Genomic DNA, 72089 nt, shown 5'->3' with positions numbered 1-72089 from the left:
CCTTGGCAAATTTCAGGGGGGCCACAGAAAAAATTGGGGATTTAGGGAGCCACAGGTTCAATGAAGGGAGCCACTTTTTTTCCGCTAATAATGTCAGGGGGGTCCAAGAAAAATTAAAGAGCCCAAGGGGGCCATGAACTAAAAAAGGTTGGGAACCACTGGTCTACACCATTCGCGAATTTGTTCCTCATTCCCCCCAAATTTGTTCCTCTTTCCCGAATTTGTTCCTCATCCCCCTCTTCTATAAACAGGGTTGCCATGCCAGACAAGGGGTCCCCAGGGATATTTTGCTTAGGTTTCCGTTTTTGCATTACCAGTTGTTTATTATTCTGATGACCAACCGTATTGTCTTTTTTGAAAATCTTTTCGCCTGATCATAATGTAATATTACGTTTTCCCAGATCCAAATAACACATATGCTGTACCGAAGCTCCCACATGTACCAGAGCTCCCACATCACTAGTATCCCATCATTCGGCTCTTTATCAACAACATTTATGATCTATATCCGACCTGTTCAATCGAAAATACAGGTCCCGGACCCTCTAATATTTTATCTTTAATCTCAAACCACATGGGCCATATATGATCTAGGTACTCCTGGAGTAGTTGTTCCCAAGTCTGAGCTGTTCAAGCAACAAAAATTTTACGTTACGTTATCTGTCAAGGATCTTGATGGATAACCAGATCAACCTCAGACATTTAAATTTCGTTGTACCTTTAAATTTTGTTGTACATGGCTCATGTTACAATGACAATAAAGAAACTATTCTATTCTATTCTATGAGGGACCACAGTGTTCCTGGGCACTTTCAGGAATTCAGACTCAATGGAGCCTATAGTACATTTTCTACTCCCTTCGAGGTCCTGGCCAAATCGTAGCCTCTTACTCAGTCTTCAGATATAGTTTCCAGCAAGATCCTGCCGACTATGCCAATGTTAAAGTCCGATTCGCTTCAAACAGATAACAACACAATAAAGTTAGTAATACAGTAACGTCTTTATTTCACCCAGGCGGGTGTAGGAGGCAACTCTAAGTATGTAAACACAGACTACAGAGTTTCTTGTGTTCCACACCAAGATGTAATTTTCAATCAGATGTACCTATACCCCAATAGTCAGTCATTCAGCAATTATTTATCTTACAGAGCATTGTACAGCCTCTTGCCTTGTCCATATTTGGTAATATTAAAGATCGGCAGTTTCTTCTGATAGAGGAAAGGTTATGTCCATATATGATTTTGCTCAAAGAAGCTATTCCTTATCTTTGAAGATTCAAACGGTCTTGTTTTTTTACCTTGTTTATTCATCGTCTGTACATTACAATCTCCAGAGGAAAGGGTAAGGACCCAGTGTTTTGTACATCTTACTAAGTATTTATATCATAGGGCGAACCATCCAGTGTTTGTGCACTTTAATCTTGCTGAGTATGGAGAGGAAAGCGCAAAGCATCCATTTTGTATACTTCTAAATCTACAGCAGAATCCATTTTGTAACCTACTTCCTTTAACTCTTTCAGCTTGACCCACTGAGTTTGTTTTTTGCTCCAGGTTCCAGCTTCAGTCATCTCTTGTGTCTGGTTAGGCTGGGTTGGCTTTCATTGGAGTGAAGTTAGGGTACCTGATGAGGGTACCTGATGTATGGATCCAAAATAATGATGGGCATTGATGGTTAGAAACTGTGTAAATTGTTGCCCAATAATGGAGACATCTAAAATCTCGGTCACAGATTTAAGGTGAGGAGTAAGAGGGAGGGGAGGATCTGAGGAAAAGCTGCTTATCCTGCAGGGTGATGACAGTCTGGCTAGAAGCAGCCACTTAGAAACAACATTTTAAAAAGTATATAAATGAACACTTGATTAACCAAGGCATAGTTTAGTTTAGTTTATTATTATTGTCACGTGTACCGAGATATATTGAAATCATTGAGAAATGATTTCTTTAGGAAACTAGGGTTTCCCTATTCCATTATAGATGAGGCTCTTACTAGGATCTTCTTGATATCCCGCAGATCCTCTCTTCCCGCATTCAGAGTCCCCCTTGTCCACACCTTCCACCCCATCAGCCGTGGCAAATAGCATATAATCCTCCAACATGTTCTCCACCTCCAACATGATCCCACTACTCGCCACATGTTCCCATCTCCACCTCTTTCTGCTTTCCGCAGAGACCGTTCCTTCCAAAACTCACTGATCAACTTGCCCCTTCCTACCCAAACAAACCCCTACCCGGGTACATTCCACCGAAACCGCTGGAGATGCTACACCTGTCCCTTTACCTCCCCCTTCGACTCCATCCAAAGATGGAAACAGTCTTTCCAGGTGAGGCAGACTCACCTGCACCTCCACCAGGCCACTTGCACCTCCTCCAACCTCAGCTACTGTATCCGCTGTTCCAGGTGGCAACTTCTCTACATTGGCGAGATGAAGCACAGGTTTGGCGATCGTTTCGCTGAACACCTCCTCTCGTTCCGTTTTAACCTACCTGATCTCCTGGTTGCTCAGCACTTCAACTCCCCCTCCCATTCCCAATCTGACCTTTCTGTCCTGGGCCTCCTGCATTGTCTGAGTGAGGCCCAGCGCAAATTGGAGGAACAACACCTCATATTTTGCTTGGGTAGTTTACAGCCCTGCGCTATAAACATTTACTTCTCTAACTCAAATAGCCCTTGCTTTCCCTCTCTATCCCTTCCCCTTTCCAGTTCTCCCCACTAGTCTTACTGTCTCCGATTACATTTTATCTTTGTTCCGCCCACTCCCCTGACATCAGTCTGAAGAAGGGTCTCGACCCGAAACATCACCCATTCCTTCTCTCCAGAGACACTGCCTGTCCCGCTGAGTTACTCCAGCATTTGTTTCTACCTTCAATTTAAACCAGCATCTGCAGCTCTTTCTTACAGATATATTGAAACACTTTTGTTTGCATGGCAACGGAACCAAATGTTTGTAAATTGATTCAGGATAGATGGGCACAAGATGGTTGTCATGACTATCCAGGTCTGTAGGCTTGCTTCTGTGACGTATGACACATTGACTATTATAACTCTTAATGTCCTACTGTCAATCCTTAATTTTCCAATTGGTTTAAATCTGTTTTTTTCCTTTTGGAATCTAATATGGCTTGGAGTAAAACTGGAACCAATATTACATATATAATATATTTTGTGGTCTCTTACAATGTTTCTTTTTTCAGGACCAAATTGCCCCAAATTTGTTGATTATCCATGAATCCATTTAAGGGAGGTTTGAATAGTTCCTTTGCATCTTAATGGGCTAAACTGAAAAGAATATTAAAAGCTAGAACTGAACAGGAGATTTACAATTTTACAATAACTTCCTCCTCACGTTGAACTAATTGCCAGTATCCTTTTACCATTTCTTTACTTCGTTTTACAAAGACATTGTTTATCATTAGTTCAGGTATTTTTTTCTTGTTCATTTCTCGGTATGTTTTCATATAATCAACTCGATCACTAACTCATTCCCTGACTAAAATTTACTGTATAATGTCTTGCCAACAACAATTAGAATCATGTAATGTTGAGAACAAGTGTCCATCGAGCATAGCAATTTATTTTACATAAGGGATTGGATTCCAACCTCTGAGTCAGCCCATTAAATACTAAAATTGGAGCAATAATTGCATCTCAGGAAAAATTTAAGAAATTTATATATGATTTAAAAATAAAATTATAGAAAGGAAATCTCCCCAGTTAATGCTTACAATTGGTCAGAGCTTAAAGTATTTATTTTAAATTATAGTTGTAATTATTGGAGCTGTATTGAATTATATTCTATGGGTAACCAAAGGGCACACAATTAAGCTCATATTGTTTGAAGTGAAAGCATGGCAGCCAATTTAATAACAGCTTTTCAAATGGAATTGAATAGCTATCAGGAAGGGGAAAAAAATACAAGGCTTAAGAGAAAGAATTCATTGGAGATGGTTTTCAAAAAGCCAGCACAGACACAGGAGGCCAAATGGCTTTCCATTCTATATTTGGTGGCTTTTTAGAGCAGTGGCTGCATCCCAAAGTACGGATCCAACGCCATTATTAAGTTTGCTGACGATACCACGGTAGTAGGACTGATCAGCGACAACGATGAGTCAGCCTACAGGGAGGAGATCCAGCACCTGACGGCCTGGTGTGCCAACAATAACCTTGTCCTCAACTCCAAGAAGACGAAGGAGATTATTGTTGACTTCAGGCAGACCAGAGGAGGCAGTCATACCCCCATCCATATAAACGGGACTGAGGTGGAGCGCATCTCCAGCTATAAATTCCTCGGAGTACATATCTCGGAGGATTCGTCCTGGTCCCTCAACACCTCCAAGCTGATCAAAAAGGCACAGCAGCGCCTTTACTTCCTGAGGAGGCTCAAGAAAGCCCACCTGTCCCCCCGGATCCTGACCAACGTTTACCGCTGTACCATAGAGAGTATCCTGACCACCTGCTTCACGGTATGGTACAGCAGCTGCACTGCTGCGGACAGGAAGGCACTACAACGGGTGGTGAAAACCGCGCAGCACATCATCGGTGCCCCGCTCCCTGCCATGGATGCCCTCCACCGAAAACGGTGTCTGAGACGGGCTGGGAAGATCATCAAAGACCCCTCACACCCCAACCATGGACTGTTTGCCCTCCTCCCATCAGGGAGGCAGTACAGGAGCCTCAGGTCACGTACCAGCAGGATGAGGAAAAGCTTCTACAACAATACAATCACATTGCTGAACTCGGAGTCCGTCCGATAGATTTCTCTGGTCCCTCCATCCCCATTGTTTAATTATTCTGCATTTTTTGGTTATTCTGTATCTTCTCTCTTTCTATTTTTTTTATTTATTTATGCACAACTACTACGGACTGACGCAAAACTGCATTTCGTTGTACTCATACTTGTATTTGTGCGATGACATTAAAGTTGAATTGAATTGAATTAGTTACGATGATACTGGGTTGTTTGAATATAATGGGAAAGGCAGGGAATCATATTTTCAAGCATTCCATCCATTACTGCTGGATTATTTGTTGGTGGGCAACCCTCATCACTAGGTAAAAGTAGCTACTTGCACAACAACTAAGAATTATCGGTATGAACACTTGAATCACCAAGGTGTAAAAGGCATTGAACCAAATATGGTAAATGGAACTGGGTCTAAATTCACAAGCTCCCTTCCCCACAGCTTTGTGGGAGACCCTTCACCAGTAGGAGTGCAGCATTTTAAGAAGCTTGCTCACCACCATGTTCATAAAGTCAAATAGGAATAGGCAATAAATGTTGGACTTTCAAGAACACCTGCATTCTGAGAAATCAATAGATAAATTAAACAGATTTAAATATGCTCCTATATCACACTGAACTCTTCCGTTGCCTGTGAATCCTGTAGGTGGTCAAGTTGTCTCATATTTACCTTTTAAGATTGGTGGCTATTTCTTTCATCCTTTCCATGACTTCTTTGAAACTTCCAGAACTTGAAATGTCTTAAACCATTGGGCGCAGGCAGTGAGCACTTCGTACTTAAGAACTATAGGCAATGGCTATAACTATTGCCACAAGCTTTAACCGATGCTCACTGACTTTTAAATTGGACTGAATGGGTACATTCTTGTGTAATAAACTGTATAATTCATGCTCCCTAGACTGTAATATTATAATACTGAGGTTCAAAATTAAATTTCTGACGAAGAATTCCAACCTATCCATTTTCTCTACAGGTGCTGCTTGACCCGCAGTAACTCCAGCGTTCTTGTGTGTTTTTGGTATAAACCACCATCTGCAGTTCCTTTTTTATTAAATCTGTATTCCCAACATCTGAATTATTTGGCATATTTATCTTTTTTTTCATACATTTTGAGTCTAAATAATATTTTTCAAATGGAATTAACTTCAAATAATTCAATTGTTATCAATGTAAGAATCTCAAACATTGTCACTTTAGTTTTCCTCTGAAAAGGCGGCCTCAATTCCTGATATGGAATATGATGTGTACATAATATGATGTGTATGGTTTTAAGTTTGTATAGGTTTGTTCAATTGTTTCTAAGTTCTCAATAGTCATTACATCATGTAAAAAATAAAATGGGCTACTTGCCCGAATTATGGTTGTACCAAAGCCTTGTATCATGTTCTTTGTTTTATCTCTTTCATCATTGCCTGTAACTCATTTATTTCCACCAGCTTTATTCCTGAACTTTTGTTTGCGTGTTTCATAAAGCTGAAAAGTTTTATGTTACAGTTTTAGTTATCTTAGAATTCACTGTTTTGGATTTTTTCCCCATGTATTAGTAGCCAGGTTAAACAAGTTCCTATACATTTCAAAGTTATCTTTACACACTAGATGGGGGACTGTGTCAAATAGAGCAACAGAGTGATTGGAACTTATACAAATGTAGAGGTAGACTGAAATATTTCTGAAACTATGACTACTCATTGCTCTTAATGAATAATGGGTGCATATCATATCCAATCCAATCATATCTATATCAGCTTATCCAATCTATTAAGAGGAATATCAAAGACCATACTTAATTATCAATGAGGTCCAACTCGTGGTTTCTTTACATATTTGTCTTGCTTGTAAATTGTAATTTGCAGTTTTATGAATATATAATAAATATGTTTAGTACTAATAAGCTTTAATCAGACTATTAATAGTCCATCTTCAGCCTGTGAATAGACTAATGCTTGGATGCTTGAATATTTAGTAAACTGAAAGATATCCATAGAAAGAGGGAAAGACAATCTCTTCTATATTATTTCCAAAGTATTGGATTGTGTATGTAAAATTTACAGGACAATAGATTGCATTAGGTAAAAACAAAGGACTGCTGATGCTGGTTAATACACATGAGGACACAAAGTGCTGGAGTAACTCAGCTAGTCAGGCAGCATCCCTGGAAAACGGATAAACAATGTTTCAGGTCAAGATTCTTCTTGAGACTGATTGCTGAATCAGTCTGAAAAAGGGTCTTGACCCGAAAGGTCACCTATCCATGTTCTCCAGAAATGCTGCCTGACTTGCTGAGTTACTCCAACACTTTGTGTCCATCTGATTGCATTAGGTCTTGGAAGCAGGAGTGGAAAGATCAATTATATGAACGTACAAGAGACCAAGTGCTAGAGGTTATATTCAATGCTTTGATTTAATTGGCAATCTTTTACTTTAGAAAATAAGAATAACATGTTTTAAACAGATGCAATTATAATCTGCAATCGGTCCGCAATAACCAAGCTGACCTCCCGGTGGCTCAGCACTTCAACTCCCCCTCCCACTCCGCCTCCGACCTCTCTGTCCTGGGTCTCCTCCATGGCCACAGCGAGCAGCACCGGAAATTGGAGGAACAGCACCTCATATTCCGTTTGGGGAGTCTGCACCCCGGGGGCATGAACATCGACTTCTCCCAATTCTGTTAGTCCTTGCTGTCTCCTCCCCTTCCTCAGCTCCCCTGCTGTCTCCTCCCACCCTCCAGCCTTCCGGCTACTCCTCCTTTTCCCTTTCTTGTCCCCACCCACCCCTGATCAGTCTGAAGAAGGGTTTCGGCCCGAAACGTTGCCTATTTCCTTCGCTCCATAGATGCTGCTGCACCCGCTGAGTTTCTCCAGCTTTTCTGTGTAACCTTCGATTCTCCAGCATCTGCAGTTCCCTCTTAAACAATTAGGATCTGCATTGGTCCTTCATAATCGCATGCAATTTAATTACTGGAAACCAATATTTCCAGTTTTCACTTCCGCATGCCATTTGCATGTCAATGAACTGATCTTAAGTATAAATCCATTCAAAGGGCTGTAAGTCTGCCAGCAGTACCAATAATGAAATATACTCGATTAGTTGTGATCTGGGTTCTTGCCCTCATTAAAGGTAAAACTTTCTAAGTATTTTTGCAGGATTTATTTATTTCCATCGAAATGTGTAACTTTTTAAACAAATTAATTACGTTAAAGTGTTTTATTACACCAAGTAACAAGTAATTGTTGATAATTATAACTTTTGTATTGCAAGTTCATTAATAATTTTACCTGATTACTTATGCTTCTATTTTTATGCATAATGGTGGTGGATAACAAACAGCAGTTCGAAATTAGTACAAGTAAGCATAGGTCCATCTGCTCAACTGCTCCAATGCTCACCTTGTATGGTCACCAATTTCAGGCAATTACAGCACAGAGATCAATTATAAGTATTAATTCCTTTAATGATTTTTTAGCCATTCAACTTGCAGCAATTTTCCATAATTAAATGCCTTTTTCTGTTTCCTCACATCTTGTGCACAGTTGCACTCTGTCTTGGCAATGTAAATGTGTCATTTGTAAAGTAGTGTAATTAGCCTGATTTATGTGGGTCTATTATGCTTGCATTCTTGCTTCCACTGTTTACAATATTTTCATTAATGAATACAAATTATCTTAGTAAAACTTTAGTTCTGAGAAAATAAATGTGATTCATTCTATCAGCTAGTCTTTTCAGATCACAGAAATGAAATCCTTAGCTGTTTACACCACCATGTTAATTGTTGCCAAGGAAATCAGTGCTTTGCTTTGATATTTTATACAGCTAATTATACTTATGGAAGTAATCGTTAGCACAGTGGGGAAGGGTAAAGTCAGGCAGAGCCAAAGGAGATAGGAGATGCATTAGTGTGGGGACTGACAAGAGATTCTGTGGCAGCAAATGGGACTCCAGGATGGTGTGATGTCTCTCTGGTGCCAAGGTCCAGACAGTCTTGGAGTGGCTACAAAGCATTCTCAAGAGGGAGGGGGAACAGTTGTTGTGTGCATTGCACAAATTATATAGCTAGAAAAAGGGATGAGGTCCTGATGAGTGATTATAGGGAATTAGACAACTATTAAAGCAGGACGTCAAGAGGAGTAATTTCCAGATTATTTCCAGTGCCATGTTCTAGTGAAGGTAGAAATAGGAAGATAGGACTGAGTGCGCGGTTCAGGCGTTGGTGCAGATCAGATTCAAACTTTATTGTCATTGTGCAGTGTACAAGTACAGAGACAACAAAATGCAGTTAGCATCTCACCCAGAAGTACGAACACAGAATAATGGAACAGTAAAATATATATATGTACATACAATAGCAGTAGTGCAATTTTTAGGGGGGGAGATCAGTCACTAGGGGAAGGAGTATCCAAGGGGGGGGGGGAGGGGGGGGGGGGGGTGACTGGCAATCATCAAGGTGCAGAGTTAAGTAGGGTAATGGGTTTTCAGATTTTTTTTACCATTGGGATTTCTTCTGGGACAGTGGTGACCTGTACAAGAAACTCGGGTTGCACCTGAACTGGAGGGGGGCCAATATCTTTGCAGGGAGCTTTGTTTGTGGTACTTGAGATGGTTTAAACTAGAGCAGTAGGGGGTTGGGAACCAGATTAGCAGGGTCAACAAATAAATCCCCAGGGCCTGATGAGATTTATCCCGGGTTATTCAGAGAGGACGTTGCACAAATATTATTTAAGTGTCTCTAGCTACAGATGAGGTTCTGCCGGACTCTGGAGATAGTAGCTGATGTTGTTTCTTTCTTTAAGAATGGAAGTAGAGTGAATCCAGGGAATTGCAGGCTGGTGGGCCTCAATTCAGCGATAGATGAGCTATTGGAGAGGATTCTTCAGGGTGGGACATTCTCATTTGGAAGAGATTGGGTTATTTAGAGGCAGTCAGCCTGGTTCTGTTTATAGCATGTGGTGTCCTATCAAGTTTTCAACTTATCAAGTTTTTTGAGGAGGCAATGAAGGTAATCAATGAGGGTAGGGCAATGGATATTCTCTACATTGTAAGGGATTGGATAACATGGTGCTCCATGTTAGACCGATGCAGACGATTATGATGCACAGGATTCAGAGTAACTTGCTCATATGGATTCATAATTGGCTTACTGATAGAAGACAAGGGGTTGCGATGGAAGGGTATTATTCAGACTGGTTATCTGTGACCTGTGGATTTCCACTGGGATCTATGGTGGGACCTCTGCTGTTGGTGACATACACAAATGAAATGGACTAAACGTAGTGTGATGTCGGGGATGATGCCCGGTCGATAATGCCTAAACCAACATTCGCAGTAGGGTAAACTGTCATTATATGGGTTAATTTTAGTGATGAGAAGGTCGTGTGGGGTTGCAGTCCCTCATCCCTCATGATCTACATGTGAGGAGGTGTAGCATCTCCAGCTTATCGCAGCATCCCAGTCTTGACCTGGAAAAGTAAGCACTGGCTGTTTTGCGCTTGTCAGGGCTGCTCAGTCTTCAATCAATCAATCAATCAGTTTTTATTTATCACATACACAATAAAGTGCAGTGAAATGAACTTGCCAGCAATGGTACAAAAAATAATACACAATACGCAATAAAATTTAACACAAACATCCACCACAGCATTCTTCACTGTGGTGGAAGGCACAAAGTACAGCCAGTCATCAGAAACATAGAAACATAGAAAATAGGTGCAGGAGTAGGCCATTCGGCCCTTCGAGCCTGCACTGCCATTCAATATGATCATGGCTGATCATCCAACTCGGTATCCTGTACCTGCCTTCTCTCCATACCCCCTGATCCCTTTAGCCACAAGGACCACATCTAACTCCCTCTTAAATATAGCCAATGAACTGGCCTCAACTACCTTCTGTGGCAGAGAATTCCAGAGATTCAGCACTCTCTGTGTGAAAAATGTTTTCCTCATCTCGGTCCTAAAATATTTCCCCCTTATCCTTAAACTGTGACCCCTTGTTCTGGACTACCCCGACATCGGGAACAATCTTCCTGCATCTAGCCTGTCCAACCCCTTAAGAATTTTGTAAGTTTCTATAAGATTCCCCCCCAATCAGTCAAAGTACAGTACCCCAAAAGGGTCACTGGCTGTCTTGGACTTGATCCGGCTGTGCAGTCGGGGCATCGAAGGATGAGGCCGGCAATCTCAAGTTTGCCCCTGCAGTTCACTCTTGCTTCGAGAGGGCTGCTGCTGGTTTCAGGCTTGTCCTGGTGGCTTAGTTCTGACTTCCTAGAGGAGCAGGTGTGGTGATCTCATCTTGCCCCTGCAGTTTACTCTGGCTTTGAGAGGGGGTGCTGGCAGTCTCCATCTTATCTGGGCAGCTCAGTCTTGGCTTTGAAGGACATGCTGGCAGTCTAGGGCTTGTCCCCGTGACTCTGTCTTTGCCTTGAAGAGGAGGCACCGGAGGTCTCAAGCTTGGCCTGGCAACTCAGTCTTTGCCACAAAGATGAGGTGAGGAGACGCTGCCACCCTCAGTCTTGACCTCAAATGAGGAGGCACTGATGGTCTCGGGCTTGCCCCGGCAGCCCCGGCTTCAAAGGAGAAGTGGTGGACTTGAGCTTGTCACGGCAGATCAGTCTAGGTCTCAAGGGAGGTGCGTGCTGTTTAGGACTTGTCTCGGCAGCTTATGCTTTGCTCACCATGTGGTGCACAGTCCCTCATGGTCTGTGGGCAGGTGAGGGGGGCGCAGTCAGTCTCCGGTTTGTCTTTGCAACTCAGTCTTCCTCCAAGTCTGCAAAAGGAAAACACAGTTAGTAATGAGGTTCCCTTCTTTCTCTGCCTTCCTCTGCCCTTCGTGCTATCTTACTTTCTCTCTCAGCCTTTCTCTCATGCTTCTGGCTTGCTGGAATTGCTTTGGGTTTTAAGCAGAAGGATGATGAGGTGCTGCATGGCCAGTCCAATGGCAGCTAATTGGACACGGCTCCTTTGGCCGTGGCCTTGGCTCAATCCGGAGCTCTGCCCGTGGAGTCGGTGATCTACAGCATCGGTGATCTACGGTAGCCGGTGATCTACGACAGTCAGTGATCTACGGCAACTGGACGAGGTTCATGATGCTGAGGTTTGGCTTCTCCTGGCCTGTCTGCCGGTGACGGGGATCAGAGTGGCACATGAGGGAGGGGCCCCGCTGTAACACTAGACACAAAGTGCTGGAGTATCTCAGTGGGTCAGGCAGCATCTCTGGAGAACATGAACTGGTGATGTTTCGGGTTGAAGATTGAAGCAGTTTCCGACCAGAAATGCCAACTGCCCATGTTTTCCAAAGATACTGCCTGACCTACTCAGTTACTCCAGCACTTTGTGTCTTTGTTTGTAAACTAGCATCTGCAGTTCCTGTGTCCTTGTAGATAAAAATGTAGATGGGTTGGTTGAGAAGTTTTCTGATGACAGCAAGATTGCTAGAGTTACGGTGGGTGAGGAAGGTTATCACGTTTAATAGTGGTATCAGCTACAGAAATAGGCGGAGAAATGTTACATGGAGTTTAATCTGAGTATGTGTGAGGACACTTTCGAAGGACAAATGTAAGGGGAAAGTATACAGTTACTGGAAGGACCCTTATCACCATGAATGTGATCTTGGGGTCCAAGTCTATAACTCCCTGAAAGTGACAACACAAGTAGATATAGTGGGAAAGGTTTCATATGGTATGTTTGCCTTCATAGGTTGGCATTAACTATGTCAGGAAGTCATGATGCAATTTAATAATGCTTTGATTAGAGCACTTGGAATATTGTATACAGTTCTGGTCACCCCAGTACAGGAAGGATGTAGAGACTTTGGAAAGGGTGCTGAAGAGTTTTATAGAATGCTTCCTAAATTAGAGTGTATGGTTCAATGATTCAATGTTGCTTTTTATTGTTACATTTCCCAACGCACAGTGGAATTTTATCTTACAAACAGTCCAGTAGAGTATTACCATACCTAAGCACATCCCTGATCAGCAAATTGTACAGAAGTACTCAAATGATCCCACATGCAACAGGCGCCATGTTTTATTATGTCTAGTTTTTATGAGTAATGCCCATACCAGGCAAGCACCAGTAGCCAATCCTGTTCTGTACTGTTCTATGTTCTAAAGATCCTGGTTTGACTTCCCAAAATGTGACACCTCGCACTTATCTGCATTAATCTCCATTTGCCATTCCTCAGCCCATTTACCCAACATCTTGAAAGTATGCTTTCGAATTTAATTGTGTTTCAGATCTGATATGAACCTGATGTTAATTAATGATAATTAAATATTTTACTCTTATAATCAAAATAAATGTTAACCTACAATATTTGAATGTCAAGAAGGAAAAATTTAAAGTTAATTATTTTCCATATTTGTTACTTTTCTACCTCAGACTCATCTGGCAATGACTATTCCACGAACACTTTTGGTAAGTTAACATCAGCAAGCAATTGAATCATTTTTGCAATGTGATGAAAACATCCAGATTGTTTAGTTAAAAATGTATTAATTGGATTCCAAGTAGTATTGAGTTACTAGTAGAAGTGTTTCTGCCTTTTTTCTTTGACAGATTTGTCACATAAATCTCTCTGTAATTATCTTTTAATTCGTTTTTTTTAAACGATGAAATATATTTCTGTCTTTCATACCCTTTCACTTGTCAGTTTGGTTTACAGGTTAATTGCACTTGAAGTCCTTAATGGCTGGTCCCCTGCCCAATAAGCCCTTCCATTGCCTCACAAATGACAACCATGACAACAAAAATATTGTTCTTAAAAATATAAATAATGGCAATTCTAATGCATCACAATAATTTGCTTGTTCAAATTGTATGGATTTGTATTATCAATGTCCAATCAAAAATTAACAATTCTAAAACTGTTTGAAATATAATTTATATTTATACACATTTTATATTTGTTCATGGCTGAAACAATGATAAACTCAACATTTAAAAAAATAGAATGATCACGGGTTTTTTAATTAATTTTAATAAAGCATGGCATGAGCACAAAACTATTATTGAATATAAACTGCATACTAGCATAGTGTATTCTACAAGTAGTAATTTAAAAATATTATTTTGTATAAGATCTGGATCAGGATGTCCTCACCCAAGTATTCAAGCGTTCAATCCGAGAAGACTCTAAAGCACAAGATGATCATCGTAAGTACATTATGTTCAGAATATTTGATTGATCAATTACATTAGATTGATTTTAATATTTTGCTGTTGTGACAGAGGGAGTTTTTCTTTTCTTCCAGATACCTGCAAAACATGGGGAACAGGGTCTTTCAAGGCATTTAACAATGAAGCTTTCTACTTTGCATCAACCTGTGACTTCTTCATGAGCAGGCTATGCAAGGAAGGGCTTGATAGTTATGAGGTGAAAATCCGCCGAGGATCATCTGGCGACCTCGAGGAGATATTCATTAAAATTGATACCAATACGATTGTTGTGACTAATGGAGTAATTAAGGTTAAAAACCAAATGTAAGTTGAATTCTGCATGATTGCTTTTGATTGTCATTTTAAGACTTTAGAGAATTTAGAGAAATACAGCATGGAAACTGCCCACCAGAACCATGCCGATTACCTATCACCCGTTGTCACAAGTTCCATATTATCCCACATTCTCACTCACTCACTACACATTAAGGACAATGTTACAGAGGCCAATTAACCTACAAACCTGCATGTTTTGGGGATATGGGAGGTAACCAGAAAACCCAGAGGAAACCCACAAAGTCAAAGGGCGAATATGCAAACTCCACACAAACAGCACACAAGGTCAGGATTGAACCCAGGGCTCTTGTGCTGTAAGACAGCAGCTCTAACGCTCCACCACCGTGACTCCCTGTGATTTACACATAACTTATCTGCATGCGCCATACCTCCAGATCCTTAATTCCAAGTTTTGAACATTCAATGTATTTTGATGGTGTTAATTTTAAAATAACTGCAATGCTATTTTGTGATAGAAATTATATCCAAAATTTAGAATAATATAGTTCTTCCTTTATCAAGGAACAAGTACACTGATTATCTTGGGATTGATATAGGAAAACTATTTGCCATTAATAGTGTAACTTTGTGATATCCATTTGATGCTATTACACAATATTGATTCCTGAATTTGTTCCCAATTGTAGAACATTAAATCTGACTAAGACCAAGATGAAACTGGATTTGTAACGTGATTGTATAGGAAGGAACTGCAGATACTGGTTTACACCAAAGATAGACACAAAATGCTGGAGTAACTTAGCAGGTCAGGCAGCCTCTCTGAAGAAATGGGTGATATTTTGGGTCGAGAGCCTTCTTCAGACTGAGAGTTAGGGGGAAGGGAATATAGGGGTCTGAAAAGGAACAGAACAAATCAGAGCTCGTATCGATGACTCAGGAAAGGTGAGGCCCACAATGGTCCATTGTTGGCTATGGACGAGGTGATAATAAAGAGATATGAACAGTGAAGCTATCAAGACGACTAGGGTGGGGGAGGGACAGAGAGAGAGGAATGTAACAATTACTTGACATTAGAGAAATAATGCAATGGTTACTTGAAATTAGCAAAATTTGATTGTACATTTATTGTGATCAAATCTTTCTTCCGGAGGGCCATCGCTTATTACTTAAAAGTACCAAAAGATGCCAATGCCACACTGCTAAAGGTAGAATTGACTAACATGTTAGGCTGTTAAATGCTTAGAGGAAAGCAAACTTTGCAGTTGCAGAGTTCTGTTAAACAGTTTCTCTGCGTCAATCATTATGTAATCTGTTGTATACTTCAGTGCAAATTAATTAGTTTGTTGACCGAAAATTGGGTGCCACAGTGGCAAACCACTTAGTGCTGGGCCTCAAGTTTCAACCAACCCAGCATCAATTCCAGACTCTCGTGCTGTCTGTGTAGAACTTGCAAGTTCCTAACATTGTTTGATTTTCCCACGTGTGCTCTAGATTCCTCCCATATCCCCAAAACCTGCTGGTTGATGGATTTGATGTGTAGATAGGTGGCAGGGAATTAAGGATGGAGTATTTGGGAATGTGAGAGAAAATTGGTTGTAAGGATATACAGGTAAATGGGGAATGATGAGATTGCTCAGAGAACTGGAAAAAAACTCGATGGGCTGAATGGCCTCTGCTTGGTCAAGTGAAATAAAAACCCTGATTTTTAGAGCTTGTTGGAATAATAAAGTTCTGATTGATTTTGTTTTGGTCTTTCAGTTTTTAGTTTTACTTTTAGACACACAGCAGTAGAAACAGGCCTTTCGGCTCACTAACGGTGACCTGTACATTATCCTAAACACATGACAAATAACGCACACATTTTGGAATGTGGGAGGAAACCGTAGCACTCGGAGAAAAACTACGCGGTCACATGGAAAAATGTAAAAACTGCGTACCTACCCCTGGTCAGGATCGAACCTGGGTTTCTGGTGTCATAAGGCAGCAACTCACCACTGTGCCACCCACAGTTCTAACCTTAAAATCCGATACCTAGTTGGTGCAACATATTGCTCCTACAACGAAAAAGCTTAGAAAATAAGACGAGACGAGATGAGCAAGGAGAACAGAAACTCATTACTGATCAATAGTTATATCAGCTACATAGTATATTATGTCTAGCAGGATAGTGACCCTCAATTAACGGGACCCTCAACGCCTTGAGGTGAAAGGCAAGTACATATTTGTACTTGAGTTACTTCAATTTTTAATATATTTAATTATTTGGTACTAATGAATAATTTTAAATATTTAAAAAAACTTACTACCTGTATTCAAGTTTTTACAATACTTTTAGTGCATTTATCAGGGATTTGTGAATACCGTTTACAATACTGACAATAGCCCTCTGGAGGGCTGACATGCCAGCTGAGGCTTATTTACCCAAGTGGTCATTACTTAATGCCTGACACTGGGATTTGGAGACTGAGGAAGATTCAATCCTGAATTAAACACAATTTGGCCTATTTAATGATTAGGGATTAAAAAGACTTTAAGATTTATGGTAAAAGTATTTTTAACCCAACTTTCATGTCACCATTATTTCTAGAGTAACTTTACCATTTGACAACAAGATGATCAATATTCATAGCAATGGAGTTAATATCAAATTTTCAAACAAGAAGCATTCGATTTCCCTCATCTGGAATGGTAACAATACATTATCGGTGAGATATTTTCAGTGTAATCTTCCTTCTTAGCAAGTAAAGTAAGTAATGACACCATGAGTTATGTTTCAATCTGCTTTAATGGGATATAAAAGATAGCTGCATTAAGTGAAGGTGGTTGTGTTCTCTGAAAATGGCCCCTATCGCGGTTTCTATAACGTGAAACTGCACACTCGTCAAGAACTGTGAGCAGAACAAAAATAAATCTCGTGTTGATTTATTCACTCATTTTTCATATAAGTTCCAGTGGAGTGAATTCTACCCCACATTTGTGAATTGTGTCAGTGTGAATCTCCACAACATGCAGTTCACCTGTATGGTTTCTATCCGAGGCAAATGAAGGTGTAATCACATTTCTCAAAAATGTGTCTGTGCAACCTCAGAGAAACTACCATTTTATCAGAAATGTATTGCTTTTATTTGCACCCTATAGGAACAGACATTTCTTACATCTGAGCAAACACATTTAATATAAAGAAAAAATATTACAGAGCAGAACTATAAGTGTGTTAGGGAACAAAGTGCAGTTTTTCTGTGGAAAGAATGTCTGTTTCTCAAAGCTCACTCCAGTTGAAACTGATTCCATGTCTAAACTTTAGAATCTTACCAGTGCACTATCCCCAACAACTTGCATTCTAAATTTGTCTAATAATCCCTTGTGTGTCATTTTACTGAAGGCCTTTTAAATGGCTAAGTGCATCACATCAACTGGTTTGGGCTCATCTATTCTGCTCATCTATTCTGCTCATCTATTCTGCTCATCTATTCTGCTCATCTATTCCACATTAAAAAAATTCTAGATTTGTTGAAGATGATTTCCCTTTCGTAAATGTGCTGACTCTACAAACTTCTGTCCCAAGTGACCATTTACCACTTCCTCTATAATATATTCCCTCAGCTTCCCTACTACACTGAAATTGTGGGAGATTATTTTTCTGATGTAGAAATTAGTAGCTATCCAAACTGTTCAAGAATCCAGCGTCCCAAATTGACCCCAAGATGATGTTCTAATCCCAAATCCTAATCATTCCAATGACATCAAAGTCTCCACGTCTTCTTCAGCAATCTGCTGCCTAGACCCTTATTCACACTTTTCTCATCAAAATTGCCCCTCATGCTTTAACTGAAGATCTCCCCAAATCTCCTGTTCATGCCGTGATGGTCCTCAAGCCCTGCTTACCTATTGTTCCTGTTCACAGAGATCTCCATCAACTTGGTGATTATTTCATGTTGAGTCTCCTCCACTTTGTAACATCTTGTACTATGTGCTCAAATGCACTCTTTTTATATGTGGTGAGAGTCGCTGTCTGCAGCACCCACTTGGGTCGTGCATTCCAAACAAAAACCACATATGGGTAAAAAAAAAGTGCTTTATCTAATATTTCTACTTAACGTAGTAAACTACTAATGAATTATATCACTTTGCTGCCTCTTTTATTCACATGAAGTCTATTGGCTACTCTTTCTACTAAATTCTCCCACCATCTATTTCTTTAAACTCCTTCAATACTCCTCCCATGTAAGTGTTGAACTTTCTATATTTGAACTTGCAACTGACACTTGGTTGGAAATCGCATTAGATTGTGCAGACAGGGAATCACAGTCAAATAAGCGAGAGGGGTAAATGCAGCAATTGGAGTTCATAATTCTGAATGGAGGAGAGGGAAGAGGTGTATGAGGTAAGTCATACACCTCCTGCAGTGGGAGGGGAAGTCCCTGTGAGCGGGCGAGTTGGGTGGGAAAGGATGATTGATCCAAAGAGTTGAGGAGGGAGTTGTCTCTACGAAAAGCAGAAAGACGGTGTTCCCACATATTAGGAACAGTACCTCATATTGCGTGTGGGTAACTTACAACCATACGGTTTGAACATTGAATTCTCCAATATTAAGTAATACCCTCCATGCCCCATCTCCCCTTTCTGTGCTCTCCTTCCCCCAGTGCACACCAGTTTCTCGCACTATTCTGCCCCTCTTCCTACCACTCCCAGCACACCCCCTTTCAGCTATATCCCTCCCTCTGACTTTACATTTCACATCACTTCTTTCCTAATCTGACATATTTTTGTCACATTTTACACCCATCTACCAATCAACCCCCTTCACCTGCATTCACCCACCTGTCAGGATTTTCCCACTCCCACCTCTCTTTCCCCACTATAGCAATCACTCAGAAGAAGGATTCCGACCCAAAACATCGCCTATCCGTTTCCTTGCTGCCTGACCCGCTGAGTTACTGCAGCACGCTGTGTTACATCTCAAGATTCCAGTGTCTGCAGTTCCTTATGCCTCTAACTTATTGATTAAGTTAAATGCCAACTCAATCAAACCACTGTCTGTTTGCCTTCATCTCTGACTTGTCCTTATCAAGGACAGTCCTTATGGATACCCCAAAGATGACATCCTTATGATTACCCCAAAGCATCAGACTTCTTTGTTTTTGGTTGTTGAATATAATGTCTTCAAGAGATACTTTTGACATACTGTCCATTTTCAATCTAAAAGCTTTATGAGTATGTTGTAAAAAAAAAAGCATACGAATTACAGGATGTGTAAATGATCGGCAAAGACCAAATTTAGATTTAGATTAATTGTTGGTGATGCAGTTTCAGGTGATGATGTTTCTGTAAGAAAATTAAATTGCCAAACTATGCAAATGATTTTGAGTATACATTTTTGTCTTCAGCTTAAACTGCACCCTAGGTACAGTGGACATGTCTGTGGACTTTGTGGGGACTTTGAAATGAATGGAAATGAAGATCTGAGATTCAAACAGGGTAAGTATAAATTGTTAGCATGTAAGTTAGCATCCATTTTCCTACTATATTTTGGCATTTTTCTCCAAGTGAAGTACAGAAAATATAATTTTACATGAATATGGGAATTTAAGTGCAACAATCATGTTGTCTATTGATTAAAATTAATTTCTTTCTAGATGTACTCTGTCTAGTAAAATATTAAAATGTTCTTATTGCACATGAAAGCCCCATGATGAAACATGGTGAACTGAATGATGAAATAAGCTGGTTGAAAGAACGAGGCAGCGCTTGTGATAGAGGGAACATGGATACCTAGAAAATGGATTGCATTGTGCTGGCTTGGTCACGGCAATGCAATCCTAAATCAAGACACTATGGGAGCAAAAGGCATGAGGGAGTATTTCTGGATAAGATCACTTCAATCATGTATTTTAGAATAGATATTGGCTGATGGGATCTGCTTTACTCTATTAGTGTTATCCCACTGCTATACACATACTCAGATATCAGTTGTCATGCATTGCACATTAGGAGTTTTACTGCACATACAGTATAGTGGAGCACCTAGGTCTAGCAAATAACTGCTGTTTGCAAAAATGCAAAGAATTGAACATTTACACACTATTTAAAGTGACACTCGACTTTTAATAGGCACTCCACAAAGCCGCTACCAATATCACTGAAGACTGTTCACCAACCTCCCAAAGTATAGACTGTGATTAAACTCATGGGCAGTCCATTTTGATAATGTATCCACTGACAAAGTTATTTAGTAGTAAGTGCCCCACTGCCTATAAAAAGGAGGGCTGTAAGACCTATTCGGGTGGATTCCCTACTATTCCTGACAGTTTACTTGATTTAAATAAATATCTTATTGCACATTTGCAGGCTTGAATTATTTGTTGGAGAACTGACTGTGGTGTGTGCAGGAGAATATGCTATATGTGTGTATATGTGTGCATGGATCCTGAAGCACCATTTTGATGCTGTGGAGAAGCAACTTACCCTGCCTCGAGTGCCTGATATTATTTCTTGTATGGCTTCAATGTATTTAATTCACTAATATTGTAACGTTTCTCTTTGAAAATGTTGGTGCTCATCCATGCCTTCGTCAGCTCACTGAGAAGGATGTCAATCACAATGTTTGTCGTCTCTGTGTGCCTGTGGCCCGAGTGAAGTATTCTTAACGGCTGACATCCTTTTCTGAATTTCCACTGGTTCTAAGGCAGATCTCAAATGAACACTGCCTCACCCTAATTGTCTTCCAATCTTTTTGCAGTCCATTTTATGATTACTTTTTTGAGCTACCTGATTTGGCAATGGTGCCTCAGCTCAACAAAAATCCAGTGAAATCCAGTTGCTAGGCTAAGCAATCCCAATCTATTGACTTTAATGTGCAGATATTATTTAAAGTTTTACTATGCTCACAATAGGACATTGGATCAGACAGCTCTAAATATCTGCCAGAGTTAGTAAGGTGACTATACCTTGCTCAAACTAGGAAAGTGTACTTCTTGAAAATTTTAACTTCTGAAGAACACGTTTAACCAATGTCTCAATTGTAAGTTAAATCACGAGACCATAGATGTGTAAGACTAACATCCATGATAAGATAGTTACTGGAGAGGATTCTGACGAATAAGAGATATGTGCATTTGTGAACAAATATGGTTAATTATGGAAAGTCAGCATGATTTTGTGCATGGGAGATTGTGTCTTATGAATTTGATTGAGCTTTTGGAAGTAACTAAGAGGTTGATTACATTGTAGACATAATCTATATGGATTTCTGCAAGGCTTTTGAAAATATTCTGCAACTTTTACAAGCATGTTGCCTGGACACGAGCCTGAGCTACAGGGAGAGATTGGGCATGCTAAGACTTGAGGACTTTATTCCTTGGAGCTCAGGAGGCTGACGGGTTATTTTACAGAGGTATACAAAATCATAAGGGGGAATAGATAGGGAGAATGCAGAGTCTTTCTGCCAGGGTATGCTAATCAAGAACCAGGGGACAACAGGTCTGTGGGGAGTGTTGTAGAATAGAGGGATCTAGAAGTGCAGGTACATTGTTTCTTGAAAGTGGCATCAGTGGCAGATAGGGATATCAAGAAAGCTTTTGGCAAATTGGCCTTCATCAGTCAGGGTATTGAGTAAAGAAGTTGGGTTGTTATGTTAGAGTTGTACATGAAGTCGATGAGATTTACAATGATGTTGCCAGGACATAGGGCGTGAGCAACGGGAAGAGGTTGGGCAGGCTAGGACTTTAATCCTTGCAGCGCAGGAGGATGAGTGCTGATCTTCAAAGGTTTCAAATGGTTCAAAGGCCTTAAATTGTCACATGTACCAATTAAGGTGCAGTGATATGTGGATTACCATACAGCCATACGGAAAAAAAAAGACACACAATTACATAAAAGTTAACATAAACATCCACCACATTCCTCACTTTGGAAGGCAAAAAAGTCCAAATCTTCTTACTCTTTATTCTCCGCGGTCGAGGCCGTTGAACCATACATCAGGGCGATCGAAGCATGCACAGCCGGCAGTGGAAGCCCCCACATCACGCCGATCAAAACTCCTGCATCAGTGCGATCGAAACTCCTGCGTTGGGGCCGTCGAAACTCCCGTGGCTTGGAGTTCCCAAAGTCGGTCTATGGCCAGAGACCGTGGGCTCCGTGATGTTAAAGTCCATAAGCACTCATGGCTGGAGCTCCGAGTTGATCCCTGGCAAAGGGATCACGGGCTCTGCAATGGTAAGTCTGCAGGCTCTGCAGTGGAGCTTCTTGAAGACCGAGCCCAGCAAAGGCCGCCAACTGCTCGATGTTAGGCCGCAGTGCGGACGGAGATATGATATGGGAAAAAAAATGCATCTCCGTCGAGTAAAAGATGAGAAAAAGCTTCCCACAACACCTCCCCACCCCATCCCCCACATAAAAGAAGCTAAAAAACACTAAAAACATACATTTAACAGACTATTAAACACAAAGGAAAGAAAGGACAGCAGACTGTTGGCGAGGAAGCCATTGTCGGCGCCACCCAGTAGATCTTATAGAGGTGTATAAGATCGTGAGAGGAATAGATAAAGTAGATGCACAGATGCAGAGGGGAATCAAGAACCAGAGGCCATAGGTGAGGGGGTAAAGATTTAATAGGAACCCGAGAGGCAAATATTTCACACAGTTGGTGGTGCGTATATGGAACGAGCTGCCAGAGGAGGTAACTATACAATAGAGGCAGGTATTATACAATATTTAAAAGACATTTGGACATGTACATGGACAGGAAATGTTTAGAGGGATCTGGGCCCAAAAGTGGGCAGGTGGGACTAGTGAAGAGGCACCTTGGTCGGCGTGAGGAAGTTGAGCCGATAGGCCTGTTTCCATGCTGTATGACTCTATGAATGTCTGCACCATTTCTAACCCACATCAGTCATAAGTATCAAAATTAGAAAACACTGCAAAGATAAATTGGCAATGTGAAGGAATAGATCTGTGAACTGTACACAAGAACTGCTGGTTTAAAAAAAAAATGGTACATATTGGGGGGAAACAAATTGATCCCATTGCACATAGGACATAACTCCAACAGCAATCAGAACATATGCCAAACCAATTTTACAAAAAAATCCAGCCCCAGATTTAGTTACAATATTTATTGAAAATCTCATGAATATTTTCAATCATTAACTTGATTTGCACATATGCTTTTACTTATAGTCCAAGTCCACTGGATTTGCCGCAATTATAACTCTAGCTGCATTTCAAAATGCAATGTCGCTTTCTCACTCTTTTCTAGTGGCTGCTACCTCTCTTCGTGGCGACTTTGTTGCAGTTGGTAATTGTCCTGTCAGCATACCTGATCTTACGAATCCCCAATCATTCCAGGTAAGTTTTGCATTTCTGCAGGATTTCCTATTACTCCAACTATATTTCATTTAAATTTAATTATAACCTAACTTCTAGCCAGGAATAAGTGCTTGTTAATAAGTGCAGAGATGCAGACAATGATGTTAAATAATCTACACATTTTTTTTTTATATATTAAGCTACTGAGTTCTGTTCAGTTTCTTATTTCTGTTAGAAAAACTTAATGAATCGGAGAATGCTCCATTCAATAAGGTCATGGCTGAACATTCATATAAAATTAACATTTAATCCTTATCCCTTGGTTCCCATAAGTCCAAATATTGACACAATCTATGGCTAGGCAAACAATGCTCTTGAGGGTAGAAAGCTTAGAAAATTCAGATATACTGAGAGAACAATTTTCTTCTCTTCTCAATCCTAAGTGGCTTCCAGCATCTGCAGCCTCTTGTATCTGTCAGCCTGTATGCCCAAAATCAATGGTAGAAAATTGTTGTAAAAGCTGTGAAGGATGGCATAAATTAACACTGAGGCAAGGATTAATCAAAAGCAATTAGTGTGAATTTATCAAGCCAGTGATGATCTTTCATCCAAGTGAAACTGGTTCAGTGATGGAGAACAGGGAGAAACAGACGAAAGGAATTTGAATAACAGGAGGTTTCCACAGAACTCAATGCTAAGCCTCCAGATTTTTTTGATATAAATTAGACCAAGTGCAGACCTGTTGGGTCTGCTTCCCGAACGCAAGGTTCCACCACTCACCCGTTCCCCAAATGCAAGCTATTCCCCCAATGCAATATTGAACCACTCATGCATAGCCATCAACTGCGCAGGCGCGGCTTATTTCTCCTCATTCCCACCACTCCCTCCTCCTCCTCCTCTTCACCCTCCCTCTTCAATCTCTAGAGAGGTAGGGAAGGTAGAGAGGGAGGGGTGGTAGAGAGGGATGTGTGATTGAGAGGGAGGCGAGTATGGAGGGAGCAGTGGTAGAGAGGGAGTGGGGAAGAGAGGCAGTGGGGTAGAGAGGGACGGGAGGGAGTAGAGAGGGAGGAGGAGGGGTTAGAGAGGGAGGGAAGGGGTGGGCATAAGGGAGGGTAGAGAGATGGGGAGGGGGGTGGGGGTAGAGAGGGAGAGGGACAGAGATGGAGGGGGTAGAGAGAGAGAGAGATAGAGGGAGGGGGTAGAGTTGGGGCGAGGGATGGAAAGGAAGGGGGGTAGAGTAGGAGAGGGTGGAGAGCGTGGGAGTGATGGTAGATAGGGAGGAAGTAGAGAGTCCTACACCCCACCTCATCTCCCTCCTCCACCCCTCCCCATCTTCCTCCACAAACACCCCCCCATCTCCCTCTATCTTCAGACTTTTCTGTGAATTTATTCTGGTGATTCAGAAATAGATGTATAGATTTCCTACTGACTGGATGGCACAGCCAGCACGAAATTACACCATTTCAGATTCATCAATATACAAGAAATACTCAACAGATCCGTCAGTATTTGTGAAAAGTTAAAACAGAGTTAACATTTCAGCTTGATGTCTTTTCACTGGAATTTTCAGCAGACTGATGTTATTGTTATGGTATGATTTAAAATCCTATTTTTAAAAATACAATAAACTCTATTGTGCATCCCATTCTGCAAACTAAACATTTAATCTCAAACTTCCCATCAATTCTGTTTCACATTTATAATCTAATATCGGACATTAAATTAAAAAGATGTTAAAATTGTGATCCATTTCTTTCATGCTTTAGAGGTTCAGCTACATAGATTTAACAATGAATAAAAGTGCTCTTTTTTGAAAGTGTAATGCCTTTCTTTAGGAAACATCATCACTTGTTAAATATCTATATATATTACTAAAACTCTCATCTTGACGACTTCCTGTCTGCGTTGTAATTAAATTTGCGCAAAAACGATCCCCATAGCACTACGATGTTTTGCCACCTTGCTCACCATTCTCCTCTGCTGCATTAAATAACTTTTGTTCCAATCGGTGAAATAGTACTAAAGGTGTGAAGGTTTTGAAGGTTCCCCCCCCCCCACACCCCCCCTCCCCACATCCCCCTCCACACATCCCCCCTAACCCCCCACACACCCCCCCACCTCCCATACCCCATCCCCTCCCCTCCACCCTCCCCCCCCCCCCCCCTCCCTCTCCCCCCTCCCCCCCCCCACACACACCCCATCCCCACCCCTCCTCCCCCCCACGCCCTCCCCAGAGTGGTGGAACATTGCTTTGGGGAACGGGTTGCGTTGGGGGAACAGGTGAGTGGTGGAATATTGCATTGGGGAATGGGTTGCGTTGTGGCGGACCAGTCCTCCCATGTGACTGGGACCCAACGGGTCCCACTTAGTCTAGTAATTGTTGAAATTCCAGCATGAGGCAGGGCCTAATTTGAAACTTTTTTTAGAGTAGAAATCTGAATGCCCTGGGAATCAGATCTACAGTGATTTTGGTCAACCATTTATTCCAACATATTGATTCAGATCTGCATGTTTAATAACTGTGTGATTTTACTGTTTATTGTTTTCCTTATTAGGCTTGCACAAAGACGTTCTCAACACTTTTCAGTTGTAAGGATGTTAAAACCTTCTATAGATTGTGTGCAATGGACACCAGTGCTTTTCCCAATAAAAATCAAGGTCACTGCCCGAGTATAAAAGAATTTGCACGGCATTGTCAAATTCAGGAGGATTGGAGAAAGACCTCAGGATGTGGTACGATTTTCTCCATATTGAGCAAATAAATATGCAGTTTAAGCTTACAATTACCAAATATTTTCATTCAGAAATAGCACAATGACAGTTGTGCCTTTGTACTTTTTTTATAACTGAAAATGTGAAATACATGAATTTTCTTTTTTAGAGAAACCTGAATGTCCTGGGAATAGGATCTACAGTGATTTTGGTCAACCATTTATTCCAACTTGTACTGATCCAGATCCGCAACAGAAAGATGCTCTTGAAAATACTTGTGAATGTCCAAAAGGTGACAATACTTTTGACTAAAATAGATTCATTATATTGGAATTAGAGAATATGCTGATGGGTAGCCAGCACGTCTCTCGAGGACTGCTACATTCCATTCTAGAGTCAATAACTATAGACTGCAATGCAGAAGTTTAGAATGTGCTAGTGCATCTGACCTTTCATTCAATTCCATGTTCAAATTGAAATTGCTTGGCTGAATGACTAGATAAATTTAATGTCTGGCCTTCCAGCTACTCACCAGTCATTTGAATAATATTGGCAACCTTCATTTGAAAGGTAAGTTTTGGTAGGTTTTTTTTCTAATCTTTTCTTTATTTCACTAACTTATTTTCTTAATTCATTGACAACAGCCTTGTATCTTTTTTTTTTTTTTCATAAGTTTCTGGTCAGCCTGATTGTAGGAGGTCACGTCACATCTTCACATCACCACCCCTTTACACTTTCTACAGAGGTCACTCAATTCGGACCTCCTATGTTCATTCATACCCTCCCACCCACACCACCCCCTCCACAGGTACTTTCCCGTGCAACCGATTTAATATGTAACACTTGCCCCTATACCTTGTCTCTCGCCTTCATCCAGGAGCCCCAGCAGGCCTTCCAGGTGAGACAGAGGTTCACATGCACCTACTCGGACCTCATCTACTACATCTGGTGTTCCCAAGGTGGCCTCCTGTACATAAGCGAGACCAAGTGTAGACTCAGTGACCGTTTCACCAAGCACTTGTATTTGGTCTGCCAAGGTCCACTGAATCTCTCAGTTGCTAAGCATTTTAAGTCTTCTATTCCCATACTGACCCATCTGGCCTGGGCCTCCATCATTGCCAGAGTGAGGCCACACACAAACTGGAGGAACAGCACCTCACATTCCGCTTGGGTAGATTACAACCCAACCGTACGGACATTGAATTATCCAATTTTAGGTAAGCACCAACAATGCCCTTTCTTCCTTTCCTTTCACCCCACACCCCACCTTTCATCCATCCTCCTTTCCCTTGTACTCCACTTGGATACATACCCATTTCTCCCCCTCCCTCCACCCTTCTTCTGGCTTCACAGTTAGCAACTCATCAAGTCTTTTGTCTCGCACCTTCTGTTTTATTCTCTGGCCTTTGTTCCGACCATTTGCTGATCAACCATCTGCTTATCTTAGAAAAGAGGTACGATGGAAGGGCTCCAATGCAAGTTCACTGGAATGCTTTCTGGGATAGGAGTAGGTCTGGCGTGTCTAGATCCAGGGATCACAGTTTCAAAATAAGTGGTCAACTGTTCAAGAAAGAAGCGGATAAATATTCAGAGGATAGTGAAGGTTTGAAATTCTCTAAACAAAATGACTTTGGAGATTCATTTCCTGAGATATTTAGGACAGAGATTGATGTTTTGATAGTGAATCGAAACAAGGCTTTAGGATTGTTGAAGAAAAGTGGCTCTAATGTAAGAGAGAGTACAGTGTGGAAGTTAGTGGTAAAGTTAATGAAATCAACAAGCAAGGGGCAAGAGGGAGCCCTGATGCTGTCATCGATGTAGCAGAGAAAGAGTTGGGGGATGGTGTCAGTGTATGTTTGCAACAGAGAATATTCAACACAATCTTCAAAATGGCAGGCATAGCTGATGCCTGTGTACAGTGTGAGTGCTCATAACTACACCTTTAACTTCAAGATACTGAGAGGAGTCAAAAGAGAAGTTGATGAGGGTAATGGCAAATTCTGCCAGGTGGAGGAGAGTGTTAGTGTAAGGGAAGTGATTGGGATCTTGTTTAAGGAAGAACAGGACGGCCTTGAGACCTTCCTGGTGGGGGATGAAGGTGTAAAGGGACTGGACATCCATGAGAAAGATGAGGTAATGGAGGTCTAGAAATTGAAAGTCATTGAAGATTTGAAGGGTGTGTAGGTGTTTCAGATGTACTGTAAATCAGAAGGGACTGGACAAGGTGGAAAGGATGGAATCAATATACGTGGAGATGAGTTCAGTAGGGCAGGAGCTGGCAGAAACAATGGGTCTGCCAGGGCTGTCCTATTTGAGGATTTTGGGAAGAAGCTGGAGGCCAGCAATGCGGGACTGGGAACAATAAGGTTGAAGGGTGTGAAGGAGAGATTACCAGAGGTGATGGGATCCGAAACAGACTGGGGGATGACGACCTGGTTTTTGTCTGTTGGGTCATGGTCAAGGGGTAGATATGAGGAGGTGTCCGAGAGCTGGCTACTGACTTCAGCACAGTAGAGGCCAGGCTGCCAGACTACAACAGCACCTCCCCTGTCGGCGGGCTTTCTGGAATACAAAAGTGCCTCCCTTGTTGTTAATTCATTTAGCTTTACCACTTTCATTCCGTCCTCAAATTCACTTGGATTATCTATGACACCTCTCTTCCTTGTCTCCATCACAGGGGGTAGACTATTGATTAATGTCCACTACAATCCTGACGACTCCAGTACACTTCCTCCCACCCTGCCTCTTGCAAAGTTGCAATCCACTCCTATCGTTTCCTCCGTCTCTGCCATATTTGCTCACAAGATTAGGTTTTCGATTCTAGGACATCCATGATATCCTCTTTCTTTAGCAAATGTAGTTTCCCTTCTGTTGAATTAGATGGACATCACCCACATTTATTCTGTGTTCCATAGTTCCCTCTCCCCCCAGACAGAATAACAATAGTCCCCACCTTTCATCCCACCAGCCTCTGCATTCAACACATCATCCTCTGACATGTCCTTCACCTCCAATGTGATCCCACCAGTCCCATCTTCCCATTCCCACCCCGTTCCCACTTCTGCAAAGAATGTTCCTTCCATAACTCCTCGGAACACTCATCCTTCCCACCCAAACCACGCCTCCCCAGGTACTTTCTCCTGCAAACATAGGAGTAGAAAACCTTGTTCTTTACCTCCTCCCTCACATTCATCCAGTGACTTCAGCCATCTTCCAGGAGAAACAGAGTTCACATGCACTTCTTCTAACCTCATCTACTGCAGCCGTGTTCCCGATGTAGCCTCCTATAGATCGCCGAGAGCAAGCGCAGAAAAGGCCTACTGGATCTCCCGGTTGTTATCCATTTTAACACCCTTCCCATTCCCATACTGACCTTTCAGTCCTGTGCCTCCTCCATTGCTAGAATGGGGATATACGCAAACTGGAGGAACAGTACCTCATATTTATCTTAGATAGCTTACAATTCAATGCTATGAACACCTGCTCCACTCATCTCCCTAACCCCCTACATTCCCCCACACTTATTTCTACCCTCGTCCTCAGCTTTCACCATTCCTTTCTCTAGATTCACAATCAGCTCTTCAATCCTTCTGTACAGACCTCTGTCTTTTCATATTTGGCCATTGTCTAACCCTCTGCCTATCAACTGACCCCCCCCCGCCCCGGATTATCTAAGACCCCTCTCTTCCTTGTCTCCATCATAGGGGGTAGACTATTGATTAATGTCCACTACAATCCTGCCAACTCCAGTACACTTCCTCCCACCCTGTATCTTGCAAAGTTGCAATCCAGCATTCTGAAGAAGGATCCCTATCAACTATCCATGTTCTCCAAAGATGCTGCCAGACCCACTGAATTATTCCAGCAGTCTGTGTCTTTTTTTGGCACCAAATTGTCAGCCTAAGCATTATTGAATGACGGAGCAGATATGACGAATCCAAATAACTTTTCCATCTTCAATTGGTATATTTTTACTTTCCTTCATTGCCATCTAACTCAGTAACAACTTTTATTTCCATGAATGAAAATTCCCTTTGTTTAATGAGTGTCAAATTCCCACCATATCATCAAATTTACAATTCCGGACATGAATGTCCCCGTAAGTTCTTCAATAGGGAAAATCTTAAACTTAACCCTGTTCATAAAATGACTTAAGCAGGTACTCTGTTCAACTTCAGACACTGTTCTTGATAACATACGACTTGACAACAAATGCATCAGAAAATCAGAGTGTCCTTGTGAATACAGTGGAACCATTTATGATGCTGGAGACAAAAGGAACACTTCGTGTGAAACATGGTAACAGCTTCTAATTCATCCTATTGTGGGTCATTCATCCACACTCATCAAATACTTTACTAACAATATTGGTCTTCTTTTTCTCAGTGTTTGCAAAGGAGGACTATGGGAATGTTCTCATCATAATTGTTCCAGAAGTTGCAAAGTGGAAGAAGGAACACATATTACAACATTTGATGGGAAAAACTATAATTTGAGAGGAGATTGCACATACATTGCAGTTTCAGTAAGTGAGACATTTTGCTACAACAGTGATGGATGGTCACTCTGATATTAACCCTTGTTTAGTAAGCTGAAAGTTCTAAACTTTAATGAATATTTTTGTAGACTCTGCAGGACGATCTCTGGAGAGTGATCATTGAGATGCGAGAATGTCACAAAGCAACAAAACATATTTGCTTACGTCGTATTATATTTTCCACACATAATGTAAGACTTTATGTTTTGATATAGTACTTTTTGTTATAAATGTAAATGATATTTGAAATATCATTAATATTTAAATTTTTTTATAGACTAAGTATGAATTCAATAATAATGGTGACGTTACATTTGACGGAGAAAATGTTGTACTTCCATTGAAAAGGGGTATGAACAAAACTAAAGAAAATTAAGTTCCTTTTAAGAAGGAAGCTGTAAATAAATTAAATGAACATTTTTTATTTCATAGATGGAACTATAATATTTAAACCATCTTCACATTTCATTCAACTTGAAACAACACACGGGTTGACAATGCAGATACAGATTTCTCCCATTATGCAGCTTTACGTTTCTTTGTTGGATGGTAATAAAAGAAGTTTAGGAGGTAAGGTTAAATGACTACTTAGGAGTGAACATGATTTAAACTCCTCGAGTTGATTAGAGGCATTATGTCATATAACCCCAATTAATCATAACAGTCATTGCAAATCAAATTGACATAGTTTTTACTTCAAAGCAATAAAGCACAACGTGCTCATTTCCGCCAGAGAACTGCAAAGATTCATAGCGATTGTCAAGATTTTGTCCCGTAGTATGGAAGGAAGTTTGCCATAACTGAAGGATCACATTGGCATTGCAGCAACAAACCAGCTGTTTAAAAAGGTTGCTAAGGCATTGAGGGCAATGTAACTTTTAGTGTGTGTGGTCATGTTCCTTGCGGAGAATTTCCATGGCATAGACAACTCCATATTATTGTCAGCTGCAGAAAGGTCAACTAAGCAAAAAAGTTGTGAACAATTATGGAGTAAGGAAAATGTCTGCATTTTTGAGTACATCAGATATTGTGATCAAACACTGGAATGTTGATGATTGAATTTGTCTTCATTTGAACATTTTGGCATGTGATGCTCCTTTATTTTTGTGATTATTAAATGATATTTATTATGATGATCTGGGCTTGCTTTTAGTAAAATGCGGCTGAAAACTGCAGCAATGCATTGTATTTCAATATAATCTCCTGAGGAAATGTTGCTTTATCAAATTCCAAGGTAACATAGACATTTAGCCACTGTGTTCTGGGAAATTACCTTGCTCTGTGGTCTAGCTTCAAACATATCAAAATAAAGTCAATCAAACTGTTCACAGAAAGATAATCTGATGATAATTATTAAGTAAGTGGGATTACATTTTACTTGAGTTACTGCACAGTTTGTTGATCTCACATTTGTGAAGGACACCATTATCTTTGTTATCCTTGCTCATATTGAGGTTGCTTGCAGAGGTGATGGTTGAATGCGAGTAAACCTGGGCAGTATTCGATAAGAATGGCTGCGCTCAGAAGGAAGTGTGGAATTGTACCATTTGGATGCCAGTGAAGTTTATGGCAACTAGAACTGAAATGGAAGAAAGATAAATGAGAAGAAGCTATCTTTGGAAGCCAACACTGTGTTTGCAAAAACCTGTAGGAAACAAAGTTAATTCAGAATGACCCAGGGGAAATAACCCTTTTAGACATCTGGAGGTGATGGTGCAGAGAAAACTAGTGAAGCAATTACAAGAGACACTGGCAACGGTTCATAGCCAACATGAGAGATGACACTGGATCTGAAGCTCTGTTGGATGACAGTATGAGAGTGTCAACATTTGCAGGGAAAACTTGAATAGGACAAGAAGAGAAAATGTATCACAATTATTAAGAGGAACATTTTCTATCTTGGTACATGTATTATTACATTGAGTTGACAGGGAGGGAAGCCTAATAGTAAAGATGAGGACATATTTGGGCTTCACCAATAATTTAAGGACTTTGAAGAACAAAAGGTGCGCCAATTGAAATGGTATTTTAGAGATGTGTTATTAGTCGTATTGAAATAAAAAAACAATAATGGAGCACTGGTTAACTTCAACAGAAAAAAAGAGATGACGTAAAGATATGCATTAAACAATCAATGTTTTAACATCTTTGAAGTTGTATTTTGTTTAGTATCTGGGGAATCATTTCTGTAAAACAGTTCAAAGACTGTGTCATATTTTATGATGTTTCTCAATTAAAACAACTGCTCAATCAAATTAAGTAAATTAATTTCCCTAAAGTTTTTCTATTTTTTGCGTTCTAGGCTTGTGTGGCAATTTTAATGGCAAGGCTATTGATGACTTCACCTCTGTACAGAATGTGGTTGAACAATCGCATGTCATTTTTGCTCATTCATGGGCTGCTGACATTAAATGCAGCTCTCCTGAAAAGGAAATTCCAACTTGTGTCAGTTCAGAAAATGGTAATGTACTGTTTCCACATAAATATTTTGCTAGGTATTTATTCTGATGCAGTATATTTTTGACCTGGATCACTTTGATGGCCATAGTTAATTTCAGCACACACAAAGTGGATTGTTTAGGTTACGTGAGAAACCAGAGATGTCTGAAATATAATGCTATGATAGTAATTACATTCTAATTTAAACATGAAAGGTTAGACAGATTGTTTTCCTCAGGACAGAAATATCAAATACTAGAGGGCATAGCTTTTACATGAGAGGGACAGAGTTTAAAGGAGATGCGTGGGGTATGTTTTTTTTTTACATAGAGAATGGTGAGTGTAATGTTCTCTGTCAGGCCCTGTTGTGACTAGCACAAAGAATTCACGTCCACCATCGTGTAATACAAGTTTAATCTGCTATGACTGAAACTTCCAGATGGTCACTTGACGTCAGTCACGAGGCACAGGTACATTTGCCAGCTTCTGCTTTTGGCCTCAAGGGGCACTGGCATTTACATTAGATAATACATTACATATACATCACAAATTCCATTCTAATACATTCACTGATAGTACATTACAAATACATCACAGTGAGTGCCTGGAATGTGCTGCTAGGGGTGATGGTGGAGGCAGCTACGAAAGTGGCATTTAAGAGTCTTTTGGATGGGCACATGACTATGCAGGAAATGGAGGGATATGTATTATGCACAGGCAGAAAATAATTGGTCTTGGTGTCATGTTTGGCACAGACAATGTGGGCCGATGGGTCTGTTCCTATGTTATACTGCTCTATGTTCTCAGGTCTGCACAGTTTTCAATGATGGAACATCTTTGTCAAGCTTCCTCTTTCAAAGCTGAAAAAGGGGCTCAACCCAAAATGTCACCCATTCCTTCTCTCCAGAGATGCTGCCTGGCCTGCTGAGTTATTCCAGCATTTTGTGTATCCACTGTACTCCAAGTTGCCGTAGGATGCTCCCTTCTCAACTGGATGCCACATTGATCAATCACTTAATTTCAAGCTGGGGGTTGACAGTCCACAGCAGAGTGCAATAGTGTTGCTGCTGCACAGCTCCAAAACCTGTGTTTGATTCTGAACCAACGTTCTAGCAATGTGATGCAACTCCATTGACCCAGTATAATTTATTTCACTATATCTGTATTAAATTAAGTTTGATTCTAATATCTGAATTCAAGATATTCACAGACTACATTCAACCAAACTTTATCCAACTTCTTTTGTAGAATTCTATGCAAAGGAACATTGTGCTCTTCTGAAAACAAATGATGTTTTTGCTCAATGTCATTCCACAGTGGATTACATTCAATATTATCAGGTAAGGACAAGCATTATGTAAATATGTACAAATAGAAACGTTTCCTGCCTTAAGTAAAATGAAAAGCCACACAGCCGCATTCGACCTCTGCAGCAAAGATACAGTAAAAGAGGCAAAAGTTAAACTGACTATAACCTATCCTATTGTCCCATGCATAATCTCTTAAATTACCATGCAAGGAAGGTTAACCACTCTCTTGCCGAAGATTCTCATTGCATGGCATTTCTGCATGAATGTTAATTGGCACTTATCAGCCCATGCTGGTAAATGGCATTAACCTGCAACTATCTCCATTTCTGATGTAAAGATGGAAGGTCATCAATCTTTGGATAACCTTCCCAAATTGAGCCTAGCGTACTGCCTCGATGAAACCCGTAATGACATTCTGAAGCTGGGCTGACTCACAGTCATCTGCCTTTTTTTGCCGAATCTTCTAAATTGGATTGGATGGTGACTGGCTCTTCTAACAAACTTGGATGATCAGAGATCTCAAAAATTATGTTAGTTAAATAAGATCGCAATTTGTTTTTAGATTGTATAATGACTTGTGTTTTCTTGTTGTCATCTCTCGATTCCAGTTTACATGAACTTAATAATGTTAAATGACCAAGTGATTATTATATTTGCATTTTTTTTAAAGATGTGCAAGATTTCCATATGCAACTGCGATAATCTTGATCATTGCATCTGTGCTGCACTGGGGGCTTATGTTCATGCATGTGCTGCAAGAGGTGTCATACTGAGCGGTTGGAGTGGAACAATTTGCAGTAAGTTGAGGTCTTTACATTTCATAGAAATTCATCTCCTTTCCTGCTAACGAAAAGCAGTTTATGACATTGAATAAAACTTACAGTCTATTGATACTTGGAGATCTGAGCCCGGTACCATGTGAACATTGCATCTATATAGATTTTATTTTCTTTCAGGATATTAACTATACTAACTTTCCATTGCAATTAGGAGCTGATTCTTAAATTAATACAACATTGTGACTTCTGAAGTCTTTCCTGACAATCGATTTCAGCAGGAATTACCCCTCTTTGAAATACATGTTCACTAGATATTATTTTAAATTTGCTCTTCAAATCCTTGCAATTTTGTACATTTTTCTGCTGCTATGGTATCACCCAAGGTAGTACCCTGGAGTAGCCATGGATATAGAGCACCTACATTATCAACATTTTCTCTGCAGCTCAACACTCTGTTATGTTACTGCAGATATATGGGAAATGGACGTGTTCACATTCAGTTCTGCCATGATATTAAATGGTATATCATGCTGCTAGTTCTTATGTTCATATCAATAATCTGCCTTGCATATAGAAACATAGAAAATAGGTGCAGGAGGAAGACATTCTGCCCTTCGAGCCAGCACCACCATTCATCGTGATCATGGCTGATCGTCCCCAATTAATAACCCATGCCTGCCTTCTCCACATATCTCTTGATTCCACTAGCCCCTAGAGCTCTATCTAACTCTTGTTATGGAGACAGAAGAGTCTGCAGATCTGTGAAACTTGAACTAAAAATAAATTACTGGGTAAACTCTGGTCAGACAACTCTATGGAAGGAAATGGACTGATGGCATTTTGAGTTGGGATCCTTCTTCAGACTGATGAAGGATCCTGTACCAAAACATAGCCTGCCTTGTTATGCTGAGGCTTGCAGAAATTTGACACAGTGATAATGAAAGTACACTAATGCAATTCCAGATAAAGATGTGAGCAACTTGTGGAGGCCACAAGTTGAATCCAAATAGTGTAGACCATGAGTTTGTGAAGTACGCAAACAAAGCCATGGGAATTGCTGCAATACATCTCATAGGTTATACTGTATACAGTATAACGATATTGTGCCACAGTAGAGGAAGTGAGTATGGTAGATTGTGTGCAAATAAAGAGGGCTATGTCCGAGATAATGCATAGCTTCTTCAATGATGTTGAATTTGAACTTATGCAAAAAAAATCAAAAGTATTCAATCATGCTACTGACTGATACCTTATAGATGGTGCAAGACTTTAATGAGTCAAGGAGGTGAACCACTTACTACATCATAAGCAATCACTTTTCTGCTCATAATATCAAAGTAATTCTATGCCATCCACAATGTTGGTGAGAGAAATGATTACATTGAATATCGGGCAGTATCAGAAAGATTTGAGTTAAAGACAGTAATTTGGTGAAGATTAAAAGTAGACGTTAACCCTGTATCTCTCTCTCTACAGATGCTGCCTTAATTATTGAGAGAGAATGTTTAATACTGGTGAGATAGGATAGTTCCAATTATACTTCAAATAATGCAGCAGTCCATCCCAAGGCACCACACTTATACCTGGAATGATAAATAAATAGATTTAGACTGCACAAGGAGAGATAATGCACAGCTCCTTAAAAATAATGCATTTCTCTTTAAGAATATACCCTTTGTCTCTCCCTTGTTAACCTCTACAGAGTTACCCTTTACCAAACAACTCAATAAAGTGTCTTTAACTTTTCACAGATGCTGACTGATGTTTCGAGTTTCCAGCATCTTATTTCAGATTTCTAGCATTTACGGTTTTGAATTTTCATTGAACATTCTCACTTCTGACCCTAATGGGAGAATTTTCCCCAATAAAGTAGTTGCAGAGATTTGCTGGACTTTGCTCTGAGGAATTCCTTCAACTTTATTCCGATGTCTTAGATGATTTACTTGCTACTATAATACTATTTTGTACAATGCATGACTCCAACAATTGGGGAGTTTCCCCTGAATCTTATAACTAATTTCTTATTATTAGCTTTAGCTCTGGTAACTTTGTTAATCTGGTATCCAGTTGTTTGGAGTGTCCAAAGATTCTGCATCTATCTCACTCATAAGGGCACAAAATTCTCATTACATGCAGCTTTGGTATTCGCCGTCACACAAGGCTGGCCATACGTTAGTGGGATTGCAGCATGAGTGTACCATCAGAGCAGTGGTCGGGGTTGTGATCAGGATCTCTGGGAATCAAAATCATGGGCAGGTTTGCAGCCTGAGTGAGGATCTGGAGTGTGAATCAAGGTCCAATGTTTGTAAACTTCAGTTTATGTTTCAGTTGTCAAAAAACTCCAGATCCTGACTGCAGACATTGACCCAACCACCCTCCCAGCTGAAGCTCATGAGGTTTGTTGTGGTCCTTTAAACTTACCTGGGCTAAATTTTCCACTCCCTTTAAAATCCCTCCGTACAATGAAAATTATTGTGTAATTTGGTATAATAAGTGAAAAAATAGTGTTTTCTGGTAAGAGGCATAACGTTAAACTGTTCAAAACGTTTCCATGTCCAGCACCACCAAATTTCACAAGTGTGAGGGTATCAGAATTTTATTATGCCAGGGTTTTTCAACTCAAACTTGGTCTAATGCAGCCTGGACGCAAGTTCACTTACAAAACTTTCAAAAATAAACCGTCTGTACAGTATTTGGATAAAATTGATTTGGTTTAATTTTTGTGGACAGGGCATACCCTGAACAAGCTTCCTCATTATCAGAAAGACCCACTGTCAAAGACTTGTTTGAACAGCCAGGAACGGTGTCAATACGACACTGATCTTCTGCATCAATTGTCACCGTTCACTCAGCCACTTTTTAGATATTACGTAGAGTGAAGAAAATCAGCTGGAATTTGGAATTGGTGGCCAGTTATACCTGTCCTGTTCAAGGTGGATTTTCTGAAACGTCTTTCTGAAGATAATTATGAGTGCTCGATTTGTGGCTTTCATTGGTTCTCAGCTCTACTCTGATTTTTTTTTTTTGCAGATACAACCTGTAAGAACAACCAAATTTTTGACAATGAAATGACAACCTGTAACCGGAACTGCAAATTATTAACCAAAACTGATTTCACCTGTGACGTGAAGGATACTCCAGTTTATGGCTGTGGCTGCCCAGAGGGCAAATATATGAATGAAAATGGAGCCTGTGTTAATGCTGAAGACTGCTCGTGTTACTACAAGGGGATTTATATTCAACCCGGAGAGAAAGTTGCTGATTGGTAAACATACCTGTTAAAGTCTATTCAAGTGTAATCATGAACCAAGTGAAACTAGATCATTAACTCCTTTTTTTGTCACTTCAGTTATTGTCAAGGGGGATCAATTGGTTGCAATCAAGTTACTGAAGCCACGACTACACCCACAGGTAAAATTTGTAGCTTTTTGTGCTGTCATAATCAGAGGCCTGCATCGAAATCTCCATGAAATAATTTTCCGTTTTTTGTTTAATTCATTAGTATGCACAGGGGGAAAGGAACTTGTTCGTTGTTCCCCTACTGGAAATCAGACTCACTGTGGAATGAAATGCAGTAACCTGGCATTACCTTGTGTAAGTTTTGTCCAATATAATAAGCTGTTCAAATTATACATACTTGCATACCACACAAAGTACTGAACCATAACACAAAATAGTCCCAATTTTAACAAAAAATATAATTAGACGTGCCATTCAAATCAAGGGCTTATAGTATCATATTGGTTACATTAAAGGGCCTATCCCACTGTACGAGGTAATTCAAGAGCTCTCCCTAGTTTAAAAAAAAATCAAACTCGTAGTAAGTATGTAGAATGTACGTAGCGGGTACCACGGAGCTCGGGACGTCTCTTAGTGGCTCATAACGCTAACGGCAGGTACTCGGGAAATGCGATAAGCTCGTGAAGATTTTTCAACATGTTGAAAAATGTCCACGAGAGCCCCGAGTAACTACGAGCAGCTATTACCGTAATTCTCCGAGTTCCAATCAGGGGAAACTTGGGAGAACTCTTGAATTACCTCGCACAGTGGGACAGGCCCTTAATAATAATGCAGAGGCTTGAAATAATGATCAAAGCCAGGCAGAATAAGGAGCTAATACAAGTATGGGAGACCATAAATTGTAACAAAATTTGGTCAATATGCCCTTAAATGAAAGAAATTGAATGTACTTGTCCAATGTGATTCCATGTGATTCCTGGCCCACAGAAATGTGTTGATTCAGAACATGGCTCTTACAAGCCTAACTCAGTCAGTCCAATGCTGGCTTTGTTATTGATTCTCGTGTCCTGATCAGTAATAAAATAAACAAGAAGGAATATATTTTGAACTGCGAGTAAAGATATTAAAAGTTTAGAAACACTCCAAAGACCCAAAGTAGGTAATCAACGTAAGGTATTCAACCTGAACTGATACATTTATCCCACAGATGGGGCCCAACATTTGGAGCATTTTCTGTTTTTAATAAAACATTCCAGTAGTTGCTGTTTTTTAATCATTTTTAATTACTACAAAGAATATTTTATCAGGAAAAGCCTGTCCAGTGATTTAAAAGGATGGCTGTACTTTATCGCATGGATCATTGAAAGATCATATATTAACCTTTATTGTGCTTGGATTAGAAAATTAAACATAACGTTTTGATGAAATTATGAAGACCATTATTTAGTTTTCTTTCCCTAAGAAAATATCTGGAAAAGAGGGACATTAGATGGAATACCAAGAAAAATCTCACTAAAGATTGAATAGAATCAGTCCACTAGTTATAGCATTGATACATACATTTTGTATGAGCTTCAGTAGATTATGAGGGTTGGTTTCTCTTGAATGATCTACACCAATTTTTAAAATACATTCACAGGGTCTAAGTTGTTGGCAGGTTAAGCATTTAATAACCTTATCTAAATGCTCTTCAACTAAATGGCCTCATCAGCCATTTGAGAGACAGCTAAGAAGCTATCATTTGGGATCCTTGTCTCATGGTAAAGATTGGACATTTAGGATGAGCCGAAAATATTTTTTTCTTTAGGATTTTCTACCACAGATGGCTGTGCTTGCTGAGTTACTGAATAATCTAGAGTGTCGAAAGTAATGAAAGCAAATGGGGAGGGAGGAAAATGCAATTGATATAAAACTTCAACCATGTGCCTTACCTTGATGAAGCAAGCTTCAGAGCCTTGTTTCCATCTCAGATATTCTTAAGATAATGAACATTGAATTGCTTGTGAGAGAAAAATCTGCACTATAAGTGTTGTTTAAGTTCTTTATTAATCAAATATGTACATCTCAGAGTGGTCATACTGATAAACAAAAGTTGCCAAAAACGGAAAGAGAATTGGAGCATGATAAAGTAATTCAGCCCTTCACAGCTATTCAACTTGATTGAGGCTGATATCTGACTCAATACCATCTTTTTGTGCTCTTCCCTTATCCCTTGATACCTCTTGTGTCTCAGTAATTATCTGTCTGTTCGACCTTGCATCCTGTGTCTTGGCCTGTACAGCCATCATGTAATTCCATAGCTTAACCGTTTGCTTAGTAAAGAAGTTTCTCCCTATTAAGTATAAACGTTGATAGATGAGGAAACCAAAATTGGACATAATATTCGAAATGTGATCTCATCAAGGCCCTGCATTATTGTAGTAAATTATACTTATTCCCCTAGTTATGTTTTCTTGTTGATGCATTTAGGATTCTCCTCACAATTCACAATCCAACCCAGCATAATGTAATTGACAAAATTCAAAATATTAAATTTTATTTCCACAATCAAATTATTTATGAATAGCAGAAGCCCAAATATTCTTGTTGTATCCTTCACAATAGCACCTGCCACCCCAAAAAGCGTTTATTTATTCCAATTATTTGTTTCCTCTCCGTCGCATTTAAATACCTCAATTTTGCACTCTAACCTTTCGAGTTGGTCGTTTATAAAACCTTTGAAAATCCAATCACTTTACATCCACTGCTTATTCCTTATCCACCTTACCAGTTATATTTTCAAAAAACTCCAAAGATTTGTAAGCTACTACTTCCTTCATGGAAATCCATGTTGACAATGTCTAATCTTGTTCATATTGTTCTTGTTTCCTGTTACCTCATCCTCTGTAATAGGCTCTAGAAATTTCCCTTCTATTCATGATCAAGTAACAGGTCTGCCCTTTCTTTTGTTTTCTCTCTCCCCTTTTTAAATGGCAGGATTACATTTGCCATCCTCCAATCTGCAGAAACGATTCCATGATTCATAGAATTCTTGAAAATGCAACCAATATATCCATTATTTCCGTAACCAACTTTTTTAGTTTTCTGGGAAGCGCGTTACCAAGTCCTAGTAATTTATTAGATTCAGTGTCACAAATTTCTCCAATTGTATTTTCTTACTAATGCTAATTTTTGTGTACTTTAGCTTCTTGATTTCTTAACCATTCCGGAAAATTACCAGTATTCCCTTCTGTGGCACAGAGCCAATGCATTTGGATCATTACTCTGCATTCTTCTCATTCCCTGCAATGAGTCTCCCTCTTCTGTGCAATAAATGAAGTGCTGGAAACTCAATGGACCAGGCAGCTTCCATGGAAGTAAACAGACAGACGATATTTTGGGTTGTGATCCTTCTTCAGACTCATTTAAATCATTTTAACATAGAGCTCTTTTATATTTTTTGACATCATTACAAAAAATGTTGCAGAAATCATTTAATTTTTATTTTGCACAACAGACAAACGAATGTGTACCTGGATGTGTGTGTCCTGAAGGTAAAGCTGAAGATGACAGTGGAAACTGTGTTTTGACCGAAAATTGCCCTTGTCTATATGCAGGGAGTAGTTATGCCAAAGGAAAAGAAATCCAACTTGATTGCAGCCAGTGGTGAGGCCCAGCAAATGTAAAACTGATAAATCTGAAATATTAAATGGTGCTTGATATTATGGCACAAGTTTCACCATTCTTTATATTGCAGCAAATGCCAAGGTGGTTCATGGAGCTGCACTGATAAGCCATGCCCAAAGACCTGTCAAGTTTATGGTGAAGGTCATTACATAACATTTGATGATTTTCGATTCACGTTCGAGGGTAATTGTGAATATATATTTGTTCAGGTAAATTGCAATTACCAAGAATTTAACCTACTTTTAAGAGAAAACGATTAATATATGTGCATGTAATCGGATTAACGTTAAACAAAGATTTAAACAAATATAACAATACTTGTTACCAATAAGTAAATTACAACATAGCTCATTTAAGTTCCTCTTCAACCTGACTATATAATTAATCACAGTACTGAATTACGACTAAAAAAGTTTTGTGCATTTTTCTCGTTATATTGATATGTACTGTTGATTGGTTTTGATTACTAAACTGTTTACTGGAATATAAACTACACTCCATGAATTTGTTTCAAACTGTCATATATTCAGGACCATTGCAATGGAAAACGTGGTACATTTCAAGTGCTCGTAGAAAATGTTCCTTGCTGTGAAAATGGAGTGACATGTTCAAGAAATATTATGATTATATTTAAGGTATATCTACTAATTTACAATTATTACCTAACTATGTTCAATGGTGCCTTTATTGTCACATGTGTGAAGTGCTAACATAGTGAAATTATTTTTCATACAAACAGTCCAGTAGAATCTTACCATGCACTCTTGATCCACGATTAACAAGTTTACAGAAATAGTCTCGTGAACCCGCATGCAGGAGGCACCATGCTCTAGTTCTTATCAGCGGTGCCTATACCAGGCAAGTCCCAAGCTGTTGTGGGCCTCCTGCCATCTCCTTCCTTGGATGCCATGTCCCTCACCTCGCCCGTCCACCTTTGCTCCCCGGTGGTACCTCCCACAGCCAATCACAAAGGTATGGTAGGCCAGACACCGGTTCCCTCTCCCCTCCTATCAGCCTAGCTCCTCGCCCATCGCGTCCATCGTCGCGAACTCCATCTGTTTCTGTTGCTACTTTCATTAAACAACAAACATCAATCAGTACACACAAGAACAGGCCTTTTGGCCCACATTGTCTGTGCAAAACATGCAGGGGCGGAAAACCCGTGGGGGGGGGGGGCAGAGGGGACATGTCCCCCCAAGTTTTGAGAGGTGGGGGACATCCCCCCCCCCCCCCCCACCCCCAAGTTTTTGTCATCCGGATTTTAAAATCTCCGCTTTCTGCGAGACAGTAGAGGTGGGACTGCTGATCGAGGGCACCGATTGGACGAGAGAGATCTTTGAGCAGAACCACACACAATACTCCAACGTCCTATAGAACCGCAACATGACTCTTATATTCCATTCTGTGATCTATTAAGGCAAACATGACAAAAATGTTGTAAAAATGCAAAATTTTGGTTCTGAATATTGAAGATCAATTTGATTATTAAGCATTAATTTGCAAGAGTTTATTTGCCATTAGGGAGAAGAAATACATTTGGAAGATGGGAAAGTAAACGTGTTTGGTGAAAATACAAATTCAAGTTGCACAGTTGATTCTTATTCACTTCACACTGTTGGGCTTTATTTAAGCCTGACATTCACCAATGGAATCACTGTGATTTGGGACAAACACACAAGGTTCTCAGTCACACTTGATAAACACTGGAAGGTGGGTGACGTTTTGACTTTAAGCATTTTCTTTTGGTTGTGAATCTTTTTCCTCAATCCAGACAAATGGAAGCTGAGATGTCACTGAACAGTAGAATATGAAGATCTATCAGACAAGTTATCAGCAATGTGATGCTCAGGAGAAAAATGCTTGATTAGATGAGGCTATTTATGACCAAAATAAAAGCATTCTTTTCTGAACTAAAGCACATCGTATTGAAGGTACACAAAAAAGCTGGAGAAACTCAGCGGGTGCAGCAGCATCTATGGAGCGAAGGAAATAGGCAACGTTTCGGCCCGAAACGTTGCCTATTTCCTTCGCTCCATAGATGCTGCTGCACCCGCTGAGTTTCAACAGCTTTTTTGTGTACCTTCGATTCTCCGGCATCTGCAGTTCCTTCTTAAACACATCGTATTGATATTGGCAGAGAAGAAAGCTTTCATATTGATGGAATATCAGCATATATGCATCAATAATGGATCAAATTGGATATGGAAAAGGAAAAAAAAGACCAATCGAATGATGTAACCTAAGGGGTGTAATCCAACGAGAAAAATAAAATGTTAATTTTCCTCATCATTCCTCAATGCACTGTGAATTTCCCCCAGATCTTTTAAATTTCCAGGGCATCAAATAGAAAAATAATACAACTGGAGAAATTTCAGACGGGTTTGCCATGGATCAATGTTTATGAGTGGTAAATTCCTACAACTCCTCACATAAATGTTGAGCCATTTGCAAAGAGTTCAGGGAGATGGCCTACAAATATATCTTGACCCTAACCAGCTCTGTAATGGTGTGTGCATTTTTTTGTTATGTACTTCACCTGTTTTGTAGCCACTGTTCAGAACAGTTGAACACTTGGAAAGGACACAGAGTTGCGCATGTTTAAGGATACATAGCCTCAAGGGTTGGATACATCAATACACTTGCTCCTCTCTGTGTGCAGAAATATCTACTCAACTCAATCATACTGTGGCTGGACCTTTTCCTATGACAGTGGTCCATAAGCCCAACATTCAAACCACAACATCTGGTCTGTCAAGCTCCCCACCAATGTTCACTGATATTGTCTCTCATTCTTCTAAACTTCAGAGAATATGACCATATTTTATCCACTCTGCATTTCCAGGAATAAGACTAGAGAACGCTCAGTCTCCTTCCTATATGACATGGATTTCTTTTCTTAGGGTAGCTGTTCACTGCTCCTTATGTGCTTTCACTAAAGTTCCGCATTACAGCAAGGCATCTTTGTGCTCCCGCATGTTTAGTTTAGTTTAGAGATACAGCGCGGAAACAGGCCCTTTTGGCCGACCAATGATCCCCGCACATTAACACTTTCCTACATCCACTAAGGACAATTTTTACATTTACCAAGCTAATTAACCTTCAAACCTGTATGTCTTTGGAGACGTACATCTTTGGAGACATTGATGAGGGAAACATAACCGTGAAATGAAATTTAACAAGAGGGCTGAATTGACAGTGAAAGCATTGATAAATGGCATGCAATGGTCAACATTCTTTAAACCCCCTCGCCTGTTTTCAGATTCTTGCGGGTGAGAGAAAAAAAAATTGCAGGATTTTAATTAATCATATGGTGTATTACTATTGATACCATTTGGTATAATCCTACAAAAACAAGATCAAAGCATTCTGCTTTATCCTCAGTTTCAAGTTTACTTAACCAAAGATCTTGCCAGTGACACAGCACCAGAGGCCCAGGTTCAATCCTGACTATGGGTGCGGTCTGTGCAGAATGTGTACACTTGGATTCCCTGTGACCACATGGATTTCCTCTGGGTGCTCTAGTTTCCACCCACATCCCAACACAAAAAGATGCTGGAGTGGAATTGCTGTGCATTTGTGACTGTCCACACCGTAGGCCGAAAGACCATCAAAGACCAACATGATACCAAACAACGAGGCCAGCAGATTTGCATTCCAGTCCACTTCTGTACTGCATGTTGTTTTTAATGAGAATTTAGAACTGCAGAAATGTACAGCACAAAAACGTGTCTATTTGGCTCATTCTATATATTGTCGCCATTATGCTCATTTATGCTGATCACATTTGTTCGTATCTCTCTGTGATTTTCCTGACCAAGTACCAGTCGAATTTCCTTTTAAACATTGTAATTGTATATGCTTCCACTGTAACAAACCCAGCTCACCCAATAGTTCTTTACAACTGCAGCATTCCATTCCAAGCAATATCCTGGTAAAAATCTGCACTCTCTACATTATCATATCCTTCCTGGAGTGTGGAGCCCAAAACTGTCTGATCTAACAAATGTTTTGTACAACTTTAATATGACACCCCGACTATTATTCACAATGCTCTCAACTATTATACTCAACTGATCTTCTCCTGTATCCTTTTTCCCTAAACCAGTAATGCTGTGGTCAAGTCATGGCATGTCAGCCGAGGTGAACTGACATATTTAGCATGAACCAATGTAGGTGTAAAGATAACATGATCAAATGTGGTAACAGAAAAATGGTGATATTTGCAGGCTGAAAGCATATATTTCTGAATGGTGGATTATAGAAACATAGAAAATAGGTGCAGGAGTAGGCCATTCGGCCCTTTGAGCCTGCACCGCCATTCAATATGATCATGGCTGATCATCCAAATCAGTATCCTGTACCTGACTTCTCTCCATACCCCCTGGTCCCTTTAGCCACAAGGGCCACATCTAACTCCCTCTTAAATATAGCCAATGAACTGGCCTCAACTACCTTCTGCGGGAGAGAATTCCAGAGATTCACCACTCTGTGTGAAAAAGGTTTTCCTCATCTCGGTCCTAAAAGATTTCTCCCTTATCCTTAAACTGTGACCCCTTGTTCTGGACTTTCCCAACATTGGGAACAATCTTCCTGCATCTAGCCTGTCGAACCCCTTAAGAATTTTGAAAGTTTCTATAAGATCCCCCCTCAATCTTCTAAATTCTAGCGAGTACAAACCGAGTCTATCCAGTCTTTCTTCATATGAAAGTCCTGACATCCCAGGAATCAGTCTGGTGAACCTTCTCTGTATTCCCTCTATGGCAAGAATGTCTTTCCTCAGATTAGGAGACCAAAACTGTACGCAATACTCCAAGTGTGGTCTCACCAAGACCCTGTACAACTGCAGTAGAACCTCCCTGCTCCTATACTCAAATCCTTTTGCTATGAGTTTTATGTAATTTTATTTGTTAGTCTACTTGAACATTGACTATGGAATGCCTGATTAACATCTTCAACAACATTTTTGATTATTTTGTAACTGGTACAATAGGATAAAGTGTGTGGTCTCTGTGGAAACTTCAATGATAACACTGAAGATGATCTTACAACAAGATTTAAGTCTCTGGCAAGCAATTCCATTGAGTATGGAAACAGTTGGAAGTCTACAGATTCCTGCCCAAGTTCAGTAACTCAATCATTCCCCTGTGAGGAAAATCCATTCTGTTCACCCTGGGCAACAAAGAAATGTTCCATAATTAATAATCCAAATGGAGAGTTTCAACAATGTCACAGTAAGGTAAGATACTATTATAAATCTACTCTTCAAATTTCCATAATTGTAATGATATGCTTGTAGGAATAATTCTATTTGCATATGGTAAGGTAAGGTTGCTTAGTTTCTGCAAAAGTGTAATTCTGCATAGAACATAGAACAGTATAGCATAGGAATGGGCTCCTTCCCACAATGTTTATGCCAAACATGATGCCTAATTAACGGATCTCATCTGTCTGTACATGATTCGTATTCCTCTATTCCCTGTAATCTCATGTTCCTTACTGAGTATGTTCTCATTCTCAAGTCTGGTGGAGCAAAGCATATGAGTACCAAGGTAGACATAAGAAACTGCAGATTCTGCAATGTAGAGCAAAAATACAAAGCTCTGGATGAATTCAGTGGGTGAAGCAGTATCTTTGGAGTATATGGACAGATGATGTTTTGAGTCAGGACCCTTTCATAAACTGTTGGAGGAGACTGGAGAAAACTGGAAAAAAGAGGGTGGGGAAAGTCTGACAACTGATTAGTGGATATAGGATGGGGGGAGATGAGTTGGGTGAAGGGTGATTGGCAGATAGGTGGAGAAAGTGACAGACAAGAAGTGAAAAGCAGACAGAAGGGTGTAAGATAAATAAATAAGAGTGACAAGTGTAAAGCCAGAGGATGGTCAGAAGGAATAGGAGTAGAATTAGGCCATTTTGCCCATCAAGCCTACTCCGCCATTCAATCCTGGCTGATCTATCTCTCCTTCCTAACCCCATTCTCCTGACTTCACCCCATAACTTCTGACACTTGCACTAATCAAGAATCTATCTATCTCTGCCTTAAAAATATCCATTGACTTGGCCTCCAGAGCCTTCTGTGGCAATGAATTCCAAAGATTCATCACCCTCCAGCTAAAGACATTTCTCCTCATCTCCTTCCTAAAAGAATGTCCTTTAATTCTGAGGCTATGACCTCATTCTGCTAAACTCCAGTGAATACAGGCCCAGTGCTGACAAACACTCATCATAGGTCAACCTACTAATTCCTTGGATCATTCTTGTAAACCTCCTCCAGACCCTCTCCAGAGCCAGCACATCCTTCCTCAGATATGGTGCCCAAAATTGCTCACAATATTCCAAATGCGGCCTTACCAGAGCCTTTTAGAACCTCAACATTACAGAAGGGATACGATTGGACAGTGGAGAAGGAAAAGAGGGAGGTTAAAATGGAAATGGTGGACACAGAGATGAGAGGGGTGGGAAATGAGTGTCCAAAGAGGAAAACAGAACAGGGCGCTTAGAGTGGCGGAAGAAATGTGTGTGCACCAGGGTGATGAGAAGGAAGTGAAGGAGTAGGTAGGAGGGTATAACTAGAAATTGGAGAAATCAGTCTTCGTACCACTAGGTTGTAGGGTATTCAAATGGCATATGAGGTGACGTTCTCAAAATGGGAAGCCAAGGCAGAATGATCAGTATGGGAAGGAGAGTTAAAATGGTTAGCAACCGGGATCTCCACCTGACCTTGATGGTCAGTTAGCTAGTACTCGATGAATCTATGCTATTGTTGTCTCATCGAAATAGCGAAGACCATATCTGGAGGGCCAAATGCAATAGACGAGGTTGAAAGAAATGCTGTGAGCCACTGCCTCCCTTGGAAGGGCTGTGGGGATCCTTGGATGGAAGTGAGAGGAAGTGAAGGGACATGTTGAATTGAATTTCCTTTTATTGTCATTCAGACCTTACGGTCTGAATGAAACGGTCTGTTTTAACACTTTTGTGGTGTCAGAGAAAAATGCCTCAGGAGGCAGCACAAAAGGAGTCTTTTTAATCGAGCATCTTCAGCAAAAGCTGACAAGTAGATAATCTCTGTATCTGAGATGGCCACCACCATAGGCATCAGTATCTGTCCTGCAGTTGGTTTCACTGGAAGTAGTTTGGTCATCTGAGCACAAGATGGTGTAAGGTCCTAATAATTGACAGGATTTTGTGCTGCTCATGTCTGTTCCAAATCCTGTTGTGTTTCCGTTGTACATTCTTGTCTTATCTGAATCTGACTGAACGACATCTAGTGGAAAAATTACCAGTCCTATCATATGCGACAGATGAAATATAATTCAGCCAATTAAAGCCATATTAACACTAAACTTAGTGATTGAAACTTAGTGCATTTCAGATCCCCACATTTTTGAAAGAATATGACTGGAGTGAGTGCAGAGATAATGAACCAGGATGTTACCTGGATTGGAGGACTTTAATTATGTGGACTGATTGGTTGGGATGGATGTGTCTTTCCTGGAGCAAAAAAGGTTGAGAAGTTACCTGATGGAGGTGTATAAAAACATAGGCGTTCATAGATTGGGTAGACAGTCAGAATCATATTAGCTTGGTAGGGATATCAAAACCAAGTGGGCATAGGTTTAAAGCGGGAGGAGGTCGTTTGAAATGTGGTCTGAGGGAAACATTCGTTATGCAGAAAATGGTTGATATCTTGAAATGGTGGTGGCAAATCTTCAAAGATGTGAAACTGCCGGGTGTAAAGTTAGGTGTTAGCGTTGACCATGTCATCCCTGGAGTTCTTTGTAACAATTCCTTTGGACCATATTCGCCCCAAATCATCTCCTTTTGATCATGTATTGTTTTCATGCTGTTGTTGAAATTTAAAATAAACATTCTGCTTGTTTAAATGAAAAATAATGTATATTTTTTCTGTTGATTTGATTTCTGACTCCCTGGCATTTTAACAGGTTGACCCTAACCCATACTATGAAGCTTGTCTCCAAGAAGCTTGTGCTTGCGATAAAGAGGGGAAGTACCTGGGTTTCTGTACTGCTGTAGCAGTGTATGCAGAGGCTTGTAATAAAGCTGGTGTTTGTATTCGCTGGAGAACTCCTGAACGATGTCGTAAGTCTAAATTAATCCGACCTCCCCATGTCCAGGTACCACCTGTCTCATCCCTTACTCCCTGTTTTCCGCACTTCATCTTTTCCACCTCCATATTTGTACACAATTTTACTAGACTGGCTTTGATAGCTGCTTTCTCCTCACTAGCAATTTCTGTCATCACTTGTTCCTCTGCTGCTCTATTTGTTCTGAGGTCCCCCCACTCATTAGCTGCTTACTTTCCCATTTCATTTTAACTGGTTCTATCTATGCCCACAGTCTTGTTTCTGTCCAGCCCATATTCCACTGCCTACTGTTTGTTTGACCTGGATGCTGTCCTTAACAGTTTTATAATCTGGCCATCAGTGAGAGTGGACAGAGAGGGACTGCTGTTTTGTTTGCCTGTTCTGTCAGGCCATTCTCACGCCTTCCTCCCTTGTTTGGACACCACCTCCAATCATGGACCCGGAGGCCCCAGCTGTAACATCTCATCTCCTTCACCCATCTCTGTCGCGTGCAGCAGTCCCTTGTGAAGTGTCCCGGCCGCTGGCACACAAAGCAAGTCCTTCTGTCCCCCCAGCTGCTCCATTCACTACAGCCAGCATGTGACCTCTCCACTCATCTACTACTCCCCCCCCCCCCCCCCCCACCCCATGAAACTATTATGGAATAGGTAGATCCCATAGTTATTCCAAAGACTAAAACCTCCTAGTGGCCTGAGCTTGGCCTTTCCTTCAGCAATTTCAGAAGACTAGATCATCCTAACCAGGATTCATATGCCTGATATTTATGTTCTGCATAATCCGTAGCAGGCTCATCAGCTCTCTAAACCACTTACGTAATCATTCCCCATTGCTCTCACCCCACCCAGTCGCTGCCTCACTTCCCCCTAAAAGGTACAAAACCTCTCCTCATCACTGGCACTCCCACTGGTTGCCCGTGTATCATCTTATACCCCCTGAACCATATTGGCCTACATATCTCCTGGGCATACATGTATGTCTTTAGGGCGTGCCTGACGAATCTCAATCATTTATTCTAACTTGTGCCGAAATTCTGCATTCCCACATGCAACTCTAAATGAGATACAGTAGATACAAAACTCTGGAGTAACTTAGCGGGGCAGGCAGCATCTCTGGAGAGAAGGAATGGGTAACTTTTGGGTCGAGACCATTCTTCAGACCAGCATCTGCAGGTCCTTCCTACACAACTCCAAGTGAGGGCAGTTCAGATAGAATGCTCTGCACCACTCTGGGCTGAAGTATAAATGAATGGCGGTAATCAGTGTCATGGATTGGCTAGGGCCATCAGGATTATGGGCCTGCTATTGTATGACCTCAATAGGTGTAATCTTAACAGTCATGACTGCGCATAACTTCCTCTGTTTACTGGCATATTCCCACATCAACTTCCCAGGTCAGCACATCACAGACAACCTTGTCACCTTCCTCATTCACATTTACCATGACTGCTACCCAGTAGACGCCCACCTGTTGTACCCTTTTCAATTCATCTCTCAGATTATCCGTCATTAACTACTTGTTCCCTATATTGTTCTAATTCCTCTATTAGCTTCTCCTCTCTCTATTAGCTCTACTTCCTCTATTAGCCTCTCCCTCACCCTCTCCCTCTCCTTCTCCCTCCCTCTCTCCCTCTCTCCCTCTCTCCCTCCCCCCCTCTCCCTCTCCATCTCCCTCTCTCTCAACTGTTCCTTACATTCCTTACATAAAAGACAAATGAAGCACAAAAGTAGAACAGATCTGTAAAATCAGAGAGTATGTTCTCTGCAATCTCCCCCTTCTGGGTCACTGGCCTCAAAATGTCAGCAGTATTCCCTTTCATATGACATGTGAACCATTCTTACCCTTTCTCTCAGGGCTTATTTCAAAGATATTCTTCACAACCATAAGCATACTCTAACAACCAGTGGACAAGCTCCCAAACGTGTCTATAGACTACCCTCTGGCAATCCGACCAGTCAGTAACCACCTTTCACAACTGGTGTTCCTGTCATACCAAACTACCCAGTGCTATCTGATTACTAGTCCCTTGCACGTATACACACACACACACACCTTTTTATCTGCCTCTTCAGCACTCCACCATGTTCTTTGATATACTATAATCCTGTGGTTTCTGGTCTGAACAGATCGAAGGACTTGGTGTTACACTTAAGAATACTCGCTCCCTAAGACTGCTGAGGGTGCTGGCCACATAATGGGGAAGAAGTAGGGTCTCGACCTGAAACATCACCCATTCCTTCTCTCCAGAGATGCTTCCTGTCCCGTTGAGTTATTTCAGCATTTTGTGTCTACCCAGAATTAGTGTTGTGAGAGCTAACTCTCTTGAGTACAAATATACCACATTGCTAGACAGAGACAAATATGATCATGCTTTTTTTTTAAATGACAAAATAAGTATGGTCTGGAAGCTTTCTTCATCTCTGTCACGACGGTGTGAAATAATTAAAGCTGAAGATTTCTGGTTTGTGGTACGCCCAATTAACTGAAGAAGGGTCCTGACCTGAAATATCACCTATCCATGTTCACCAGAGATGCTGCCTGACCTGTGGAATTACTCAAATACTTTGTGTCTGTTTTTCAATTAACATACTCAAATGTCTTAGCTCTTAATTTCTAACTGATTACTGCTTTTAATAAACATTCGAAGAGATATTCTGAGGAATGGTTCTTATTTTGCATTAATGGTAGCTACTTCCATATAATGTTATAACCTGCGAATAATTCCCATCAGTAGTTCTTCAATCGGGTTTGGATGATGATGTGAAACAACTCTTTTTAATCATTTGTGCGTTGACTCATTTACTGACAATGGTATGCTAACTCTTTTCATTTTATGTTGCAGCTGTTTACTGTGACTATTATAATGACGACAATGAATGTAGCTGGCACTACAAGCCGTGTGGAACATTGACAGCTAAAACATGTTCGGATCATACAATTAAAAAAAAGCTCTCTGCAGTTATTGAAGGTGGGTTTATTTCACAACTTTACCATAACTTGGTTAAGCTGTTGGATTTTTATGATGTATGTTTATATTGATTTTAATGTGGTGAGGTCCTATTTTTTGTTTAATTTAGTTTGGAGTTACAGTGTGGAAACAGGCCCTTCAGCTCCGGTGCACTAGTTCTATCCTACAAACTAGAGACAACTTGCTGAAGTAAATTAACCCACAAACCTGCATGTCTTTGTAACGTGGGAGGAAACTGGAGCACACGGAGAAAACCCATGTGGTCACAGGGAGAACAAGCAAACTCGATAGAGACGGCACCCAATGTAAGGCAGCATCTCTACTTCTGCCCCACTGTGCCGTGCATTTTGTACTGCTAATATTTGAGTGCTGAGTTACACAAACAAAGAACCAAGGTTCAATATTTTGGTAAGCAGTGGCACACATTCAGATCAGCATGGAGAAGACATGGAGAACAACATTGATTTCAATCTATGTGCATTTGTATATTGTCAGACAATACATGGATTTTACTTCGGAGTCACGTGAGTGACTTCGTGAAGAACCCCGCTTCCACGCATGCGTGTCATATCGCTACACGCATTGCAACGAGTCACACAGGGGGAACGGCGTTCCCCAAGCGGGAGAATTTGAAAGTCGGGAACAGCAGGTAAGAGACTCTGCGTTTCCCTTTTTTACTACTTACTTTTAGGTGGCTGCGGAAAGCCGGCGGGGAGACCCGTGGAGGGCGAGCAGCCGGCAGCAGCAACAGCACGAGTTTCCCTGGAGGGGAACAACCTGTGCCCGACTTTGCTCCCGCACCGGCAAAATTCACCTCTCGGCCGGGCGGGAAGCAAAGTAAAGAGGTCCGTATGCCAGTCTCAAGCGAGACTGGCTTGGGACCAGTCGCTAGCAGCCAGCGCAGAGGCTGCGGGACAGACAGCACGGACCAGCGGTACCGGGGCTCGAAACACTCAGCGAGTGCAGAGGCACTGATGGAGTAGGAACGGGACGTTGGGGACGAAAACCTTCTCCAAAAGGTAGGCACCGGGATAGGAACAGCCGGGTTTTACCGGCTGCGGAACTGCCGCGAAGGACCAGGCCCGTGGATACCGGGGTCGGTCCGAGCGGCTCGAACCCGCAACGGAGGGAACGACGGTCACCAGCGGGAGAAGGAAAGTCGGGAACAGCAGGTAAGAGACCCTGCGTTTCCTTCCACTTACCTTCTAGGTGCAGACATGGACCGGGTCCATGTAAGCTGCAGAAGGCCGGCGGGAGAACCGCGGAGGAGTGGCAGCAGTGGCAGCAGCGGCAGCGGCAGCAGCAGTGGCAGCCGGCAGCTGCAGGAGTACCGGCAGCTGCAGGAGTACCGACAGCTGCACGAGCACTGGCAGCGGCAGCGGCAGCAGCAGTGGCAGCCGGCAGCTGCAGGAGCACTGACAGCTGCAGGGGCACTGGCAGCGGCAGGAGCAGCATGGGCACATCGATTCCCAACCTGTGCCCAACTTCGCTCCAGCACGGTGAAAACATTTATTTCTCAGCAGCAAAGGACTTTGCAGTTGACTGGCTGCATTCTACTACAAGGGACCAGTATGTGAGTACCAGGGTCGGTCCCAGCAGGGTTTTTTAGTTACAATGATCGCTTCTAGGCTTTTTGGCTAAGATTAAGTGTAGTATCTGTTCTTATCAGTTTAATATCTGATACGTCCCTTATCTAGGGACCATATATTAATAAAATCTATAGTAGCTGTTATCATCAGTTTTAATGTCTTATATGTCCCTTAGCTAAGGACCATATAAGTAGGAGTGCCCAGAATTGAGGGCATTACAGTGGGGTTGACCGGCTGCAACGACCGGAAGGGACCAGTACCGTCAGTACGGGGGTCGGTCCCAGGGGTCTAAGATAAAGGAGCAGCCAGGAGCGCTGAGAGCGTTGGTGCCGGGTTTAAAGGAATAGATGGAAGCAGCTGTGCCAGTTATCCTCCACACCGGCCATATCCACTCCACGGAAGGAAGGACAATACTGGAGAAGGAGGACCGTGGAACAGCGGGCAGCCAGCAGCAGCCAGCGGCACTTGGATCATCCGTAGTGGGATCAGCTGTGCCCGATGTCGGCCCCGCACGGGCCAGCTCCATGCGGCCGAGCGGTAAGGCTAGACACAAATCAAACAAGGTAGTGGACTCAGAGGGTCCGACTTTGCATAAAACCGCCGGCAACCAGCGCCCGAGAGGGCTAGAGCGGGAAGAAGCGGTGTATGGAGCCTTGCTCCAACGTGATAAACCCACAGCAGTACCTTTTTGAGGGCTGCACAATGCTTCTACCCCATCAGAGGGGAGCACTGTGGGTCAGTTCTGGGTTGACTTGCAAGAGGGGTCCGCAGAACAAAAGACAAGTGGGCAGCAGTTAAGCCCACATGGGTACCCCGTGCGGGACCCTAGAGATCTCTAACTCTATAAAAAAGAGTAGGCAGGACCCTGATGGGCCAGAGCCTGGTAATACAGCGTCCCATGATCCTAACACAGCAGGGACTCTGCTGGACATGGTGGCTGATTACTTTAACCAAGTCAAACATGGGTAGACTTGGATCCAGGATGGCAATAGTATTACTATATGTCTGGCCACAAACGCCAACAGGGAAAATTTACAGACACTGGCCAGACATCTGCCACCTGGCAACGGTGAGGCATTACAGGTGCCCAGTGTAAACCAATGCATTTGGCAGCATATGGGGACGAACATCAGGAACAGGAACCTTAAAGGAATTGACGGAAGGCATCATAGAATACACCCGCACCCTGGACTAAACGTAGGTAACCAAAGACCATCAAGACGCACTAGCTCTGTTTAGTAATATGCAATATGACCTGAACTACACGTGGAAGGCGGCCATTCAGCCAGCACTGGGACCCCAAAAAATGCTACCATTTGCAAACAAAGAACCGTGAGTGGACAAAGCCAAGACACTGGGGCTCATCAAGGCCAGCGCAAGGGCCTATTTTGGAGCATGATACCGGCCACAGGCCAAAAAAAAAAAAAAAAAAAAAAAAAAAACAAGGAAATAACGCAACCACCGGTAACCATGGAGGTAGGTGGGTGGGGTTTCTTCTGTTTAAAATAGGGACCTACGATGGTAGGGGAGGTTACAACACTACAGTTATGTATGGTATATAATCACTACAGATTCATATAATCTCAGCAGTATTCAGGGTTATCTGATAAGATTTACTCATCCCAATAACCACAGTACAACATACACCAGAAGGGCATTTTGTCCTTACATAAAACCCACATGGTCTACAAAAATTGTACACAAAAGATGTGATTGAGCATACTTTTCATGGAACATTAGAATTGTATCAAACATATTTATTAAAAATAAAATAGAGTAGGGTTGCAGGATTATCATTGATTTTAACCCTAAACACATTTGTTCTAGATATTCATTTTAAGATGGATACTCTTATTCTTGATAAGACTTGGTGTCAGCTGCGGGGTTCTATATGGCAGGCATTGACTTAAAAGAGGAACTTTGGCAATAGAGCTTACAATAGGCGTAATTATTAGCTCCAATATTATTTACTAAAATTCTAAAACCAGCTTGGCATTGTTATGTAACAAAACCATAGGGTGATGTTTTTCCCCCGTTCGGCCCCATCAATGGGGTACTAGGGATAATTCATCTACACTCGGCATCTGGAATTCTCAGAGTTCTGACTGACCTTCTAAATCATGGTATTCGGTCATACAGGGGATGGTTTAGAACCATGTTCCCTAATGAACATAGCCAAAATTATTAATTTATCCAGTGACTGCGGGCAGTCATCCATGCCATAAGACTATGGATTATGGGTTTATAGAGTCTAAAAGACCCACTGCACGGCATTGGGCTGTCAGACAGGACGATGAATCTCATCTCATCTGCACTAAGACTGTCAACACGGAAGCAGTATCTTTGGACACATCAAGAAATGGGGCATATACTGCTTGGACAACAACCTCGACCAAAAGGCCAAGAACATTCTGGCCGTATTGGAATTTTAACAAGCCTCCATTATGATAATCGATGGAGCTACAGTGCCATCAATAGTGCCACAGGTGCACTCTCCAATTACCTATCACAAGGAACGGAGCGGCACGCGGTGGGAACGCACCCCTGGTAAGAAAACCAGGTACTCCGAAATCTGGGACGTGGGTGTCGTTTCTCAACATGCTGAGGAGCTTGTAGCTCATTACAGCGTTGTCACTTCAGTAACAGACCAGGAAGATGGTTATGCTCATGGTGTTATTTACCGCACAACAAGTCCAGCCATTTAGCAAACTGAGCCTGGACTCCCTGATCATCTCACCGAGAAACTGGTGTTGTCATACAGGATTTAATATAAGAAAACAGATCGGGTTTCCTCGGGTCAAGTGTTTGAATTTATGGTACACCCATATGGCAACCGACTGTGTATAGCAAGACACATCTAACAATATATGGAATATACTAAGAACATTCGAGGTCAGAAAATGGAGTTGTTTATCTCTTAAAAGAAACCGCATGAAAGGGTCACGACTCAAACTATATTAGGTGGCTCAAATAGGTCCTAAAAATGACACTAATGTTTTAACTCTCATTCCACCAGGGCTGCAGCAACATCCGCAGCAAAAATTTGTACAGGTACCCACAGACCAAATCCTCAGAATGGCAGGATGGTCATTCAAAAAGGGTTTTTCCACAGGTTTTTATAATAAACCAGTTAAATTTTGGAGCCAACATTTGTATTAAGAATACATTTTATGTCCAACAAAATAATTGCCCGAAAGGTTACAGGGCTATGATTCTCAAATTTAAAAAAAAAAAAAAAAAAAAAGTTATATAATTTTTTTTTTTCATTATACCACACAACTCTTTGTATAATTGTGTTTTAAAATTACTAATGATGCTCTCTCCCAATACCCAAGGCAGTTGTGAAGCATGGACTCGTTCCACGGCATGAGGTCACAGAGCTTTGAAATCTTCACGAAGTCACTCACGTGACTCCGAAGTAAAATAGTAAGATTAAACGAGAACTTACCAGTTTGAAGTTTGATCTGTATTTTATGAGGAGTTACGATGAGGGATTTCGTGCCCTCCGCTCCCACCCTCTTATGATCATATCAAAAACTGGTATCTCTTTGATAATCTTACTATGTTAGATCATTATAGGTTCCTGTGACCTCACACCGCTGCTTTGAAGAATGATACGCATGCGTGGAAGCGGGGTTCTTCACGAAATCCCTCATCGTAACTCCTCATAAAATACAGATCAAACTTCAAACTGGTAAGTTCTCGTTTAATCTTACTATTTTTGCTCATGATTTATGTTATTTCATTCTTGTCTGGAAATGTTGGTGAAACTGGGTAATTGTAATTTCCTGAATGCAAATTTATGTTAATGTGGAAACAGACCAACATGTAAACCAGAATGGTGTAGGGGAGGCAGGAGCCTCTTTTTCCAGAAGCAGTTTATTGAACATTAGAAGAGATATTCTGAAGAATAGTTCTTGTTTTGAATTAATGGCAGCTACTTCCATATAATGTAATAACCTGTGAATAATTCCCCTCAGTAGTTCTTCAATCGTGTTTGGATTATTAAAACAAAGTTCATGCAAGAGAGATAGGATAGAATTATTGTTAACATTTCAGAAGTCCGAAGAAATCTAAGAATCTGCTCATCTAATCCCTATTTCTTGAACAATTGGGCACTGACATTGGATATATTCGGCCACAAGCCTGAAGACACAAACTTCTGCAAAATTCTCCATTTATTAAGCTGAAATATCTGCTCATTGAGCATCCATCCAGCCAACTTGGCATATCCGGTTGGCCATTTAAAGTTCAATTAGGTAGAACACTGTGGGACAAAAGAATAAAGTGTAAGTAATTTAATTTTAATTGAGTGGCCTGCTTGAACTACTACAATCTTGCTGGTGAAGATACTCAAACTGTGCTGTTAAATAACAACTTCCAAGATTTAGATCGTGACTAGCAATACAAATTAGGATGTTGTGCAACTGTGAGGAAACCTGCTGGTAGTGGTGTTCCCCAAGTGGCTTCTGCCTTAATCCTTCTTGAATGTAAAATGTGTACTTTTGAGTGATAGTCAAAATAACCCAGAGAGCAAATTACAGAGTAATTACAGAGTAATTTGTGATGATACAAACTATCCACGTTCCACAGTGAAGCTGCTGAGTTAATCCATTCTTTTGTGTACTGACCAGCATCTGCAGTTGTCATAAGATCATATGTGATCAGAGCAGAATTAGGCTATTCGGCTCATCAAGTCCACTATTTAATCATGGCTGATCATTCTCTCTTTCCTAACCCCATTCTCCTGCCTTCTCCCCATAACCTCGGACATCTGCTCTAATCAAGAATCTATCTATCTCTGCCTTAAATATATCCACTGACTTGGCCTTCACAAAGTGTACCACAGATCACCACCCTTTCACTAAAGACATTCCTCCTCATCTCCTTCCTAAAAGAAGGTCCTTTAATTCTGAGGCTATGACCTCTAGCCATAAACTCTCCTGCTATTGGAAACATCCACTCTATCCAAGCCTTTCACTATTCTGTATGTTGCAATGAGGTCCCCCCTCATTCTTCTAAACTCCAGCGAGTACAGGCCCAGTGTGCCGACAAATGCTCATCATAGGTTAACCTACTCATTCCTGGGATCATTCTTGTAAATCTGCTCTGGACCCTCACCAGAGCCAGCACAACCTTCCTCAGATATGGTGCCCAAAATTGCTCACAATATTCCAAATGAGGCCTGACGTGCGCCTTATAGAGCCTCAGCATTACATCTCTGTTTTTTGTATACAAGCCTTCTCGAAATAAATGCCAGCATTGCGTTTTCTTTCTTTACTACCAATTCGACTTGCAGATTAACTTTTTGGAAAACCTGCACCAGCACTCCCAAGTCCATTTGCACCTACAATTTCTGGATTCTCTCCCCATTTAAGCAATAATCTTTGCAGCATTTTACCTGTGTTTTCTCTGTAGCAGTAACACTGTTTAGTTTCTCTCTATTTGCACCACCTGTTGTAATTATGTATAGAACGGTGGATTGAATGCTAAGCAATGTTTTCACTGTACACATGACAGTAATAAACCAATACCAGAATGTTGAAGATGTGTCAGTTCAGCCACTAAATTATGTGATGAAACCATGAAGTAATATATTGATAATATGATAATAAATGTTAATACCTCATCCTAATTTTACATTTTCTATTGATTAGGCTGCTATCCAAAGTGCCCAGAGACGGCTCCTTATCTGGATGAAAATATCATGAAATGTGTCCGTCTCCATCAGTGCACCTGCCTTTACAATGGGCAAATATATCATGCAAATGAAAACATAATTGGCTGTGGAAACTGGTAAAGTGCTTTACTGTGCTTTCTAATCTGTAATTAAAGTATTTATGTTTGTTGGGAAAGTCACAAACAAGGGATCAAATGTGTAAAATAGTACCAAAGTAGAAATGAAGGAATAATTTATTCCAGTGAACGGATAGAATGTGAAACCTGCTATCACGTGGTGGAGTTGCTAAATGAAAACATGATGGTGAAAAGAATGGGATGACATGTTACTAGTTTGTATTAGGACAACAGAGTGAAAAGAAGATCTTGTGGCACTAAAATATGCCTGAATGCCTCATTTCTGTGCAGCAAGCAATGTAACATAGTATTAAAGCTGCACATTGACTTTTTATTGTTAGACTTGACCCAAAATCTATTTCAGAATTGAGAAATATTTTTCTGTAAATTGGCATTATTTAGATGACTGGAAGCAACTTCATGATTTCACATTGTTCCTCTTATAGTTCAATTGCAGACCCGTAATGAAATTTGGAAAGTTTGGTTTAAGACCTGTAATAATTGGGGCTTCATAAGAAGGTGGTGGATTGGAGGGATTTGTTTATGATTTTCTTTCAATTGATATGGACCTATTTATAATTGATGAATCTAAATGCCTATGAACCGTCAAAACGTCTGCCACTGGCATGGCCTCCCTGGGAAATTCTTCATTAATTAAAAGCGACTTGCTTCCATTAACAAACAAGAAGCAATACTTGCCTCATTGGGTCATTTTGAAAATCCATCATTGGTATTTATCTGAGTCTACCTTTATCATTCCCTTTCAGTTAAATGCATTATTTACATTCTTCTTTTACTGATGTGTATTTCTTTACTTTCCAAAGAACATGAGAATTGTTGCCAAATATAAAGGAAACTATACATACTTTTTGTCAGTTGTCATGCTACTATTAACAGGAATATTGGAGAAGACTAGCTGGGACATTGTTTCACAATTCTATAGATTAAATAAACAAAATAGAGTTACCTATGTCCAACATGCTAGTTAAATTAATGTGCATATCATAATAATTGCAGTGATAGTTTTAAGGTGGAGATTGACAGATTCTTGATTAGTACAGGTGCCAACAGTTATGGGATGAAGGCAGAAGAATGGAGATGAGAGGGACAGATATATCAGCCATGATTGAATGGTAGAGTAGACTTGATGGGCTGAATGGCCTAATTTTGCTCCTACAACTTATGAACTTATATGTAATGTCTACATTCTTTCTATGGTGCAAACTCTACTGTTTGTTCATGTTTTGAAGCTGCAAGTTATGAGATTGCTGCTTAAATAGAGGCAAGGTCAATGCCAGGATCTTAGTCTGAGTTAAACACAAAAAGCTGGAGTAACTCAGTGGGACATGCAGCATCTCTGGAGAGAAGGATGGGTGACATTTTGGGTTGAGACCCTTCTTCAGACCCGAAACGTCACCCAGCACCCATAGCCCTCAAGGGATATTGAAGTGTCAATTTAATCTTAAACAATTAGATGTGAGCTCAACATGATTTACCCTTTTAATGTAGTTTGATTGTGCCTTTTAATAAGTAAACCAAACAGCTAAAAATGAAATAATTTGGCCTTTTGGGAATATATTGAGATATTTCATAATTATGATTGGTGAAAGTAATGACAGTCGGTTGTATAGAACTCAGATATTTAAATCCAATCATATTCTCACCACCCTCACCCGTCAGTCCGTGTGCACGCACAATTGCCAAAATTAAGTTAAGAGTGTCCTCAAATATTTTGCACCTTGCATTGTCCACAATGCAACTAAAAATTGTGGAGAATAAATTAAAATTATGCACATCCTTTTTGTTGGAAAAATGTACTTTCTAAAGGATGGTTTCACGGTCATCTGAAAAGTGATTATTTTGGATAGGAAAATGTAAATGACTGCTGGACATGGTTCATGAAAGGAACAGAATTAGGCCACTCGGCCCATCACATCTATTCTGATAATCAATCACAGCTGATCTATCTTTCCCTCTCAAGCTCATTCTCCTGCCTTCTCCCCAAAACCCCTGACACTCAGTTGAATAAGAGTACAACATTCTTGGCTTTCCTCACCAGTGAGTTAAGAAAGGTTGGTAATATACTGTAACCCCTCTCCACTTCGCTGTTGAACAAATATATCAACCTATATTGTGTAAAGATAACTGTCAATGATATGGAGGCTCTGTCGAGGATGGGAAATGTTTTGTACTGATTCCCTAAGCATAAATAATCTAACCATTTAATATTTTACAGTGAATGCACTGATGGAAGAGTCATATGTGGTGAGCAAACTTTCTTTTTCAATAACTTAACAATATAAACCATGATGGAAACAAATAATTGACAGCTACTCAGGATGAAGTACCACCCAACCAGTTGGTATAAGAATTTTTGCAGCATGCGGTAACTCATTTTATAGATCAGCTCCGTCATGTAGAATTGTTCTTATTGCTAAGCAAGAATTATTGGTGTCAGGGAATTAACACTAAATTCTCTCTATCTTACTTAATTTTCTGTGATTAAAATATGGAGAAGTGAGCAGATATAAAACAGGTATACAATCTTTCGGAGAAATATGGTGTTAGAAACACAGAAACAGAAATATAAGACTAGGCGTTGACATTCAGTTAATTGAACTCAGCGGGTGCAGCAGCATCTATGGAGCGAAGGAAATAGGCAACGTTTCAGGCTGACACCCTTCTTCGGAGGGTTTCGGCCCAAAATGATGCCTATTTCCTTCACTCTATAGATGCTGCACCTACTGAGCTTCTCCAGCACTTTTGTCTACCTTCGATGTTCCAACATCTGCAGTTCCTTCTTAAACATACAGCTCATTGAGCCTATTCCACTATTCAATGCCACTATTCCTCTATTCTTCCATTCTATTCTTTAAGAGGAGGAGCTTGCATGTCATCTTTCAAATGTGCTCCAGAGATATTGCCTGACTCACAGTCTTTTTTTACTGTCTTCTTCTTGATTGGATCAGCAACTGTTTCACTTTACCATAGGTTCGGCATTAATTTTGAAGCAGGATATGTTAAGAGACAGTAATGTTAATTGTGTGGTAACTTTAAATATTCCTGTTAATATCTAAAAGTATATACTTATATTCTTGAGTGACATATCTATTTCGTAACAATTTCTTAAATATATTTGATGCACAAAGTAAAATATTTGCTGCTGACTTAATTACTTTTTTTTTTAGAAAATACAACTGTGACAAGTCCAATGACATCTCCAACTACGACATTGTCAACATCAACAACGACAACATCCCCTATACCAACTTCAACTACATCATTAACAACAACTCAAGCCACAACATCTACAACATCTCTGACCACAACATCGACAACCACATCTACAACATCTCCGACCACAACGTCAACAACAACTCCAACCACAACACCCACAACATTTACAGCCACAACATCTCCTACTACATCACCAACCACTACATCAAAAACATCTACATCCACAACATTGCCAACCACAACCTCAACAAATTTTCCGTCCACAACCTCACCAATATATCCAACTACAACATTTACATCACCAACCACACTACCCACAGCATCTACAACCACAACATCTCCAACTACAACATCAACAACATCACCAACCACCACATCAACAACATCTACACCCACAACTTCACCAACCACATCTCCAACCACAATGCTCACAACATTGCCAACCATAACATCACCAACCACAACATCTCCAACCATAATACCCACAACATCGAAAAACACAATATCAACAACATCGCCAACAACAACACCCACAACATCTCCAACCACAATATCTCCAATTACAACATCACCAACGACAACATCAAAATCATCTACATCCACAACATTGCCAACCATAACACCCATTACATTACCAATCAAAACATCAACATCTACAACCACAACATCGACAACATCACTAACCACAACAGCCACAGCATCTCCAACAACAACATTTCCAACCACAACATCAACATCTACAACCACAACATCTACAACATCGCCAACCACAACATTGCCAACCACAATCTCAACAAATTCTCCAACTACATCCTCACCAATATCTCCAACTACAACATCACCAACCACAACATCAACATCTACACCCACAACATTGACAACATCTCTAACCACAACACCCACAGCATCTCCAACCACAAAATCAACATCTACTCCCACAACATCTACAACATCACCAACCACAACATCAACGTCTACATCCACAACAATACCCACAACATCCACAACCACAACATTAACAACATCGCCAACCACATCGACAACCACAACATCAACAACTTCTCCAACCGCAACATTTCCAACCACAGCATCAACAACATCTCCCACCACAACATCTCCAACTACAACATCACCAACAACCACATCAAAATCATCTACACCCACAACATCGCCAATCACAACAACCATAACATTACCAATCAAAACATCAACATCTACAACCACAACATTGACAACATCTCTAACCACAACACCCACAGCATCTCCAACTAAAACATTTCCAACCTCAACATCTACAACCACAACATCTATAACATCGCCAACCACAACATTGCCAACCACGACCTCAACAAATTATCTAACTACAACATCACCAATATCTCCAACTACATCATCTCCAACCACAACATCTCCAACTACATTAACAACATCACTAACCACCACATCAACAACATCTCCTACCACATCACCTCTAACCACAACAACAACATCTCCAACCACAACAAAAACAACATCACCAACAACACCGTTAACCACAACATCTCCCACAACATCTCTAACCACGACATCACCAACCACAACACCCATAACATTACCAATCACAACATCTCCGACAACACCCACAACATCTACAACCACAACAACTACAACCACAACATCTACAACATCGCCAACCACAATATTGCCAGCCACAACATTGCCAACCACATCCTCAACAAATTCTCCAACTACAACCTCATCAATATCTCCAAGCACAACACCCCTAACATTACCAATCACAACATCAACATCTACAACCACAACATCTACAACATTGCCAACCACAACATTTCCAACCACGACATCAACAAATTCTCCAGCTACGACCGCACCAATATCTCCAACTACATCGCCAACCACCACATCGCCAACCACAGCATCAACAACTTCTCCAACAACATCATTTCCAACCACAACATCAACAACATCTCCAACCACAACACCCACATCTCCCACCACAACATCTCCAAATACAACATCACCAACCACATCCAAATCATCTACACCCACAACATCACAAATCACAACACCCATAACATTACCAATCAAAACATCTACAACCACAACATTGACAACATCTCTAACCACAACACCCGCAGCATCTCCAACTACAACATTTCCAACCTCAACATCTACAACCACAACATCTACAATATCGCCAACCACAACATTGCCAACCACGACCTCAACAAATTCTCTAACTACAACCTCACCAATATCTCCAACTACAACATCTCCAACCACAACACACACAGCATCTACACCCACAACATCTCCAACAACATTAACAACATCACTAACCACAACATCTCCAACTACAACATCAACATCACCAACCACATCGACAACAGCTCTAACCACAACATCTCCAACCACAACATCACCAACCACCACATTAAAAATATCTACACCCACAACATCACCAACCACAACACCCATAACATTACCAATCACAACATCTATGACCACAACATCAACAACATCTCCAACAATACCCATAACATCTCCGACCACAACATCAACAACATCTCTGATCACAGCATCTACAACCACAACATCGCCAACCAAATCCTCAACAAATTCTCCAACCACAACCTCACCAATATTGCCAAGCACAACACCAACAACATTACCAATCACAACATCAACATCTACAACATCACCAACCACAACATTGCCAACCACAACATCAACAAATTCTCCAACTACGACCGCACCAATATCTCCAACTACATCACCAACCACAACATCTACATTTGCGACCACAGCATCAACAGTATCACCAACCATAAGATCTCCAACCACACCATCAACATCTCCAACCACAACACTCACAACATCTACAACCACAACATCAACAACTTCTCCAACCACAACATCGTCATCAACGACATTTCCATCCACAACACCAACATCTACAACCACAAGATCTACACCTTCAACCACAACACCCACATCTACACCCACAACATCACCAACCACAACATCTCCAACAACATCAATATCCACCACATCAACAACATCTCCAACCACAACACCTCTAACCACAACAACCACAACCTCTCCAACCGCAACATTAACAACATCTCCAACCACAACACCTCCAACTACAACATCACTAACCACCACATCAACAACAACATCTACACCCACAACATCACCAACCACAACACCCATAACATTACCAATCACAACATCTACAACCACAACATCAACAACATCTCCAACAACAACACCCACAGCATCTTCAACCACAACATCTCCAAGCACAACATCAACAACATCTCTGATCACAACATCTACAGCCACAACATCGCCAACCACAACATCGCCAGCCACATCCTCAACAAATTCTCCAACTACAACCTTACCAATATCGCCAAGCACAACACCCATAACATTATCAATCACAACATCATCATCGACAACAACAACATCTACAACATCACCAACCACATCATCTACATTTCCGACCACAGCATCAACAGTATCACCAACCACAAGATCTCAAACCACAACATCAACATCTCCAACCACAACACCCACAGCATCTACAACCACAACATCAACAACTTCTCCAACCACAACATCGCCATCAACAACATTTCCATCCACAACATCAACAACATCTACAACCACAAGATCTACACCTCCAACCACAACACCCACATCATCTCCAACCACAACATCAATAACATCTACAACCACAACATCAACAACTACAATATCAACAACGACTCCAACTACAACATCACCAACCACCACATCAACAACATCTACACCCACAACATCACTAACCATAACATCATCAAACACATCGCCAACCACAACACCCACAACATCTCCAACCATAACATCAACAACATCTACAACCACAAGATCTACACCTCCAACCACTACACCCACAACATCTCCAACCATAACATCAACAACATCTCCAACCACAACATCAACAACATCTCCAACTGCAACATCACCAACCACAGTATCTCCAACCACAATATCCACAAGATCATCTTCCACAACATCAATAACATCTCCAACCATAACATCACCAACATCTCCAACCTCCACATCAACTACATCTACACCCGCAACATCGCCAACCACATCTCTAACCACAACATCAACAATATCTCCAACCACAACATCAACTTCAATAATTTCTCCAACCACAACACTCACAACATTTACAACCACAACATCTCCAACTACAACATCCACATCGCCAACCACATCGCCAACCACAATATCAACAACATCTCCAACCACAACATCAACAACATCTCCAACCACAACATCAACAATGTCTCCAACCAGAACACCCAAAACATCTACAATCACAACATCACCAACCACAACATCAACAGCATCAACAACATCACCAATTACTCCACTGACAACATCACCAACCACAACACCCACATCCAGAACCACAACATCCTTCACATCAACATCAACAACTACAAAATCTCCAACCACCACATCAACAATATCTCCAAACACATCAACAACATTACCAACCACAACATCAACAACATCTCCAACCACAATATCAACAACATCTCCTACCACCACACCAACATCTCCAACGACAACATTAATATCTACAACTACAACATCTCCAATTACAACATCGCCAAGCACAACATCAACATCTCCAACTACAATGTTGCCACCCACAGCAACAACAATATCTTCAACTTCAACACCAACAACATCTCCAATCATAACAACAACAGCAACATCTTCAACTTCAACATCTTCAACCCTATTCACAGCAAGTAAGTGTGGGTAAGGAAGTGGATGGATGTAGGTAAAAAGCACAAAGGGCAGGAGTCCTTGGCAACAGTAAAACAGATTATATTTTGATAGCCTGGCACAAAATTCCAGTTCGAAGTGTCACCTGAAAAACTAATATTAAACCAGTTGTAATACGATTTCTTCTGCTCCTCTCAAATATTAGACTATGGTTAGTAAATTACCACAAGAATATTAGAAATCAGAGTAAGATTAATAAACAAGTCCTTTTGAGCTTACCCTGGCATCTAGTAAAATCATGGGTGATTTAAAAATTTTGTCCCAACTACGTTCCTGGCTGATCCCCCAAAATCATAATCTCTGTTCTGACCCAAATTCTGTCTGAACCTTGAATATATTTAATTAATTGGCCTGCACAGCTCACTGGGATAGAAAGTTCCAAAAATTCCCAACCCTCTTGAAAAAGTAATAACTTGTTATTTAAAGCTTTGCTTACTTGTTTTAGATTTCCCATTGATATAAATATTAAACATGTCAAGCACCTTCAGAATCAAGGGCGCTTTGGGGCCACCTCCTGCACCCACACACAACTGACTGACTTCATCCACTTCACCACCAACTTCCATCCGGCACTCCAATACACCTGGAACATTTCCGACTCTTCCCTACCATTCCTTGACCTCACCATCTCCATCGCAGGGGACAGACTTCTGACCGACATACACTACAAACCCACTGACTCGCATGGCTATCTGGACTACACGTCTTCCCACCCTGCCCCCAGTAAAGACTCCATCCCCTACTCCCAATTCCTCCGCCTACGCCGCATCTGTTCCCAGGATGAGACGTTCCACACCAGGGCATCGGAAATGTCCTCGCTCTTCAGGGAACGGGGATTTCCCTCCTCCACCATAGATGAGGCTCGCACCAGGGTCTCGTCCATACCCCACAACATTGCTCTCTCTCCCCATTCCCGCACTCGCAACAAGGGCAGAGTCCCCCTGGTCCTCACCTTTCACCCCACCAACCGGCAAATACACCAAATAATCCTCCGCCATTTCCGCCACCTCCAACGTGACCCCACCACTCGCCACATCTTCCCATCTCCCCCCATGTCTGCCTTCCGCAAAGACCGCTCCCTCCGCAACTCCCTTGTCAATTCTTCCCTTCCCTCCCGTACCACCCCCTCCTCGGGCACTTTCCGTTGCAATCGCAGGAAATGCAACACCTGTCCCTTCACCTCCCCCCCTCGACTCCATTCAACGACCCAAACAGTCGTTCCAGGTGCGACAAAGGTTCACCTGTATCTCCTACAACCTCATCTACTGCATCCGCTGCTCTAGATGTCAGCTAATTTACATCGGTGGGACTAAGCGGAGGTTGGGCGATCATTTCGCCAAACACCTCCGCTCAGTCCGCAATAACCTACCTGAACTCCCGGTGGCTCAGCACTTCAACTCCCCCTCCCATTCCCAATCCGACATCTCTGTCCTGGGTCTCCTCCATTGCCAGAGAGAGCAACACCGGAAATTGGAGGAACAGCACCTCATATTCCGCCTGGGTTGCTTACGTCCGGATGGCATGAACATTGAATTCTCCCAATTTTGCTAGCCCTTGCTGTCTCCTCCCATACCCCCGCCCTCGGGATCCTCCTCCTCCCTTTTTCCTTCCTTCTCCCTCCCCGCCCACCATCAGTCTGAAGAAGGGTTTCGGCCCGAAACGTCACCTATTTCTTTCGCTCCACAGATGCTGCTGCACCCGCTGAGTTTCTCCAGCATTTTTATGCACCTTCAGATTCAAATTTGTTTCAAATCATAACCTTTCATTCTTCTCAACTCAAATGATAATTACTCAGTTATTCCTCAAAACACCTTCACAGCAGTAAATAATAGAGTGGAGCTTCTCTGCACTTTAATATGATTATATCTAAGGAGAACAAAACTCAACATAGTACTCCATTTGAGTTCTCATCAAAACCCAATTGAGTTGCAGCAAAATTCTCTTGCTTTTATGCTGCACCCACCTTGGAAGGAAGCACAACTGCCTTCCAAATTATTTGGAATACATGCATCTGTGAATGTTTGATTTCTACAAAGACATCCTGATCTTTCTGTGTAATGAGCATTATGTTGTCTCAATCCATTAATATTAACCTAGAAACCAGATAATTTGGTGCATGTTTTTCACATTGATATTCAACACAGAAACAGATATTTGAGGCCAACATATCTATGCAGAGCAATGTGTCGTCTTCAACAAAGCTCATTTGCCAACATTTGGTGCATATCTCTCAATGCTTTTCCCATCCCGGTAACTCCTAAATATCTATTAAATGTTGCAATTGGAGCAGTCTCTATCACTTCCTCATGCAGCTCGTTCCATATACCCACCAACTCTATATATGAAAAATATTCTTGTCAAGTCCCCTTTAAATCTATCCCCTTCACCATAAACCTATGCAGATTAATTTTGGATGGCCGTTCTCCTGGGAAAAAAACTGTGACTATCCACCTTGTATCTGCCCCTAATTATTTTATATACCCCTATAAGGTTATGGAAATCATGCAAAATGTGGTTAATTTTGGAATGGCAGGCTGGGCCTATGAGTGGAACATGACTTGATGCCCTTGTTGGTGGAATAATCAATGTCCTGAAGCTGTACATGAAATGTCTTAGCTGGTGAACTGCACAGTAAGGTGCACTCCAATTGTTTTGCATTGTTTCAACCTGCAGACCTGGAGCTGAGCTGTCAGGCAGACATTGAGTCAAAGGTAACATTTCTTCTACAAGGACACACCTCAGGGTTAATATTGAAACTATTCCTCAACGTCTTCATGTTCTGCACATAGGCAAAATGATGATTAACAGGTCTGAGACCCCCAATGCTCATTTCTCAGGCGGTAAACTATTTATAGCTTGGAAAACTAAAGCACTTAATTTTTCCTAACACTCTGTTGGTTGCCCTCTTTCTATCTGTACCCATACCATTAGATTTTACCTCGCACAATAACCTTCTATATGCCACCTTACTGAATGCCATTTAGAAATTAAAATATACTATTTTGGCAAATGATGAAAGTTGATTTTCCAAATGAGTTTTATTAATAAAATAATGCAATCAATGAAACAACTCAACACAGCCAGTATACAGATCCAGCCACAATGGTGGTCCAGAAGAACTGATGGGGCAACGCCCAGAAAGCACGCAAAACACAACCCCTTCCCAGAGTCAAATGTCCGAGGCACCCGGCCGCAGGGTTCGATTACCTGTGGGCACCAGCAGGTGCCGCTACACTCTATCTTCTGATTTCCCCTTTATGCAGACTTCATGTTGCTTTGAATTTTCATCCTCAAATAACATTGTATATCTTCTTTGCTGATTCATTCCAAAGAATGAGTACATCATCTGGGCTAATATTTTTGTGC

At 41.0% G+C, this 72089-nt stretch overlaps 3 protein-coding genes and 1 pseudogene across 3 annotated transcripts; all 4 read left to right on the top strand.

Annotated features, from left to right (window-relative positions):
• The first annotated feature begins 32508 nt into the window (after positions 1-32508).
• On the top strand, positions 32509-38929 carry LOC129708042 (mucin-2-like). Its single transcript, XM_055653584.1, has 5 exons — positions 32509-32548; positions 33040-33198; positions 34377-34516; positions 35157-35283; positions 38296-38929. The coding sequence occupies exons 1-5, from the start codon at positions 32509-32511 to the stop codon at positions 38532-38534; spliced, it is 705 nt and encodes a 234-aa protein (XP_055509559.1). The 3' UTR covers positions 38535-38929.
• Positions 38930-39333: 404 nt separating this feature from the next.
• Positions 39334-60645, top strand: LOC129708041 (mucin-19-like). The gene is made up of 7 exons (XM_055653583.1): positions 39334-39387; positions 42002-42150; positions 42242-42380; positions 43693-43881; positions 50115-50271; positions 53116-53241; positions 60488-60645. The coding sequence occupies exons 1-7, from the start codon at positions 39334-39336 to the stop codon at positions 60628-60630; spliced, it is 957 nt and encodes a 318-aa protein (XP_055509558.1). The 3' UTR covers positions 60631-60645.
• Positions 54859-55025, top strand: LOC129708072 (U2 spliceosomal RNA; annotated as a pseudogene).
• A 3037-nt stretch (positions 60646-63682) lies between the features above and the next one.
• LOC129708040 (mucin-2-like) lies at positions 63683-69858 on the top strand. Its single transcript, XM_055653581.1, has 3 exons — positions 63683-65879; positions 66543-66635; positions 66705-69858. The coding sequence occupies exons 1-3, from the start codon at positions 63838-63840 to the stop codon at positions 68698-68700; spliced, it is 4131 nt and encodes a 1376-aa protein (XP_055509556.1). The 5' UTR covers positions 63683-63837; the 3' UTR covers positions 68701-69858.
• The last annotated feature ends 2231 nt before the right edge of the window (positions 69859-72089 follow it).

This window comes from Leucoraja erinacea, chromosome 22, assembly GCF_028641065.1.
Source record: "Leucoraja erinacea ecotype New England chromosome 22, Leri_hhj_1, whole genome shotgun sequence".
NCBI lineage: Eukaryota > Metazoa > Chordata > Chondrichthyes > Rajiformes > Rajidae > Leucoraja > Leucoraja erinaceus.
Note: the sequence above shows the minus strand (reverse complement) of the source record. Positions and strands in the feature narration are given on the sequence as shown.

Excerpts from the sequence above, each read along its gene's own strand:
- LOC129708042 (XM_055653584.1), top strand. The coding sequence starts at position 32,509 with ATGAGAGATGACACTGGATCTGAAGCTCTGTTGGATGACA. Across the intron at positions 32,549-33,039 it reads TGAAGCTCTGTTGGATGACA|GCTTGTGTGGCAATTTTAAT; the intron begins GTATGAGAGTGT and ends TTTGCGTTCTAG. Across the intron at positions 35,284-38,295 it reads TTGGAGTGGAACAATTTGCA|ATACAACCTGTAAGAACAAC; the intron begins GTAAGTTGAGGT and ends TTTTTTTTGCAG.
- LOC129708041 (XM_055653583.1), top strand. The coding sequence starts at position 39,334 with ATGCAGAGGCTTGAAATAATGATCAAAGCCAGGCAGAATAAGGAGCTA. Across the intron at positions 39,388-42,001 it reads AGAATAAGGAGCTAATACAA|ACAAACGAATGTGTACCTGG; the intron begins GTATGGGAGACC and ends TTTGCACAACAG. Across the intron at positions 43,882-50,114 it reads CACTTGATAAACACTGGAAG|GTTGACCCTAACCCATACTA; the intron begins GTGGGTGACGTT and ends GCATTTTAACAG.
- LOC129708040 (XM_055653581.1), top strand. The coding sequence starts at position 63,838 with ATGACATCTCCAACTACGACATTGTCAACATCAACAACGACAACATCC. Across the intron at positions 65,880-66,542 it reads ACAACATCTCCAAATACAAC|AACATCAACATCTACAACAT; the intron begins ATCACCAACCAC and ends ATTACCAATCAC. Across the intron at positions 66,636-66,704 it reads GCACCAATATCTCCAACTAC|CACACCATCAACATCTCCAA; the intron begins ATCACCAACCAC and ends AAGATCTCCAAC.